Source organism: Aplidium turbinatum, chromosome 16 (assembly GCF_918807975.1).
Source record: "Aplidium turbinatum chromosome 16, kaAplTurb1.1, whole genome shotgun sequence".
In the NCBI taxonomy this organism is placed as follows: domain Eukaryota; kingdom Metazoa; phylum Chordata; class Ascidiacea; order Aplousobranchia; family Polyclinidae; genus Aplidium; species Aplidium turbinatum.
Genome location: NC_137487.1, coordinates 13,634,096 through 13,699,722, shown reverse-complemented (window position 1 = coordinate 13,699,722; position 65,627 = coordinate 13,634,096). Strand labels below are relative to the sequence as shown.

General features: G+C 34.3%; 3 protein-coding genes across 4 annotated transcripts in view; all 3 read right to left on the bottom strand.

Moving 5' to 3' along the window:
- Positions 1-19,701: 19,701 nt before the first annotated feature.
- Positions 19,702-36,033, bottom strand: LOC145785482 (uncharacterized). Its single transcript, XM_082597132.1, has 18 exons — positions 35,868-36,033; positions 34,968-35,084; positions 34,244-34,360; positions 33,683-33,799; positions 32,661-32,771; positions 31,439-31,573; positions 30,442-30,558; positions 29,447-29,566; positions 28,929-29,045; positions 27,781-27,918; positions 26,936-27,015; positions 26,270-26,434; positions 24,241-24,331; positions 23,537-23,677; positions 22,804-22,926; positions 21,655-21,764; positions 21,237-21,284; positions 19,702-20,132 (listed from the first exon to the last, which is right to left on the bottom strand). Exons 1-18 carry the CDS (start codon positions 35,971-35,973, stop codon positions 20,085-20,087), a joined length of 2,001 nt encoding a protein of 666 aa, XP_082453258.1. The 5' UTR covers positions 35,974-36,033; the 3' UTR covers positions 19,702-20,084.
- Positions 36,034-44,981: 8,948 nt separating this feature from the next.
- LOC145785234 (uncharacterized) lies at positions 44,982-62,547 on the bottom strand. The gene is made up of 16 exons (XM_082596918.1): positions 62,508-62,547; positions 62,248-62,367; positions 58,992-59,102; positions 58,039-58,182; positions 54,892-55,008; positions 54,304-54,420; positions 52,898-53,014; positions 51,407-51,547; positions 50,482-50,570; positions 49,836-50,000; positions 49,281-49,374; positions 48,730-48,870; positions 47,858-47,980; positions 47,421-47,569; positions 46,671-46,730; positions 44,982-46,135 (listed from the first exon to the last, which is right to left on the bottom strand). Exons 1-16 carry the CDS (start codon positions 62,545-62,547, stop codon positions 46,082-46,084), a joined length of 1,782 nt encoding a protein of 593 aa, XP_082453044.1. The 3' UTR covers positions 44,982-46,081.
- Positions 62,548-65,187: 2,640 nt separating this feature from the next.
- LOC145785723 (uncharacterized) overlaps positions 65,188-65,627 on the bottom strand; it is a 13,609-nt gene continuing 13,169 nt past the window's right edge. For both annotated transcript variants that reach the window (XM_082597416.1, XM_082597417.1), the window contains exon 5: positions 65,188-65,627. This exon is cut by the window's right edge and continues 809 nt beyond it. The gene's annotated coding sequence lies outside the window, so the exon portion shown is untranslated.

Here is a 65,627-nt window from a genome sequence, read left to right as displayed (position 1 = left end):
AAAAATTCTGTTACAGTAACATGTAGTTATACGTGTAACTCAATGCATGCTCTCTGGCCAACAATATTAGTTTGACCCAATCAACTCAGCGGACATGTGTAAATGACCTTGGCTGTCAAAACGTTTGAAAAACTCATCAGTAAATTTCTTGAGAAGACAGTCCAAGTCATATGGCTTCTTTTGTTCTGATGGGATATTAAAAATCTTACAAGGATTATATTCTTAACTTTTTCATTTCATAAAACGTAGTTACTCATCTGTAAGGGCTTTAATACATAAAACACTGATTGCTGATGAAGCCCTTGCTGCAAGCCAAGTAACACAAAAAAAGTGATTTTGACACAAAATTCTGTCACTTACTCTAATACAGCATTTGTAAACGTTGAATTTATGCAAAGTTTATAAACATTTAAGAGAATCATTAAGTCAGTGACTTTTTTCACATAAAGTCTTGGCATCTGTCTAGGACATCTGCATGCATAAAACACAATTTACTAAATAGTTAAAAAGATTGAAATTGCTGTGAATCTGATAGGATGCTCAAAGGCTTATCTGCATTCACTTTGCGATGAAAAGCCAAAAGCTTATTGGGTATTTTTGTAAGAGCACATCAACAAAATTTATGTCTCTGTGTAGTGTATCGTACTACTTATCTTCGATTAAGCTTTGTCAAATTAAGCATTAACTCATTGTCGCTGCTGTCTGCCAGATACAGAAAGAAAACGATTCACAATCTAACAAACGAGCAGGTCTTCATTTTTGTTTATTTACTTCTTTGTAGTCGTTGTAAAAAATTGAACTGCAGTAGATTTGTGCGGGAGTTTTGTTGATGGATTAGTTTATTTTTACCACAAAGCTTAAAGTCTTAAACTCTGAATGAAGCACTAGGTGTGGGCCTTTTAAAACAAAAGTAATCACTCGGACAACAGAAATAATTAGCGTTCCACCTGTGAAGGTGAATGGCTTTTGATGATCAGAAATTTAGGAAGGAAGTTCTTTTGGCTTTCACATTCTCTTTCCAACAAGTTAGATCTCTTCTATCTCAGGTGGCTTTTTGCTCGTTTCTTTCAGAGTAATAAGCCGGTGTACGGAAAAAAAGTAATCAAGCCTTTCCGGCCTAACGCTTATTAAACATTGTGTGTCACACAGAAGGCAGATCAGAGTTAACTGCACGTAGTCTAAGAGGTAATACAATATTTTAAAACTTTTTCCTTGTAGTAAACCATAGCGTCCTGTATAGTTCGCTATGCATTAAACTTACAATACATCGTTTTTCTGTGCACGAACGAACATTCTTGAAGTGATATACATTATTGCTGTAGCTCAACTGTACAAAAATAAAGTAAAATCAATTTCAAGTCCAATTCAAGGGTGGGTTGTGCCATCGGTCAGTATGATTGAGAAAATAATTAATTTACCATGTAAAACAAACAGGTTAACCTTTTTTCATAGCAATATCTTTATTAATTTACGTTTGCTGGAAACTCTTTGTTTGCAATCTCTTTTCTCGCTAAGGAAGGTCCTTTGTGCAAGTGATTTTGACGTCATGAAATCATGAAGAAAGTGTTGGTAGAACAATTGATGATATGATTATTTATGAGCCGCTTCATATGCGTGAGCCTTCTTGGTTGAAACTTACCAAAATGAATGGTTTATTTCCATATTCGTTGTCACAAAACTTAACGTCAAAATAGAAACAACAATAAAAGAACTTAAACAATTTAACTTCGTGTTGTCAGGTTTGAAAAGACAAATGCAACATATTAAATCAAAAAAATAATTGTAATTAATTTTTGGAAACCAGAAAAGTTTTACTTTAAATTGAGTAAATTTTATGTGTTATAACAATTGGAAGACATCTGGTCGACACAAGCAGATTTGAGTTTTACACATGTGGTTTTTACACAAGTGTTTGCTACATGGGTGTCTGTTATAAGTGCGTGCTTAGTTTATTGTGCAGCATACATATAAAAAAATATACTTTTAAAAGAAAGTATTAGAGTCAGGTAGTTGGAGTTCTGTGAAATGGCATTCAAAATTACAAAAATAGAATTAGTCTGTCACAGAGATTGAATCCATCGTAGTCAAAATAAAAGTTTTGACCTTGGTAGATACTCTACCGTAAGTATGACTGGAATGACAATTGAGTTTATCTACTAAAAGCATAAAGTCGTGGTTGTAAGCACGTTGAGGCATAAGCATTTACTGAGTTTTACGTAGCGTGACCGCAGATTTTCTTCATGACAAATATCGCAAGCAGCCTACTTCAGTGCAATGCAAAAGAATAATAGATTTTCTCTTCTCGTTGATGGTATCGTTTCAGGATTGAAAAAAATGACTCGTAGCTTGTTTTGTACAAATAACGTTTCGAACTTTGAAAAGTGACGGAAATATTTGAAATGTTCTACGACTTTTGATGCCATTTATTGTCGCTTTTGGTATGCTTTGTGAGATGAAATCATGACATTGGTTTAGCTTTTTTAGTGTAAAGTATTTTCACTTTTAGCGAGCAACAATAGTAACAAGAGCACAGCTTTTTTTTGTAAATGTGTTTAAGCAAAAAACAAAAAGCCACAAAAAAGGCAGTTCCACAAGAGACAGCAGATGGTAAGCATAATAGCGAACTGGCACTCGCAGTTTAGACAAAACTCAACTTGGCCCAACATGGATATGAGCGATATCGTTTCGCAGGTGTCACTAAAGAAAGATCCTCACATCGTGCAGATGCCACAGAATGGCTTGAGGAAAACATTTAAGCTTTGACAAAGCAATTGGTATTTTGGTAATGATGTAAGTTTAACTGCCTAAGGACTTCAGAGAATGTCTGACAACTATTGAAATAACAGAAACAGGTTGACGGGTTTTGGAAGTTGTTTCGTAGGTTTGAGTGTGCAGAAATACAAAGCAAACTTTTAGGAAAAAGTTGACGTTCTTGAAAGACTTTGCAAGTTGCAGTTACCGATTTCTAATAAAAGCTTTCGAAGACAGTCATATTCGAAATCGATTAACAGTCATGTTTAAAATCATGATAACATGAAAAAGTTGCGGAAAGTTTAAGCAAATGTTTAATGAGCAATCAAGAAAGTTATAACTTGCTCTTTATTTTGTTTAAGTTGCCAAATATTTATCAAAGTAACCCCTAAGAGTTATTTTAAATACGTTTGAAAAGTTTCATGTTATGTATAATTTACACCTTTTTCTTTCAAAGATTTAATATCAACAGAGTGTGGTTCTTTTAAAAAAAATTAATCTACAGTAGTGAAGACCTACTTGTATTTTTTTTAGAAATAAGATCATATTAAACTATTATTTGGTTATGTTATTTTTCTCAATAACTTTTCTGACTTTTTATGGGGATATTTTTTATATGGAAATGAAATGCACTATATAACTGTGAGTTAAAATATTTAACTATTTTGCTCATGCAAAATCTATCTCAGCATGCCTTAAAATTTAATTTTTCACAGTTTTTCAGGTTGATAGCAACATAAGGATAGGGAAAATTTGAGGTAAAACTTTTTGATGCAAAGTTTCTAACGACGCCATTTTGTTTTGGTAAGTAGTCATTATTTATTGACAATTTTGTTTTACCTCTCGGAAGAAAATTCATTTCAAAAGATTTTTCAGACAAACGACTTTTCAATTGCTTAAAAGCTCATATGATTTCTTAAACAATAAGTCTGACATTGGATGTTTATGCGAGTTCATTGCATTACTACGACATCAAAGAATTTTCTTGTCAAGTTGTCATGGTTAGGCTTACTGTACATACAGTGTTGGATTAAAATATTCTTGTTTTTTCCTCAAAGGTTAGAATTGTGATAATGTGAGTGTTTTAGGTTTTCATAGTTTGAAACTGCTCTGATATGATTAATTAAATATGCATCGACAAAAAGTTTTAGATCATATACGTAAAGGCAATATTAATCATTAAAATCCCATAAATGATTGATGTTCCCGGTTACTTTTTTAGCTGTTTATACCTAAGACTTCTAAAACCAAAGGTTGTGCATAAGATTTCTAATCTTGTCAAATAATTTCAGTGATTATAAACTTTGTGTATTATCAATGACAAGTTATTACACTTCAGTAAAAAGCCTTAGGGGAAGGCTTCAACAAAACGCAATCATATGTAGGTAATCCGACTTTGAAAATGCACTTTGGAAAAAGTTACGTTTGTGTATTTTAAATGGAACGATCGCCCCATTCACCCCTCCCCTTGTATCAGTGACATTCCTGCTATTGCACTATTCTTACGTTCCTTTTAATTTCATTTTTTGAAAGATGTCACACTTTTTGCAGGCTTGGAAACGAGAATCTTTAAAAAAATTACTCAAATTGTATTACAGTTATCAACAGAAAGCGATAGAGCGATGAACGCAGCAATGGAGCGTTCAATCGGGATTTTGTCTCAAGCACAAGCTGGCACTGATGCCGGAAAAAGATTCAAGTGAGTTCTTTCATCTAAAAAATGCCATTGAGCTATAATTTCTTAACAAGTTAGGTTGTTTACGAATAAAACAATCATGAAAAGCACAGTTTGAACTGCATTATGTAAAGCGTTCTTAGAGCGAAAACACTTTTCGATCTCCGATTTGGTTTAAAAGCGTTGTTTGCAATAATACGTCAATGCTTTGTGCATTCTCTAAGTGACTTGCAAAAGTCACTAAGTCCAAGTTCTCCTAGCTTTGTACACATAAACTAAAGAAATCGAAATAATGTTTAATATGAAAACTATACGAAACAAATAAGCCCTTCTCCATTTCACTTCAGTATAGCAACTTAATTTCAAACACACAAATTTATCTAATTATTTAATCACCTTGTCTAATCATTTTGAAAACGAACGAAGAAAAATAAACAAAACTAAGAATAAGAAATAAACCGTTAAATGACTGGAAACCACACCAAATTATTGTTTGCGTAGTGGAACGTATGTGAAAGTAAGCATGCATGTTCAGCAAAAGAGCTGCAAATTTTGGTTTGTTTATAAAATCATTAAGACATAAACATATTGTCCTATTTTCCTAAAATGACAGGATTTGTGATAAGCACTCCAAGGGCCAGAGCGATCATTTTGACAATTTCACTTGACCATCATTTTGACCACTTTTTTACTAGTGATTTCGTATCGCGTTTCCAACTTAGCACTCACTGTCCACTCAAGTCTCAAGGGATAATTGTGGTCGTCAGGTTTTCACGTTTCTAAATTGAATTCAATTTTTTGTTACCGTTTACAAAATAAAAACTTTCAGAAAAACTAAAGTCCGGCAAACATTTCAGCACTTGACACGGCAAAACGTAAACAATTCATGAGGGACTACGAAAAGATGCATTAATTAAACTACATACCGCGAAGCAAGATTGTTCGTTGTTACTCACACGTCTAGTCACCGTGTAGGCTCAACCTAGTTAGCTCTTCAACCTAAAACGTTTGGAAAGTAGTCGACCGGAGTGTTTCACTAATCGTAAAATTAATCTACAAAAGATATACTTCTCTTTGTTTCGAAAATTAGCCAGTGAAAGAATAGACAATCTCCTGAATGTCGAAAGTGCTTTTGTTGTCTCGCAAGCCTCCGACGATTTTAAGTTTCAAAGCAAGTTACAATACAGTATTTTATATTAAAAGAAGATTCAGTCCATGTTTACTTTTATATTGAACCATGGCCATGTTTAAACTTGTAGAGATCGGCTTTGCCACAACAACCTTGCTTTGCCAACAGGACCAGTGAAGATGTAATAATTCAATTACTAAATTAAACAGTTAAATTTAGCGGAATGCCATTTTCCGTCCTTAATTGCTCCGTAATACGCCAATAATTTTTATTTTTAAACAGAATGAAAAGAATTAAATTTTGAAAGGGAGAAACAAGTCTTGCAGCGTTTGTATCTCACAAAAAAATTCTTTGTAATTTGTTTCCGTTTCTTGAGAATAAAGAATTCAATAAATCTTTCTTTTTTCATTGTTTCAACATCTAAAGTCGTGCGATCAACGTCAAAGTACAATGAATTATCGAATTAAGAACTGATGAATCATGGACAAAACCATGAACAACACCACAGCCCAGAAAATTGTGAATTTAATTTTTCACAGTTACGATTACAACTAGCTGAGATAATTAGCTTTTGGCAACACTTTCAAAAACGTTACCGAATGAAAGTTGTTCATAGTAAATGACCAGTCGTCAGAGGTAAGAGAGTAGCTTTACAACACTTTCTAGACATTTGGTAGTTCACAGCATAACTAAGTTAGGTATTTTAGCAATACAGAGAAAGAGATAAACTAATTATGCAAGAGTACGGTACTTAACCCGTCAGTAGCAAACAAGCATTATGTTTGTCAAAAGGAAAGAGTTGATTTGTAGATGGTTGCTTGGTTGATTTTGAATCTTTATCCTAGGACTGACAAAGCCTTGATAGGCTATGCCTGGTAGTTTCGCTTACTTGTAGAGACTCTTGACGCAGGACCGGTTACCGAGATTGGCAGAGTGAAGTTTTCCGATTGTTAAAGTGTTGTTGCCGATGAATTATTCCATTCACTACGTGCGCTGAATGGAGAGCAGTCCTGAAATGCGTTGCTCAAGCGCACACCCCGAGAGTCAAACCAGCGCCGCGTGATCATGAGCAGGACGCGTATCTACTGAGCTAACAGGACGGATAGATGAGTATATTTTTCTCATTTTAGTTCGGACTTAACTTCATACTCTGATATTGACGATCCACCAACATATGACCAAGAAGTCCGGTCAGAATTGAAACGTCAAACGCACGAAGAAAGCGACGAAGAAAAAATCAACGAAGGTTAGATTAGATTTGAAACTTCAACTTCACGTTTATGCCCAAAAAAAAGTTTAAGTTTTATTTGCTGTACTAATTTCAGATCAACTTTTATTGCATTTGAAACATTTTCAAATGCAATTAAATTGTTATCAAGTTTTGGTACTTTAGTTTGTCTTTTCATGTAGCTTTCAATGCTATTACTGGTATGTCATAAATTAGTCTTATTCAAACTGAAATACCTGGCTTAAGTCATACCATGTTTAGTCTGTAGCTTAATGATGTTTGTTTGATTTGATAAAAAAAGAAGAAGTTATTTTACATTTTCTTGATATCCATTTTATAAACGTTTTATACCTGGCTAGTATATGATTTTTTTAGATAAAGCACCGTCTTTGGCTCTTTCTAGGTTATTATGTATTTTTTTAAGCTTGGCCTGTTCAGTTTGGTATGAGGGCTGAGTGCATAGCTTAATAGGAAAGAAATACGGTAACATTGCCATATGCCTGTTGCTAGCAACAATGGACATTTACCTGTTGTTATGAAAATAGAATATAAATGCCCGGAACCAAGAAAGACATATTTATGTGCACCTTGAAGCGCTCCAATACCATTTTGCCAAGTAAAAGCTACATGTTCTTCTCGTTAATCGGACATTTTCGTTGGTCAAAAGCATTCTCCATTAGACCTAACAAAGTTAGAATTTCATCATGCACTTTAAGTAAATGCTTGCAAAGCAACTGTAACATCTGTTTATACTTTTTTTTTTACTTTGAATTCTTGTTGTGCAATGTCACTACGTATTTGCATTATTATTATAGCAAAACAATTTGAACAAGTGAACAGCATCGATTGTGAATCTGCGACTCCCTCCAGCGGAAAAAGTACTCCAAGTGTCAACTTCGAAAATGGCGGCAAACATCATGCTTGCCTTGACACAAACATGATGGACGAATTATCAACCGCTCAAACTAGTTCCAACTTGACAAATCAACATTACATTGCTGCTTGTTTCTCAGTGCTAACAAAATTAGCAAAAAGACAAAACAACTTTCCCTACCATGAACTATCTGGGTTACAAGATCATGGCTCTTTTGTAGAGACCATGGAAGAAGACCACCCGTTGTCATGTATAGAGGAGCAATCAACTCACGGTCATCACAAAGAACCAGGGCAGGGTACTATTAACAATGGCTTGAATGTGCACTCACTGTTAAACAACAAAGAAAAGGAAACAAACAACATTGTTTCTGATGAAACTGAAAGTAAAAGCAGCTGTGACGCAGTAAGCAGGAGCAGCAATGGAACAGAGGAACCAATGGAGATTTTCAAAGAAAATGACAGTAACAGTTTAAAAACAACTTCTCAAAGCAATGCGTCTCTGTCGCAAACCTCACCTACAAAACCACAAATGACTATTCACGGAGCAAATAATGCCAATCCAAAGTCCATAATAAAAGAAAATGAAGTTCGGATGACTTCACCGTCTTTACTGCAAAGAAATTGTGGACCAGTGAGAGAGTTTGGTCGCAACCTGTATGATAATCCTGACAAAGTGCTACATACGGACAGACCAAATCCAGATGTTAAAACAGAAATTTCAGGTTGGTAACTTTAAATGCAGTATAGAAAATAAAGTTTAATCTCTGGCATTGCGAAGTGATTACCGTATGCGTGTTGTCGATCTGATGATTGCCTCACATTTGTCTGGTACGGATAAATCCACTGATAACTCAATAAAATTGTCTTTTTTTGGCAATAGATATGTTTTCTCCAAGAAAAAATAAAAATGATGCTGAATCTCCTTCAAAAATTCCTCCACGCCCTCTGCCGGTTTACTCACCGACAACCAGGAACAACTACAGCAAAGGAGCTCGATGCCCCGTGTCAACATGTGACGGCCTGGGACACGCGACTGGCCTGTATTCTCATCACAGGAGTTTCAGTGGATGTCCCAAGAAAGATCAACTTCCAAAGCACGGTAAACACTGTTATTCCAGTTCCAAGGCATTTCTGTTTAATAAAGATTATTAGACTACGTTACTTGAAAGTTTAGTTTTGTTGTAGGCAATGTTAAAAGCATACATTAACATATCACAAATATAATTGGAAAGTTTTTACAGTACAAGTGCTTGTTCCAATAGGCAAACTAAAAAAGGAAATATATAACTTTTTTTCAGCCATTCAAGCTTTAAATGCTGGTTCCATAAAATGCCAAACACCTGGGTGCGATGGAAAAGGTCACGTGAACGGTAATAGACAGACACACAGAAGGTAAGCTCAGTTACAGTTCTTCATACATTTTTTTATGCAGTAGGTGGAAGCATGGCCACCTGGAGATCCGGCCTGATTTGTCACATTTTGCAGATTTTGATTACGGTTACTGCTAGTGCTTGACTGATATTTTTTGAAATGTTTTTACTTTTTGCGGTTTCCTAATGACATAAAACTTTTTGGGTGCCTTGGGGAAGCAGAAGCAAATGAGTAAAAGTAAGTTGAAAAACGCTAAATCAGACTGTTATTGAAAAATTAACAGTCTGACTAAAATCTTCGAAATCAAATTTTCTTTGTTTTTCAACATATGAGGATGTTAAAACCTATTGTGTCATTTGGGGAAAAGAGAAAAGAAAGCGTAAAAATCTAATTTTTAGAAAAATTTATTTAAACGTTCGCCCAAAGTTAGAAAAACCTGAAAATTTCTGCAAAATGTAACAAATCAGGCCGTATCTTTAGGTGGCCATGGTGGAAGCAAGTCAAGGAGTTGCAATTTCATTTTCTTCAATTAGTTGGAAGAAAATATGTTCTTATCGTTAACTTTTCCCAATTTTGATTAAAAATTTCCTACACCCCGTTTCTTCTGAGTTTAAGTTATCCATAAATTTAATTGCATCCGGTAGTATTTTTATATAGATCATCTTTGTTAACAGTGAGTCAGGATGTCCATTGGCGGCACAGAATAAGCGGATGAATCAACAGGCAAAACAAGATAATGGAAATGCAAAAAAGTGTACAAATCTGCAACCACCAGGCAAGAAAGTTTTGGGCTCACTTAAATAAAATATATGTAATCAAGTTTTGCTTAAAGATAGTCCGCCCCGTTAGCTCAATGGATACGCGCCGGGCTCAAGATCACACGGCGCTGGTTCGACTCTCAGGGTGTGCGCATGAGCAACGCATTTCAGCAATGCTCTCCATTCTACAAGTAAGCGAAACTACCAGGAATAACCTATCAAGGTTTTGTCAGTCCGAGGAAAAGATTCAAAAACCAACCAAACAACCATGTTTCATTGCAGGATTTATGAGCTTGATATCGCAAATATTGACATCACTAAAGCAACCAGAAACATGCTATTCCAGCCACTCTTTGTTTGATAAATTTTGTAACAATAAATTGCCATTAAACGTTTAGTTTTCTTATTACAAAATCTCATAATGCTGTTTTATTTTATATGCAGCTCATTATGAAAACCCAATTAGGATGCCACAAGAGACGTTGTACCAACATGGCTTCCCAAAAGCATCAATGGTGCCTTTTCACATTCAAAATGTAAGCTTTTCTAAAGTATGGCCAAGATGTAACGCTATCAAGAAGATATACAACGAAACATGCTTTTTTCGTATCCGCTTTTTTGTCATCGTTGTCCGCCCGGACAGCTCAGTTGGGCGCCTGACTTCACAAAAGAGGATACTTCAAGATCATGCGGCGCTGGTTCGACTCTCGGTGTGTGCGCTTAAAAAACGCAAAGCAAGAACAGTTCTCCTTTTAGCGGCACCTACTAGTAGATGGAATAACTTCCAGACAGCAACATTTTAGTAATCGGAAACCTCACTCTGTCAATCTCGGTAACCGGGCCTGCGCCATTGGTTCAAAGCCACTGAAAGATTTTCACCATCAATCATTCAAAAACATACATCGTTGAGAATTTTCTTTTTGTTCAATCAGACTAAAAACTCGGAAGAATCTGCTACCGAAAATAGCACCTTTTTACTCGAGAAAAACAAGACGGGTGCTTCAGCTACGGGAAACACATCTCCTTTTTTGGTAAGTAGACAAACCGATTGAACAGAAACCATTTTGGAAGTAATTGCTTAAACCTGTTTCAAAACTAAACTTTATTATTTTCACAGGTTAATCACACAAACCCAATAAACAAAATGGCCGTTGTTCCTTCAATGGGAGTTTTTAATCCGGCTTCTTACTTGGCTTATTACCAAGGGGCAATGGGGGCAGTGGTTCCTCACATGCTTTTTTCTCAAGCAAGAAAACCAAACCCTTTGTTTGATGCAACTCAACAACAGGCGCGCTTGATGACGTCAGCCTGGGAAGCTTGGCAACGACAAGTAGCTTTAGCAGCACAGGTTTGTGTTTGTGAATAAAATCTTTGAATTTTTGTTATTGTTGTTGACATTTCAAGAGATTAAATTGTTTGATTTTAACTGAAGGCATTCGACAGGTTTTCATTAACTTTTTAAAACTTTTTTTCAGTACACACCCAATATAATGCTTCGAAATCCTTTTTCTTCCTTTGCTACAACAATTTCAAATGCAAACCAAATTAAATCTGATGAAAGCATGAAATCAGATCTCAGCACACCTTTATCTCCAGCTAGCGGACAGAAAAATCAATTTGAAGTGAAGCAATCGCCACTAAAGAGATGCGCCAGTGAAGCCGATCATAGCATTGAGTCCATAATCAAAAGACCCCACAAAGAGCAAATTCGAAAAAGCATCAACAGTGAGACCGAATTCCAACGCAGAAAGTTTGACTCGCATGCAGAAGCACAAGCATCCGACCAATTTAGACAAGCTCGAATTGAGCAGCGTGTGGGGCTTTGGAATACCTCAGCAAGTTTTTCTTCTAAAGAAACCGCAGTTTCAAATTTGAACGGATTGCGCTATTCTGACCAAATATCTCGTAACATTCTTAGTCTTTCTCCAACTAAAAAGATATCCCGCTTTACATCGATGGTAAACTCCAACGAAGAGAACGATAAATCCAAAATTCATCAAAAAGATTACAAGATGAAGCAAAATGACTCTCTAGTGGATGAAGATTCAAATAATTCAACTATACTTTCTAAAAATATTGAAAAAAGCAACGGCTTCAAACCTGTCTTGCAAAATGGATTCAACCGCTTTGATTTGCCAAACCAACGGAAAACAGAAAGTCCAATCAACGCATTAGATCTCAGCATTAGATCTTCTAGCTCCCATAAAGCATTTCCGTCCCAAGCTACCCCTGAAAACAAATTTCATGGACCGAAATTTGATCCGCGCACTCATCTAGACTTTCAAACCATGCAGTGCAGCCCACCAAGAAACAACGTATGTTCTGACGCAGAAATTGAAAATGTAAGTTGATATAGCAGACCGAATATAATTATGTCATGAAATACTTTTATTGCTCAGCGACTAGCACTTGATTAAACTAAGGTCCGTTTGACGCATCTAACATGACATGTCTACTCATGCTTAGAAGTGGACCAGAATATTGGCTTAAAGGTATTTCTGTCTGCTAAACATGAACTGTTAAAATATGTCTTAGCTTGCAAGTGACAAAAAGGTTAATTTTTGTAACATTGAAATATGTAAACATTCAACGACATGATTGAAATTCCAGTCATCATAATTCTACTGAAATTTTACATTTATCGTGCTTCCACTGGTCTATAAAAAGAACTTGCACAATTTTTTTAGTTCCAGAAAAAGAAAATTTTGAGACAAATGATTTCAAACGAATCCAAATCCATCTTGAACTCTTCTCCTATGGACAAAACAATAAAAAAGGAAACTGGATCTTCTCAGCAAGGGATACAACGCTACACTTCCACCATGAGCGCTATGCTGCCAATGGGCACGAGTGATCCTCAGCACGATGCGTTACATAACAAAGATGATGAAGAAGTATTTCAAACTTTACGAAACCAAATGTTTAGAGAGAAAGCAAATGAAGCATCAATGCGTAGCAAGTAAGTTTCCATAAAACAAGGTCAGAATTTGTATGCAAACTATGAGTTAGCAAAATCTACTGTATGTGATATGTAAATATTCTTTGGTTAGATATTAATGTCCAAGGCATATATCGTAGTAGAAAAGCCCAGTAGGTTTATAGGTTATTGTAGCCTACGTTAAGTTCTAAACTCTGTAAAATTTACATATCTTTAGGCCTTAAGAAATTTGGTTTATTCAGACATTTTATCTTCTAATCCTATTTCAACTCAGACAGCCACTAAATGCCAGTTCGGTCGTTATTTTAACCTGGCAGGCATTGACGTTAACAAAAATTGTGAATGCCTAACTGAATTTCGGACTGAAGTAGGCTACGTGTGGTGTAGACCTTCTAGCAGTGATAAATTTTGAGTAGTCTACACAAATCTGAGTAGTCTACATATTTGCAGCAGCGAAGAAAAAAAAGATGATCATAATTCCAATGAAGTTATGTCCGATTCAAACAGTTGTGCCGAAACGAATGAAGACCGGCAGCGTATGCAATTTTCCCCTACAACTTTACAAAGATTTGAAAGCTTCTACCGCAGCAGAGAAGAGGAATTGCTCCAGTACGTCAAGTCAATAATTTTTAATACAGTTTCTGAACGTAAAACCTATTCCACTGATCGGTTACATTAAAAGTAGCTTATTATTTCGTAGGATTACCATTTGCCACTTCATCTCAAGGCTGACTGAATTGTTTTAAAATATCATCACGATCTTTTCGAACAACAATGTTCCCAGTCACAATATTGCAAAAATTGCAGATTTTAATCATTTTTATCACTGCACTGTAAAATATTTTCACAGTTAACTAAAATTTTTTGTACAATTTAAAGCTTTACTTTTTGCATTGTCTTGAAACAAGTTTTAAAAAAAAGATACTAGCCCACTTCTATCATCTGTTCATAAAGTTATGAATGTGTTAGAATAACTTTTGATCTTTATTCTTGAAGATAATAATAAAATAAAACAATGCGTCTTATTTTTTCTATTATATTAAATACAAATAGCTTTCTATTGACATAAAATGTAGCCTTTCTGCTTTTACAACAATCTTAGTGCTTTTCTGCAAAACAAAGAATAAATATTTGACCCATTCACAGACTCTTTTATTTGTCAGATTCAGCTCTTCTCGACAGCAATGCAAAGGGAAAAAGAAAAGTTTGTTATCTTGTCCTTTGCCAGGATGCGATGGTTCTGGACATTCTACTGGCAATTATAACTCCCACAGAAGTTTATCAGGATGTCCACGAGCTCCACGTTCTTTGGTGACAGCTTTTGCAAGGGAAATCAAGTAAGAAGAAAGTAAAAGAACTAATAAATAATCGATTTTAAAATTTGGCACTTCTCATAAAGCTAAACTGCTAAGTAATATTGACAAAGTGGTACCGAGTTGCGGCAGTTTTTGTTTTGTGAAATTGTCGTTATGCAGCATCACCACATTGTCATGAGACTGACTTTCAGAAGTACGACTATTTGTGTTCAGCCGTTTAGGCTATCAACTTTTAATCATAATGTGGAAAAAGAAAGCATCAAATTATATACTTTTTACTTTTATTGACACATTAGTGTTGTTTTTTACCTACAGTACGTTTATGAAATAGGTTTCCACAATTTGTTTGCATTATTCTTTCCTTAGATGCCCCACTGAAGGTTGCGATGGGTCAGGTCATATCACTGGAAACTACACATCTCATAGAAGGTAGCACTTTTTTTTAGTTACGTATGCTTGCCATACCTCGCATGCTGTTACAGCACATATTATGATTGTTGAAGAAGGTGCACGTGCCATATAAAAGCAAGTGGGTTAAAATGTCAAGATTACCACCCGGTGACGATGTTTTCTGCTCACAGGGCGTTTGAGAGGATAATTTGGGCCCGGTACTAATGAGTTTCTCAGGAGGGAAATCAAGATACTTCTGAAAAAAACGCACTATATCTAAAAATACTTGGTGGTTTCTTCAAGATCACGGGCTCATTGGAAAGTTTACTAGCCCTAATCTCTTCCCGTGCAGGGTCTAAAAGTAGCCCCTGAACACCCTTGTCAATACTACTACCTGCTCCTCTTGAAAAGTAACGTTTCATAGAACACATCGCTTCCTGAAATAAGGACTGAAATAAGCCGTTACCACTAGTAGTCTATCTACAACGGAGAACTGACAAGAATCAAGGCTATAATTCAAAAACACATAAAATGTTGTAATTCAAAAAAGCCCTTTTCAACTTTAAGATAATATCGACTCTTCAATTTAGGCTTCAATTAATGCATTTCAAACATACTCGATTATCTCATGTTGCTTTGCTTCATTCGGGAATATGTTTGATGCTATCAGTATTGACTAAATCTTAATGTAACAATAAAACTTTATTTTCAGCGAGTCTGGGTGCCCAAGAGTGAAACGAGGGAGATCAACTGGAATTTCTAAGCCAAAATCAATAGATGAAGCTAAAATGGAAACATTGCATCTTCAAGATCATATGGTAGAACCGGACAGAGATAACGGAATTCAGACACATTCCGAAGATTTGGACAATGAAAATAGTCCTAGTATGAAATACACGACTTAATTTTTTTTTTTTTTTTTTTTTAAATTAAGGTTATTAGAATTGACCTATCAAATATCAATATTTACATTACTAAAGTTTTTGAAGTATTTCATGATTTATTCAGGTAAAGCAAAATATGACTTACTAAAGGCAGGTTGGCCTACTTTTTAAATATCATAGTATTTTCTTGAGTTACAAGGATGGTTACATTTTTGTCAGTTTACCAAGGGATTGGATTGAATTTCTATCGATTTTTTTTTTGTTCAATTTTCGATTTGATTCCGGCCATTTTTGATGATATTAACGATGTTATGTTTTCCTCCAGCTCATTTGCTCCAGTTAACATCATCGACAATTAATCACCTCTTTATCTGCCTTGTGTCTACAGAAAATCCTTCCCAACTTTTTTTGGAGAGATACTCTTCGTTGCTGAGGAAAGACGAGACTCAAGGCGAAATTGCATACCAAAGCCCATACTTTCTCTCAAAACAACCCTGCAGTATGGTTGTTGATAGAAGCACTGACGCTAATGATGAAAAATGCAGTCATGCCGAAGAAGTTGCGACAGAGTCAGGGAGCAGGTAAAAGAATGGATATAACATATTAACAAAGTAGAGATGTGACAAAGTCACTTTCAGTAACAAAGTTTTTGGTATTCGTTCAAATGATAAGATGAGTTGGCCTTATCATAAACATCCATTCACTGCATCAATTCAAGAAATGAAAAAACAAGCATATTTGGTAAAAAAATGAATAACACCTGCTTTTCTTCTCGCTTTCCAGTGGTTCATCTCCAGCACGTCCTTCTTGGAAAAATACCAATAGCGACACCAAAAACAAAGAATCGTCTGAGTTTGTCACCGATAAAAGAGAAGATGTGTCAACACAAAACGACCAACAAAAACAAACGGTAAATTTTACTTTCTCGCTGTGTTTGCACAAATATGATGTAAAATAACACTACTCAATTTAACTGGTAAAGGTTTTCGAGAGTCTGTGGTATGAATTAGTGGTGCGATACTGATGAGCACAGCTTCATAGACGAAACAAGTGTTTATCGCTGTCAATTCTTGCTATTGTATGATTGGCTGACGCGAAACTATTCAATTTGTTCGCAATGTTAAAATTTGCGTGGCTTCGACACTGAGCTGAAAATGCATTGGCCAGAATTGAAAAAAAATTGAACTTTTATAACGGGCCGACGATTACGGTTTTAGGAGGATATGAATGGCTTGTTTTCTTGATGATCATGTGTTGCTCTTTCAAAGGATCAATAAATAACCATTGTTGTGTATTCCAAAAAGGACTATGACCAAGAAAATCTTTCGCTAAAAGCTGGTGCTTCGGAAAACAGCCATTCAAGTTCACAAGAACCAGACGAAAGAATAAGAGAAAAATTGCTTTTTTATTTAGGTGGAATTGCTTTACCCCATTCAAGGGTAAGATTTTCCGTTTTTGCAAGCACAGCATTTTGATGGGTTATTAGATAAAAGTCTTTGTTATTTGTTGAAATTTAAATTTGTATCAATTCAACCAACCAAAAAAGCCAAACATTTTACACAACACTTCACATTCAATTTTGAGTTACTTTAAACCATTCCAGTGGAGTGGCTGTAAACTTAAACTTGCATTATCTAAATCAGCTCTTGTCAATTTCAAACTTGCTTTTTCCATGTTTGTTTACACTGACATGAAACGTGAAAACTTACGATTAATCCTTTTGCTTGAAGTATACAGTTACTAGTCCATGAACCCACAAATAGGAAGTGTTGGTGCAAAATGACTTGGCCTATATATTTCGAGTAACTCAGGGGTGTATAATATAGTAAGTAAGCTTGTTTGTAATAGGAGTTTCCCACAAAGGAAAATCTGGATTCATATCTTGCCCAACTACGCCAATGCATTCTCGACCAAAGCAACGGAGAAAACAAAGCCTTACTCGCTGCAGTCCGTGAAGCAGTTCCTGGTAACTTCGATTTTAGTGCCGTGGCATTTTCACAGAGTGATTAATAAATAGGCTCTTTTTTGCGTTGCATTGTTGTTTCTCTTAAATCAATGAAATGAAGGCAAAAGATGTAGAACGTTTAAAATTAACATTTCATTGGATTTTATTCTCAATTGTAAGAGTGTGTTCATTTTAGGTTAACTCTGTACCGCTTGTTAATGAAGTGCTTTTTTTCTTCATTGCCATTGAAACCTCCATTACAAATTGTTGTATTTAACCGAATATTACTGTGTTTTACGTACTGATATTTTACTTTGCATCATGTATCTTCATTACTTCCTTCGTTGTCCACGCTTTTAGGAAATCAATGTAAACCATTTGATTTTAAAAGCTGGATTACAGCCTACCGCCTTGTTTTCTTCAAGCTTTTATTCTTGCTTTATGTTTTGGATCTGACTTGCTTATACTATTTGACTATATGTACAGTTTATGATTGAGGATTACGTATGCGTGATTTTGTCATAAAAACACGTTTTAACTCAACTAAATTCTATGATTAACCGGTTGTGCGATGCATTTAAGCAGCATCTTACTTAGCATTTCATGCAATTAGATAACTTATACATAATAATATTCTTAATTACGTACTCCATTAGACAGCACAAGCTTACGCGTTTTATATTAATTGTATTTGCTTGTATTTAGTGATATCGTGTTTATCTGATGAAAATTGTTTGCAGCTGTATGTCTATCTCGCTAGATCTTGAATCTCGTGAAAAGCATCGTTTTATATTACGATACGATAACATTACGATTACATTACAATTACATTACGATTACATTACGATTTGCTAATATTTGATTCTATTATTTTCGTAACCAGAGTATGTAATGTAAGTCGTTGCTGGATTGGACTTTTGTCTTTCTGGTATGCATCAATACCAAAATTTTGGTGAAACTAATCCTAGTAGGGTCGTCTTGCGCTAAGAGCAATGGTTTGAAATATTGGCAGAATAGGCGCCTTCCAATACTAGTTGCATGTTGCCCTATGTTGAGAAAATATTTAATATTTAAATTTATAAAATTGAAAAAAAAAAAATTGTAAAACTCAAAGAGCGTATTTAGTACGATTTTGATTCCATGTAACGGACTTTCAGCTTGGGTTTATGTATATATGTGTCAGCATAGTCACAAGCAAAGAATGACCAAGAATGACAATTTTGTTTGTTCACGTATGAAATGCAGTATTGTATATAAGTTGACTTACATTGTTTGTTGTATCTTTCACTGTTATTTGTTTGGAAAACACTACGTAATTGTATTCTAGTTTTGTAAAGAAGATTCACTCAGATACACAGTGTAACTGAAAAAGAAAAACTTTGCCACAAAATTGCATTAAAGTGACGTTTGTGTAAACCAAAGAATCGATTTTATTGCCATGCACACAGTACGCTTATATATTTTCACTGCAGGCCTATATATCAGCTTTCCTGCCAAATTATATGGTATGGGTTATTAGCTAGCTGATGATTATAAGTAAATCAGCTTTAAAAACGTATACAAACTAGAAACGTGCAATACACTATTCAGCATTGTAATACAACTGCTGCAATCTAGCTCTACCGTAGCTCATTTTCTTTCCTGGTTCAGTGAACCGTCAAGCTGCCGCCTTTTATAATGCTGCTTTGAAAACAGATTTGACTCTTAGCTGTGTTTGAGATTTGAGATACACACATTTCATTTGTGGTTTAGAAATGTTTGCTAAATGTATCAGTAGTCCAATAAGAGAAATACTTTTTGTAAACATTTCATGTCTTCATTTTATATTTCAATAGAAGACATTGAAATGACGTAAATACAGTGAACGTTTATTGTCGTTTGAAGTACCGTGCGCAGATTGTATTTGACACAGTGGAAATATTTTGCGCAATAAACTAGATTAAGTGGATTGTTCGCACTCATATCGAACTTACTCAGACAAAATGAAATAAAAAATTAAAGAACTTTTGAAGACACAATCATACTGATGGAACTCTCACGGTGAGGGGTGCCATTATCATTTCAGGTGCAGAAATAACAAAGCAGCAGTGCTCACTGTATTAAAATATGCATCGATGTGCTTTAACTCTTTTGAACACTTGTAGGTTATTTATGTTTCGCTGAAAATTGCTCTTTATTTTATTTTTACAGGCATACCTAGTGATTTAGATCATTAATTGCATATTTTCTGTTTGTAAATAAGTAATGGTTTTATTTATTCACCGGATGTTGCTTTTCTACTCAGATCACATGAAGTATGGTCTAACCTGTTCAGTGTTCATATTTAATGGATAAGTAAGAAGCTAGCTTTACGTATAGGCTTACCCAGAATACTAAAATCCTGAGCCCGGTAAGTAAACGCTGTGTCGTTCCATCACTGCTGCTAAAAACTCTCATCATGTCATTTGACGTGAGTACGTTTAATTTTCAACTGTCATATAACAATTTAGTTGCAAAGATATTCACAAACTGCACATAAAAAGAACACAAACGTTGCATTATAATTGGATTCGGTCTACTATCATGGAACTTAGTTTAAAACCTAGGCTATTGATATTACAGCTTGAGTTGATACAGATTCCTTTCAATGTACCAGCGCCTATACAACACACAATCGTCCACAAAACAATAGCGTGAAGTAGATCACAAAAAAAAAAAAAACACATGGTTACTCGATCCAAGCTACAGAATTGTTAAAACAAACTTCCTAAGTAGGCTAATGCAAATATTACGTAAAAACGACATGTTTATTATTGATCAACTGTAGCCTTCTATTGCACTGAACTAAAAGTCCGTGTGAACGTATGCCTCGTTGTCTCGGGTTTTGGGAGTCTGAAAAAAATAATATTGTAATATAATGTTAGACATTTTCTGTTCACTTCGGGGTGTTTTACTTTTGTCCATCACAGCAAAAATAATACCTGCCAAATATTGTAAACGTATGTCAAAAGTTAAAACCGATAAAACGCGGACGTAACAATGAGCTTGAGGCCGAAATAAAAAAATAAATTAATTGTTATAGCACAGCTGCAATGTCTCTGCAAAATGAAATCAGCAATATAAAAAAACATGAGTTCATAACTAAGCTTTGCACAATACCGTTTTGGTAGTGAAAAATAAGCCACTAACGCTTGACAGTGTGCCAGTTCGATTCTCACCGAAATTCTCCGCTGAAGAATGGCAAGACACTGAATGGTAAGGTCTAATAAAATGGTAAAAATGGATTTCTTGCCTTTCCGACCACAAAATCTAAACTCTTCACTACCAAACATAAATCCAAGACTCTATTGCAATGAAAACGTTCCTAAAAACTCTTGATCACATGTATTTGTTCGACGAATAGAGTGCATAGATCTGTTTTATTTCATATATGCCTACTGGCAGATGTTTGACAACAAACTCATGGAATTAAATGACATTAGTCAAAAACAATACAAAAATTAACATACATACGTGTTAGTTAATTTCTTAACTCATTGCATTGTTTTGAAATAAAGTTATAAAACCCCATTAATTTGTTGTCAACTATCTGTCTGTGGCATTTTATAGTTATTGTTTTCCTGAAGCTACCGTACATGTTCTTAACTTAAATGTTTTATAGTTAAACAGAATATATACTATATACCAAAACTAATAGTTTTGTTTGAAGTAATTGAGAGTATTTTGATATTACATTTTACCATTGCAATTTCAACTAATTAACCAAAATACTTTTTGGTATGCTCGGTGGTGAAAGTTTTTTTATTAACTTATGTGGCAGGACTGTACTATAGAACACAGCCTACTGCAGAAAAAAGTAGATTATATTGCATTTTTTTCGTCATGTCAAATGCCATGGTGCCTTTTGGTATCGTTTGCAAATCCTTAACAAAGTTTATTTTAAAATCAAAGTTTCCGGTGGTGTATTCATGCATAAGTAGATGGTTTTACACTTACTGCAGATCCATTTTTCGGCAAACCTTCCAGTGATGTTCCGTCATTTCTCTAAAATAGGTGAAATGCAGCATTAAAGTTGATTACACGTTACTTATTTCAAACTTTTGAAAAACGGTTATCATACGATTTAACTGTTGTATTCTTTCGTGCGTAGTAATTTCCAAAAATCAAGCTTCAACACATGCAGGCCTAACTTGCTGTTGTAATGTTGTTGCAATGAGATAGGTTATCAAAATCGACTTTTGTTTTTTTGCTTTTATAGCATACTGAGCACAGACTTTAGGGATCGTATAACATTGCTGCCAACTTAGACCGCGCCATCGATATCGAAAAAAAAGACAGTCCAAGACAGAAGGGCGTGAGCGTTAAATTAATCAAAAATCAATTTTATTGATTAAAATTTATTCAATCGACTTACCCCTCCCGGAAGTACTTTTGTTTTTTGTTTGAAACGACATGCGAGATACGTGGTACAGATGGTCATCAGCAACAATACCCCTCCTACTACGATGAACACTAACAACCAAGCTGAAACAATACGTAGATAGATATAATGAAAATAAACAACGAGACAGATAAATGTGACTTAATCACAAGAAAATTTAAATACAAAAACAAATTTGAAAAAGTCAACTTGTTTGAGTTGATTGTTTTGTATATTTGAACAAGCAACTTAGCACAAGGCTCACTAAACTGCGACCCTCAGAACAAATCCTGCTATAGCTAGGTTTCTCCACTCGGCCCATTGCACTGTTCAAAGATTTTGATAAAGCATTAAATTAAAATCCGTTCAAAAGTGTAACGCTGTGTGAACTGCTTAAGTATTTAATTTGCCGTTTTCCGTTCTTACTATTTAATAAAACTTTTTAAATTTAAAAACAACTGTCTCCGAGCGATTGTGTGACTTTGGGGGTTTGTGATAAATAATGCGTTTTTTCCACAATCCGTTCGCCTGCGACGACCGATCATATCAACTGCTGCATACAGCTGAATAAATCAAAACCTCACTGTTGAATCATCACCACAAGTTACAGACTGTTGAGAAAAATGATTATCCTGCTCGCAAGGATCCTTTCATACAGTCCTTGGCCCTTTTGCAAAAAAGCTTTTTGATCTCTGATTTAGAATAACCTTTTGATCTGATGCAAAATTATTATCTTTTTCTTCAAAGTGTTCGTTGTGGACTACATCAAATACCGGACTCCACATTTTTGACAAGCATATGACAGCTAATTTCAACTAAGAGATACCGTACTTACTTGAAAAATCTAAAATCTAAATTATACAGCGTCATTATTTAAATTAGCCTAAGATGCTGATCAACTTTTGATTGGGACATCTTTCTATTTATTTTTAGACTTTTGCTATGTTGACATGTAGCCTATTATTTTCTTTTCTATCGTTTATTTTGGACAGTGCATTACATTAAACCACAATTTTGAACAAAAAATGGATTAAAAACTTAATGATCTATTAGGTTAAAATATTAATAGCCTATTTCGAACATTTGTTTACAGCTCTGTCTATAAAGCATGAGCAACAGTAGAATATATTGTGAACAACTTACGGCTATAGCAATGGACCCCTTCAAATCCAAATGTACATATGCATCTTCCTTCTTTTTCGTTAAATTCTGTATCACACTGACCAAATGGTGCATTGCAATCCGAATTTTCACTGCAAACTTGTTCTTTAAAATATAAAAGCAAAAGAATTAGAAACTAATTGACAAATCTTCATTCATTACACATGGCTTTTAGTGGTAGCCTATATGAGAAAAAGAAATTTGACCAAGCTAACTTATAGAATGTTTTTTTTAGACAGATTGGACTTACTGACTGACTGACTGACAGTATTAAAAAAATTGGTATTAACTGTATTGAAGTCAACCATTTTCTCTTCTTTTCTCACTATAAAAAGCATTTATGGTCATCAAGAAAATTCCCCAATAATTTTTTATTTGATAGTTGATCAGTAGGCATGTAAAATCAAACATTTCAACAACTAATTGTGAAAAGTAAAAGAAACAAAACGGAAAGGTTTCATACTTAATTCATTAAAGTCTCAGCTTTTTTCTTTAAGTCGAAGAGTATCTAAACTAAAGAAATATTCACAAGAAAGTTGTGTTATTCCAAAAAAAAACTGAAGTTAATAATTTGTTTAATTAAAGGTATATCACTTGTTTAATGCACTGCAGGGCTACTCCCAATCATGGGTTTCGTATTCCGTGCTGCTCGAAATCCTTTCAAGAAAAGGAGAAACAATGAAACGTTAGTTGTAAAAATACTTCGAATACTTACTTGTGCAAGATCGTTCAGCTCCTGTTTTTTGAACGTATCCTGTCAAGCATTGGCAAACTGCGTATCCATCTACACTATCGCATCTTGTGCTTTCGATATTGCAGTATTGTTCATATGAAGAGCAAACCACGTTATCGGCAGCTGTATATAAACAGTGAATATCACGACAACTATGTAAAACAGTACTCCTGTATATTACAGTACAATTCGTTCGGTTGTAATCTATGGAAACTACATGGGTATAACCACCATTAAAACTCTTTCCATTATAAATCAGTATTTCCGATTAGTTTATTGATAAACATTAAATGTTGTAAACTCAGCGAGATGCGCCAACCATAACAAAAACTATCAGCTAAATTTTGAGCATTGTCGTGCTTCATCCCTGTTTATCAGTATCTACAGGAAGCTTTCAAACAAAATTCTGGAAATATGCATACTGTATGTATGTAATTTAGCCTATTAGTTTAATCACGTTATCAAAATTTACAATTATTCATTATTTTCTCTTGTGATGTAACTATCTAGAATCTGGAGTGCTACGATGCATTGCTTCACAAACAAGTAAGAATTGCATTATGACCATTGACCAACTTCGTGATGTACAGAATCAGTCTGTGAAATTGACAACCATAGAATAGAGTTGGACACTGCACATAGCCTACTTTTTTTTCATGAATAAGATAGAAAAAAAGTATACTAACATCCAGCATTTTGAACCGAACTTTTCGCATCCAATTCAAAGGAAGTTCCACTGAACGTATCAATAGTACAAGACGTTGACTCAACATCGCACTGTAAAGTAATAATTTACAATATAAATTATATTGTAAATTTACTGTAACCAGTAGCGTAGGTAGGAAGAGGCCATTGGTCGAAAACTCCCTTCAAAAATGTTGATCGTTTAGCGATTTTGTGATTCAAAACATTTTAGGAGGGGGAGATGCTTGCATACGGAAAGAAAGTAGGAAAGAAACCATAGGCTTGCATACGAAACCATATGAAACCATAGGCTTGCATTTAAAAAGAAACCTTTGTTTAAGTAGGCTGTTCTGCATTCAACCTAGGGTCTTATTTTTTTTAAAGACAAATATTGCATCATTCTTTTTTCTCCAGTTGCTAGTTTTTGTATTTCAAGAGTGATACAATTACATGTTTTGTAGAAAGATTTTTTCATTGTCAAACTATCCCTGGAAAACGACTTGTAAAATCTTTTAGTTATTTTAGTTAAACGCCATACAGGCTACCGCAAAATGACTTCGGACCTTTTTGCGTACAGCAAAATTTACGCCAGTTTGTAGCTGTGCGTTTTATATCAGATCATACGACTAACATTAAGCATTATGACTAACAATGCAAAGATTGTGAAAAATGTGACGAAGAATTTAATACTGTATTGACAAAATATTGAGAATGGTCGATTGTTTTTATTGAAAGGTTTCATTGTATACAAAATGTTAGTTTTTCTTAAAAATTTAGAAAGATCCGAAGTCATTTTGCAGTAGCCTGTAGCTCTTTGCATTGTTATGTAGTCAGAGATGGAGTCCCAACAGATTGTGGAGTCATTCTGATGATTCTGATCTCAAATCACAACCTATGGTTTGAAAAACATTTTAAGCATCTTTACTGAAAATTAGAGACCCACTAGTGAATTTTGGAGGGAGAGGGAGAAGGCAAGATGGTGCTCACACGGCCCTGTAGGTTAGGCCATCCTTTTCGTTATATGTTTTCAGAATACGATACTTTCTGCTTAAGGTAACTTACAGTAATAAATTGCATTCGATATTTAAACTTTCACAGAGAGGTTTGACTTATGCTTCGATGTAAAGACATTGCCCGTTAATCCAACTATTAGTTTTTACTTATCCGTTTAGGCCTACTATCATGCTTTTCATATTTACATATTTAATAATTCAATCTAAAAGTACCGTGACATACGTAAAGACTGTGAAAGTTTATATTTTACTAACAAATAGCCTGGGCTACCACCTTGGTCAGATTATAAAGTATAGCATTAAGTTATATCGAGTTCTCTACTCCCCCAGTTACCATTGAACGTACCGTCAATACGCGTGGCTCATTGAGTTGAGTAGGCTCATTACGTCGTCTACGTAAAAGATTATATCCGACGTCAAAAGTGTTATCTCATATTTTCTGTTTTAATACAAAATCTGTTCAATTGAGTAAGCTATAGTGGCTGCCAACAAAAAAATTATCATGAATGCAATCTGACTTTAGTTGGCTAATCTTACACAATATGACTTACTGGTAATTAGACCATTGGTAAATGGGTGTTTTTTCAATGCGTCTTCGTTTCAATTTGAAAAAAAAAAATTCAAATGCCTTTCCTTCCCCTTTGAGAAATTCTTGCGTTTGCCACTGACTGTAACTATCATTTCCAGAGAGTTAACGTAAAGTTTCGTTTTTGTTTTTTTTAAGTTGCAGCAGTCAATTTCCGAAAAAGACAAGTTATTATTTTCACTTATAACACAATTGCTATTTTTTGAATGTTCAATTACAATTGTATAATTGGTATTCTTTGAAGTAGTGAGCACTTTCAGAACATTACTCACTTGAGGGAAGGCTAATTCTGAAGAAGTAGGCTACCGGTAGCCTACAATGAAATACAGTTCTCAAAGCAAAGCGTTCACAAACAAGCTTATTTAAAGGTAGCATTGTAAGGTAGCCACACGTTCACAAACATTTTAAGTTTATCAATACACACAGTCTTACACTATATTCAGTCAACAGGTAATCTGCAAACCAAGAACCAATTAAAGCTTCGGTCGTTCCAGAATCTTTGCTGTAAATCAGTTCATAATCCCATGTATTGTTTGGTAATGCTTCCGCAACATTAAGGCTTACGAATCCATTTGTAGTAAAATAAGCTCGTTGTAGCTGAAAACAATGCACACCTTAACCTTCTTATGTCGGTATATTGGCCTACGATGGTTAGTTTTGTTTAATTCATAATTATTGCAGAATATATTCTAGATGTGGCAGACACAAAGTTCGGTGAAAGTATTACAATTTAGATTTAACGTGTGTACTGTGTACGTATGCTAAACTTTAGAATTTAGATAAACATAATCATAAGTTAAACAGAGATGTTGATACAAATTATTATTTATGCTCACATTTGGCGACACAGGTAGGTTACCTAATTATATCTCTCGTTATTGATGAGATCGGCTTGCAAGATTTTTGCGTAAACCATGTAGCCTGGTTTAGGCTACATATCACATTATATTTTTTTGAAGTCGAAATCAATTATTTTTTACTATTTGAGAAGCAATTGAAGTATACCAATACCATCTCACCCTTTTGGGCTTATCATAAAATATTTTAAATAAAAATGCATTACTGTAGATGCGTAATATTTGAAATAAATTTACTTACAAAACGAGTGATTTCACTTTCAGAGATCTTGGTCGCTTTTGTGTTGCTGGCTAGGAACAGTATGCTTCCAAATTTCAAGCCTAGAAAATTCAGAAAGTTATTTTAAAGATGCTTGGAAGTCAGTGTGGACGAACATGTCAGTAAAAAAACTTTCTATAATTCTTATGAAAGGTTTGAGTTTTTTAACTTATTTTTCTATTGTTTATTCAGTGATCTTTTGAATGCGAATAATTCAACAAATGGATTGCTTCAAGAGGTACATGTTTATTCGTTTCAGTAATGTAATCAGGGTCGTTTTGTTTTGGTAATCAGAGAATAATCTGTCTCGGTACCAATAAGAGAATCAGGCCCCTAAAGCAATACATTTTTAAAGAATACAATTATACTCCAAAGGATGCGTGGTGTTTTCGTTGTTCAAGAAACCTCTGAAAAATCTAAGCTCTTGAAATGATCCCAGGTTCGGGTTTGCAAGTTCCTTTCTGGAACCCTCATGGTAAGACTATGTGAAGGCACGTAATACAATCAGTCCAAAGTCTTGAAAAATGTTTCACCGTTCCGTGTTGCCTACTCACCTTATAGGCCCACACCTTGTTCTCAACTGTTTGCTTTATTTATTGACAATGGTATCGTGATGTATGGGGCATCAAAATGTCTTATGAGTTCTTCACCACTTAATGTTTTTTTTATTAATCATCTAGAGGTTAATTTTAAACTGCTTGGATGACTGAAATATCATCGACATGGAAAAGTACAATATTTAATGAAAAGCATCGTGTCAAAAGTTTGACAAAATGTTATACGAGTCAACAACTTTATAGCAGAATTGTGTTTTTCAAAATATTTACCTTGCACGCAATCGGTTGGACTTGATGCTGCTGAATAAAAACCAGGTTTGCAAGGGCATTCGTACGATTGGTCAACATCTACGCAAAAGCTCTGAGGATCTTTGCATGGGTCGTTTTCGCATGTAATGACTTCGATTTCTGCATCAAAACAACTTTAAGTTAAAATCGAATTAGTGTAAGCGATTTAATCAAAAATAAAGTTTCATATCCCGTCATATGATTCAATCGGTCCTTGAAGATTTATTTTTATTCGCCTAGGGTTGTCATGAAACATCACTGGTTAATAATTTACGCAAACTGTGGCAACCACAGTATAGAAAGTAACGTCATTGGCCAAAGTTCAGCTGTCAGATTTTTCAAGCCTGCTTACGACATTGCATCACGCAAGTGACTAATTGTGTCATAAGTTACGAAGGGAGAACAGGTATAGTTAAGTTTTAATCGGATTTTCTATTTTTGAATTTCCATGGAAAACGAATAAAATGTTTACAGAATTACGTATGTACGTACATATGTACGTTTTAACTGACGTCTGGTTTGAAAATATAAATACAGTTTTTGTCGCATTCTGAAGTAATAATGAGATATATTTGAAATTTCTAATTGTAGTAAAAGCAATAAGCTATCTCCCAACCATTTTATGAAACGTTTCACTCAATTAACCTAATTAAACCTATTTAACTCACTGTATTTTCAAAAGTTGAAAATAACCCTTTCCATGCTTAAAAGTTATCCCTACATCAAATATAGTTACTGCTTTCTAAAACCTCTACAGCTTGTGTCACTCTAAAATGGGGATCATCAGAAGGTCCTTCTTCAAATGGAATAAATTCAAATAATTCTATTTGAATAAGCCCCTTCTGATGATCTCCCTTTTAGAGTGAGACAGGCTGTAGAGGTTTTAAAAAGTAGTAACTATATTTGATGTAATTTGCTCTGCTTGGCTTTTTGCTTGGCATTGAGCACATTTTGTAGTATTAACAGTATTTATTATTTATATAGCTTATTATATATCTCACAGCAGAGACACTTGGCGCTTTATAGCCTCTAACCCTCCACGAGAGGAAGGAACTTAATTATGAGTTAATGTTGTAGTTATAAATTTAAAAAAAATGCATATAGTAGGTCCTAACAGCGATATGTATTACCGGTGCAGTCAAAACCATCTCCAGTCCAGCCTTCATTACATGAACAGGCGAAGCTTCCTGGTTCGTTCATGCATACTGCGTTCACATCGCAAACTTCATTTGAGCATTCATTTATATCTGTGAATATACAACGTTCAACAGTTTTGTTAAAATTGATAAAACGGCAAAGAAAAACATAATTTTTGTCAAGTAGGCTGGTTTTGCTGGTTTTCCACAGGCAACACAACTAGATGTCGGATAAAAAAACAAAAACATGGAAAATTTGTCACATTATCATCATTCTTAATTTTTGTTGCAAAAATACTTCATCAACAACTTCATAACAAGTGACATCTTAAGAATGTCATCATTTTTAATGCAAAAAGAAGTCTAAAAAACCTTGCACAACCGAAAATTAGATCTCAATGTATAGCAGATGTTTGCTGGAAATAGGTTTTTAATCACGTCAAAGCTACTTTGCCAGTTTGACAAATTATTCTTTAGAGTTGGAGTTTCGGTGAACTTCTATGTAACCACACCTTCGCACACAAGGCCAGACCCAGTCCAACCTTCGTTACAAGTGCAGGTGAAGCTTCCTTCTCCGTTCATACACTGGGCATTAGGATCGCAGCTCTTTTGATCGTAACATTCATCTAGATCTGCGAAAATAGTTTCAATGTACAATGAAAACAATGAATAAGTTACATCTTCAAAGCAAAGCGGTGATTTACAGGTTGAGAAATAACAATCGAAAACCTAATTATAGCTGCAAGTTACAACAATTATGCAGTATTGTTGAGACACAATGTGAGAATTAGTTACTACTAGAAAATTGAATAACTAGTCAAAATACCCTAAAATGTCTTTATTAGACCATTTGCTTACAAACTATTTGTTTTTCATTACTGCAAGATTTGATTCATGTATCAGCTCTGTTTAGCCTGAAATGTATTACCTCTGTGTGTAAACATCTGTATCGTAATATTGTGATGAACGTCATTGCTTGCAACAAAGGCATACACTGTATTGCTGCAAGTGCACGAGATACCTACGCCTTATACGTCTTCACTGCTGCATTTACTGGCCAGATTAATATATTGGTGGTCACGTTTTACAGAAAAATGCCTTAACATGATATTAGGATGTTACAATAAAGGCTTGAGTAATGTATTTGAGAAAATCTTTTTTCGGTTTGCAGTGTGGAGAAATTTTATGATTTGTCGGCATATGCTTTACAGTAACTATTTATGGTAAGACGCTGTTTAACTTTAACTACAAAACATCACATTAATTAAATTATTATTATTTATACCAAAAACTGGTTGTGCAGAGAGCAGCATAGCTTTGCAATAAAGAATCGTTTTTTGTATTATATCATATCTACACGTAACATACTCATTAATACCTCGAAACAAAAAATTAAAATGTGGCCTTCTTCATGAAAACAAATTAGCAATTATCTTTCCTAATAAAAATACTGCAGCACAATGTGACTTTGTCATGCTATAATGGAAAAAACATTGTGAAAATTTACCGACGCAAGTAATTCCTGTTCCAGCCCATCCTTCATCGCAAGTACACGTATAGCTGCCTTGGCTATTCTGGCACGTGGCATGATCGTCACAGAGATCAAGTGAACACTCATCTACGTCTGCACGAGAACCAATCGAATTAGTGTAAATTGAGCGTTGTTTTTCTATGTGTTGAGAGCCGTGGTGTGACAATTCATCGAATGACAATGGAAATACATTTTATTGAACGACTGAGTATTATTACAGAACGAAAAGCTATTAACTAGCAGTGTATTGAATGACAATTTAACACTTCATAACTTATCGAAAAAACACTATTATTCTACTACTGTACTGTCTTGCAATTGCAACTTTTTTCTATTACTTTTTGAATATTGTCTAGTAGTTAATGGCCAGTACTATAGCCTACTATAAATACTAAAACAAGCGAAGGCTGTTACTATAAATGCATCGAAGAAAATTTGCAGAGTCAACAACTTTTTAGAGCATGTAGGCTATTTAATTCAAAGACAAAAGTAGGCTACGCAGAATCGCATCAAAGTAGCACAACATTTTATCTATTTTTTAAAGACAAATCAATTTGAAAAAAAAAGAACTTCTTGAGAGACTGTAAACAACATCCTGTGGAGCTGGCAGCAATTACGTAATAGCCTACCTTCATAAAAAACAGCATATGCTAAAAGTACGACTGCACATACTCAGTACATAACTGACAAAAACACAAAAATAACTTATTCACCATTAGTTTTCAACTTTTAAATATGCAAGTACACCTTTAGCGATCTGTGGAAAGTTTTGAAGGGTCTATAGAAGCATTACGTTAAGAAATAACGTAGTACAAAATTTAGTATGTAGCCTACTTTAGGTAGTTTTGTAAAATGTTTGTATTTTAGACACGAGTCCGGAGATTTGAAAGTTTTTGAAAGAGTACGTGACTACGCGTATGGAATCACTACTTAAAGATGTAAAAAATTTTAACTGTTGAAGAAAGAATCTTACCAGAGCATTCGAATCCGGTTCCAGTCCAACCTTCATTGCACGTGCAATTGAAAGTACCTTGTTCATTGGAACATTCGGCGTTCATATCGCAAACATCATGGGAGCCTTCGATTTCATTAGAACATTCATCAATATCTGAAAGAAATTAACACCTCTGATTGTTAGTTCTTGTTTGTGCTTGTAGGAAGTACAACAACAACAACAACAATTTTTCGGATACTTTGAAAGACATTGTATAAGGTTCATATCGAGACAATTGATTTTCATCGACAAACTATTGAGACAGAAATAAAATCATAAGTTGATCATTTCACCTGATATAGTCAACAGATTGCCACGTTCTTGCAGTTTATTACCCACCATGCACAATTGTGGCAAATGACTAGATTATAAGAAATCTAAAATCTAACATATTTAAAATCGCAAAGGAGATAGTCACTGCATTTTTCTTAGTGTGGGGGTGAGATGATGGGGTCTGGGAAATAAAATAAATAGTCTAATTTTTGTTTACAGAACGAATCTTTCATAGTTGGATGTAAAAAATTGTTGAATCCAGATTTTCTCCTATTAAGAGATCGTGGCTGTGACTGTTTATGACAGAAACTGGTTCTTATTCTTAGGACAGTCAGATATCAAACGTGGATCAAATAATCAGACGGAACAATCAAAATCTACAAGAGATTTCATGAAACTAGTAAAAACCTAATAAATTTCAGTGCTTAAGTCTGGACCAAAAAGTCACAACAACGACCAAAAGCCACAATAAAAGTAAAGATTGCTTGATGAGCCAAATACCAAAGTTGGTGTATCATTCATATCATATGACTGTCATACCAACTCCACAGCGCTTGCCCCCCACGGCGTTCTTTTGTAAAAAATGCTCCAAAGTTGTAGTTTGCTAATTTTAGCAGTTTGGAAGTCACTGGCCCATGAAACTGTGTAGAACTGCACCAAACCTCACAATCCACTTTGGGATCTATGCGAAATTTTTCCAATTCTTCCACTTTGTTCTGATCTTCGAGATAGGCCGAGATACACGGAATCCTCAAAGAACTGGTGTTGGTGGTGTTAAAACACACCCGCTTAACACATTGGGGTTTGGATTTTTTTGATGCACACGTAATGCAGCGCACGAAACAACCAATCAGATAATCTCATCTGTGAGATATACTGACAGCTAGCAAAACTTTTTTTTCTTGATGCAAACGCCATACATACTTACCAGCGCAGACGATGCCGCTTCCAGTCCAACCTTCACTACATGTGCAAGTAGGTTGATCTGCTTCATTGTTACACTCGGCATTTAGGTCGCATACATCATTGGCACAAATAACTAGAATACATAAATATGTAAGTTTTTGACATTAATATTGTGAATTCGTATTTTAAATTCTCAATAATCAAAAAATATTTGAAATTGTAAATCATTCTACACTTAAAGCATAATTTCCTGAACCTTTTGCCTGACGTAGTTGACACCTTACGTAATTTATTTGTTTTTTGTGCATCACGATTGATTTGGATTCATGTTAGAATACTTCCCATGGTAACTGCAATTATAGGTTGTCGTTATCGTTGAGATGTTTTGTTCATCAAACTCTTGACTTCTGTTATGTATCATTTCATAACAGCTTGAGTTGAATTACTTTTTTTCACTCATAATAGATTGTTGATTAGACCTTGTGTCGTCAGCCGGAATTCAAGTTAAAACTAAATGGCATCAGGGATTGCTTACATTTATAGCACTGAAGATGAAGACAGTATAGTTTTTGAAATGTTTGTTTGCTGAACATGAATTTAGTATCTTCAATGATAGGTGTCTAAATTTCAAACTACTTCTAGATTTTTTTTTTCTAGATTATAGTAATATTCATAATAATTAATAATATAACATTAATAACAATAAAATATTTTATATAGCGCTGTGTCCATAGCAAATTCAGATTGCACTTAGAACTTTACCACACAGACGTGTCAGCCAGACGTATAAAGGCGCAGCCAAATTATATTCAAAAAAGAATATGCTATTGTGTGTTTGTAAGACTCTATAGTCTATAGTCTATGTCGTTTGAATTTTTTTCAACTTCAGACAACTATAAATTTATGAACCTCAATTTTGTTTTTTAACAAATTTCAATTTTAAATTTGTTAATTTATGGCTGCATCATTTTTTTCATTATTTAATAAAACGCAGGAGATACTTCACAATAATCGCAGCATAATTTTGTTGAGATTTCAACTCACCACTGCAAGTGAAGCCGTCACCAGACCAGCCATCATTGCATATGCACGTAAAGCTCCCATCTTCATTCTCACATTTTGCATTGGCGTCGCACAAAGCAAGTGAACACTCATTCACATCTGCAAGTGCAGCACGTAAGTTTGAACAGGAAGTTAATGTTGTAGTTTATGCAACCTACTCCTGTATACAATGTAAATTTCAAATTCCATTTTCATTGAATATAATTTTTAGAAATATAAATTTTGAAGTGAAGAAAACATAATTTTCTTTGCCTTGCAGAACAGTTGCTAAAAGAAAAACTGTACGGGCAATTAATATTTATAAATGATATTATTTTGCTCACTATTTATGCTTTAAAGTTGGATGATTTTTCTTGGAAACATGAACGATGATAATTTTCACAATTTTAAAAGCACTTTTGACCTTTCAGCTTTTAGTGTTTACATATTGTAGTGTCTATACTTGCTACTACTTAAGCCTAGTTATCTTCAATTGATTGTAACTTAAACCTTAGTTTGTCTAACAAGTTTGATATATTTTATTGAAAACAACAAACAGCATACCAACACAATCAGTCCCATTTCCTCTCCAACCATTGTTGCAAGTGCATGTGAAGCTTCCTTCCACATTGCTACAATTAGCATTTTTGTCACAAACATCCTCGGTACATTCATCTATGTCTGCAAAAAAGAATCAAGACAATTATGCTTTGCAGTTCTGGATCACCAAGAGAGTGGGATGGTTTACGGTTGCTGTGCAGACAAATTACTTATTTGCGTCACATTTGGTGTACTGTGAGTCTGTGACGTTATAGGTGCAAAAATAACAACATCCGAAAATGAGCACAAGATTAGTGCTCACTAGCCATAGTGCCGAAGACTTAGTACAATGAGAACCTTATATCCTCATCCCCGATACTTGAAAGCAAGCTTGGGACCACCTTTACCTTTATCGTTCTATGTGATACACGGTAAATGAAATACGAATTTATTTTCACACCAGTCAGTTCAATCATAAACATCTAAAAATCGAGTTGGATCAGCTAGCAGCGTGATCATCTTCAGTTAAGCTTATTCAAATAGAATCGGCAAATGAAAGTAATGATCTTCTTGTGGCTTGATGATTTGTGACGCCATCAGGAGCAGTTAAGAATACTGGCTTTGGTCGTATTAACATTATACTTCTTTCAGAGTTTCTACTTTCAAAACGTGTTTAATGCTAACAATTTAATGGCACTGCATAATTATTGGTATTAATCTCATTTATGGAGTTATTTTAAGTACCAACCAGTGCAGACAGTTCCATTCCCAGTCCAACCTTCATTACAAATGCAAGAAACACTTCCTGTTTCATTTTTGCACACAGCATTAATGTCGCATATCAAATCAGAACATCCATCGTCATCTATAAAATAAAAATATTGCCATTATGTTATTAATTTGATTATGCCTTTTCTAAATATCTAGATCTAGAAATGGAAAAATTTGTTTGATTGATCAACGATCAGTCCCTGAATAGCGTGATCTGTTGAGGAAAACTTGTTGTAACTGTCGTTTGTAAGTGTGTTGAAGATAATAGTGCTCTTTTGTAAAGAACTCATCGCTCAAAATTTCTTGGTGGAAACATTTTAACTAAATTCACAACGTTCACTTAGTCTGCTAAAGACAAAGACCGCCTTAGGAAGATGCACAACTAGCAAAACTGAAGCTACATGTCTTTTTATCAAACGACAATTAACTAAAAACATTTTTTATCAAAACACACCAAAATGGGGATTTTTGAGAAAAAAATAATTGCTATTGGCAAGGAAATAATTTTTATGAGTGGAATTTTTGCCAAGTTGTGTTTTAACTTACATCTTTGTTCATTTTATATACTGTCGTTTAGTGTAATGGAGGTTCCATAAATTTTTGGAGCATTTAGAAAACAGCCATACCATTAGCATGTGCATCAAACAATAGCAATTTTTTTGTACTCCTAGAAAAGTTGAATATATTCCTGTACTGTCATGGCTTAGTGACTAGTAGGCTATTTAGTCGATGGAACACAGGAAAATTGTACATAGGCTACAGATTAGGGATCATTAACCCTTTTTATTTTATAATTATATTTATATATTTCTACACAAACCAAACTGTAAAACTTTTGTTTATATAATTTAATAATTTAAAGAAAGCAACAGCTTACCTTGACTAGGAAGATTTGATCTCGGGAACATTCCCTTGCTTTCCGAAAAAAGAAGAAAAGTTCCAAGCACTAACAAAATTAGATAAACTTTACTTGAATATTTCATATCGGTTTTTATTCGAAAAATTCTTATTTAAAACAAATCAACCTTCATCAAGCAATTCAAAATATCAGCTTGCAAATATACAGTATAAGTTTTACACTGGCTCAGTTTTCTGCTAAACGCTAGATACAAATGTTTGTAGCTATTTTCCTCTTTTATCATTGAGCGTTAACTTTATTGACACTTTTGAAGCCGATGACTGGTTGATCACGCAAAATTGCGAAATCATGTTGGTTTAATGGGGTTAATTATTATTTATGAAAAACCTTATGGTGGTTTTGATTACTTTGCATTTCGTGTTTTATGACTTGTGTCGTTTAGCTGCAGTTTATTAATGATTAGTTTGCACTCTCGTAAACAGATAGTTGACTTTCTGTTTTACTACCACACGGTTGAAGATTTTTAAACGACATACCGTGCCTTGGTGTGGGGTATTTAGGGCTTTGACTAGTAAAAAAAAATCGTAGTAGTTTTAATTTATGTTGCTTTTACCAGTGAATGTAACATAGGCAAATATTTGAATGAACTTATTTTCTGCTAACGTTAGTGCAACGTCCAATAAATTTAAATATACTTGTATTGAAATCCCTGATATCTATTTTGACAAAATAGTCACAAAAATCATTGGAATAGTGAAAAACAAAAAAGTGGGCATAAAACCAAAAAACATTATTCTTTACATGATTCCATGATACTGAACTGGCACATCTGTCAGCTGAAAGTAACTTACTTGTGTGTACGAAAAAGACAAAAATCAGGTTAAGCTATTTTACTTCATACCGATTGAAAAGAAGTATAGCCAAATTCCAACAGGCTGAAAGTCGAACTTAAATGTAGCGTTTAACAGTTTCGCAAGCATCAGATCATTCGTAGAAACAATTTATTTTATCATTGGAATTCTAAACTTTTCAATCTAACAGTGAAAAAATGTTGTGTTTGTTAAAGAAAGCATCAAGTAAAAACTTTCTCGTATTGCAATCTTTTAATTTACAATGATAACTCCATAGACTTCCTTTATTTATACAAGAGTTCTTAACCGGAGGTGTTTGCAGGAATGCTGAATGAATTGGGTTAGTTATATAGGGATAATAATTAAGAAACCAAGATTTTCCTGCCTGCATTACTTAACAAAAACAAACATCGATTGGATCCTTGATATACGAGTAGCACTCAGCACCAACACACCACGATGCCATCATCTACAGGAAACAACAGCAAAGTGTCATTAAGATTATTGCTTAACCACCGCTACCGAGAAAATATTTTGCATTTTTCTCTTCGAAATAATAGTGATTTCGGAACCAACTGCTGACGATTGGTGATGTAGAATTCGACGTCTAACCTGCCTTTTGCTATCTTGGTAACATGATTTGGCAATCGGGAGGCTGTATGGATGCGTTTGGGGTGAGGAGTGCAATTGGCTTGGAAGAGTTTCCTTGAGCTCATTCCAGTTCTTGTGGACAAGAATGTTCCCTCCGGTAGTCGAAGTCACATGCATAAGATGCGTGTGAAGAGTGTCCTATTGTAAGCAAATGAAATCTGGCTCATCACTGTAGAAGAGAAAAATTGGCCATGTTGCAAAAATGCCTTTCTGACCTTTTGACGTTAGAAGTGCTGAGATCCAGGCTTGGTATTCATCAGTGTCATGAGACGAAGAATGCTTCCTTAACACGGATACGTGCACGCATGGATGAAGTCGCGTGGTCAAGGAACAATCAGTTCTTTAATGTCCAAGAGATTAACCCTACAGAATATCCTAAGAAGCGTTGGCAAAACTACGTTGGAGAAGATCTTTGGTTGGTAAGTTTCATCTCGGTTGACTTTCAGGATTGGGTGACATGGAAAAATGCCATCAAAGAATAGAAGATTGTTGGCTACCAACACTCGCAATACCAGAAACAGGAGAGGTTGGATCGTACAGATTGATGGATGCACAAAACATCAAGATAAAAACAATCCAATTATCCAGATCCTCGTATGAGGAAAGCATTATACTGTGATATGGAAATGCCAGTTATATGAATAAGAATTTAAAAAACAGAATGGTTTTGTTCTTCACACATGTAAACATCTTTACTTTTAAGCAATTGTAGAAAAGAGGTGCGAAAACTGGTTGGTGATTTCAAATTGGGGCCAACACGTAAAAGGTTAAGAACCACTGAAACCCTCTGTCTACCCATAAAAATATATACAAGTTTTACCGTTGGGGTCCATTAGACCCCAAATTTCCAAGTACTTGTTTTGGACAAAAAATAAGCTCCGATAATGAAATTAAAGCTCAATAGGAAAGGACGTAACAGACTTCAAAAATCATAACTTATAAACACTGTAGCAAAACCAAAAATACTTGAAATTTAACAAACAAGTCATACAATAGCCCATGCACAAACCAAACTGATAAGGAATTGGTCTATTCTTGAGCAATGGTCAAACTATTGAGAGATTTGGCTTTTGGATTTGGCTAAAAAACGCATATTAGGCCTACATATTAGGTCACAAGAAATATTGTTAGTTTATATATTATCGCATTCATTGCAAATGAATTGCGAATGTTCTTGCAAACTTTGAGTTTGCAAGTAGCTACTACAGAATTGTCTGCATTTTTGGCTTTGTGTCTTTCCCAAAAATAGCATCTAGCCTTCTTTGACTTTGGCGCCTGATCTTCAACAGCTGTTTCTTTTATTTTGTTGCGGATTTAGATGTCTTGTTGATATTGAAGTTGAAGCTGGTAATCCAACAAGCTCTTTTCCTAGTTGGATCTAAAATTTTCTTTTCTTTCATGCATGCATGCTTCAATGTTGTTCTGCTATTTTCGTCTTGGAATTGATGCAATATCACAAAAGATTGACAGCAGTGACATCGATCATATTGTAAAATAAAGCCATCGGCCGTCTTCTCGTCATTCGTTTGAAGGTGCATTTCCTAAAACTTCTGTTAATAGTGTCGACTACTCCTTTAGTGCTGTTGTGATACGAGATTACTTCTAATGCAGCAGGCTTGGGGTCCGTCCATTGGACCCCAAGCCTGCCTTTCTATGCTACTAAATTTTGTTTGAGATCAATAATTATTATGTTGTCCTAAAGATCAAGAAAAGCTGTGAAAAGTCAAGGCATATCAATATCGCATCTGCTATATGTCCTGAGAAATCGCAGAGCGAAATTTGTTTTGGGGTCCATTGGACCCCACGGTAGACAGAAGGTTAAACAGATAAAATATAATTTCAGTTGTGGTATAAAATATGTAGCTTCAATGTACACCTCAACGTCTTCTGCATTTTTAACACGACACACATGAGGTCCAACGTATTCTTTTACTCTGGATATTAATGTAGTTGCTCATTTGTAAAAGAATAACAAAAATTAATTTTGTTTATTTTTTTTGCGTAAAGTTTCTTTAAGCAAGACCAAGGATATTCTCCGGTGGTGCTCCTGATCGTGATTTTCGAAATCTTCTTGTAATTGTCCAAGCCAAGCTGGTGGACTATGGTAAATTTTGAATGGTCAATTTCAACTTTCCTTTCTTAAGAAACATTCCTTTCTTAAAGACAGGAAATTCCTCTCTCCTCACTGGAAAAAATCTATTTTCGGTGGGAAGTACTGATTTAGAAAGACAACTTATTTGCTTCTCTGTTTGCTTAATTTAAGCTGTCAACCGTTAGTTAAAAGTTGACTACAAACATTAATATTGGTAGGCTACTTGGTGGAGTTTTAAATTATTAATACACCTTGGTTGATAAACACTTGTTTATTTTGTTGTGCAATACAGCAACAACATAGACTATTGAAACATCACGCAGAAGAATCTTACTTTGACAAAAATAATTGGATCAAAGGTAAGTTGCACCTTATAAATGACATCAAAAAGCTGCAAAGTTGCATTTCTCTAACGTTAAATCTTTTAAATCGATGACATCAGATTATACTTCTGGATTCATGAGCAGTAGCTGATCTTGAAAGCAGTTGGAGGGCATCAAAGTACCAATGAAGCAAAAGTTTTAAATATAGAAAAGACTATGCAAAAGTTGAGGTTCAATAAGATGATCATAGTGACAAGGGTAGCCTACTGGGTGGCTTGTCCCAAAAAGTTAACATTGTAAAAACAGAGTGAAACTGCTCATTACATTATGTTACAAATTTACATTATGTTAAATATTTTGTTTTCCACCTTTCCCTATAGTGTTTTTCAATCCTATTTCAATGTGGCCAAAAATGCGTTGCTTTTCGGTTGAATCCAATTTTACTGCCAACATTTAATCTCTTAACGGGTTTGAATATTATTGTTCTGTAATATACATACTTGACATGTTTTAGCTTTTTTGTTGTTGTTGCCATTGGCATCATGATTATTTCAACTGTGAATAATCTGGTAGAGTGAGCAATGCTTTTAATTTGAAACAATGAATTTTTCTTTCTTAATAGTCACATAGCCAAATTCTTACCCCACAAATCTGCTGCTAATTTGAAATATGGCTGCAAAGTGTACGACACCGCCTGTTCAGTTAGGAATACAATGGGATTGAGTGAATGAGAAGATTTGAACTACTGAAACATTTGCATGTATTTTTTTCTCGATTTTGACAGTAACATTATGATCCTCCTACCCTTAGATTCTGGACTTGTCATGAGTAGGCTAATATAGCAAAGCAAAATCAGCTGAGTTTAACTATTGCTTGTCCTGGTGTAACAATTTATCTACGTCCTATTTGCTAGCTATTATAAAAGTAGAAGTGTTCTCTCATCAACCCAGGTGCATAATGATTGGCCTATATTAACAGTAGTATTTTTGGTTTACAGAGTAGTTTTATAATAGGTCTAATCTGCTTTAGTGGAACAAGGAAGTGATTTGTTGTTTTTCTGAATAGAAATTTTATTACTGATCTGCATATTTAATTTGCGTATGACTTTACAAAAGTTTATAATTTATTTAAAGAAGTAGCACAAAAGGTATATCTCATTATAGCCATATTTTGTATCTGCATCTTCCTAAAATAAAATATAAGTTTAATTTGTCTTTATGACTAATGACTAGACTAAATGATTTAATCGCATCGATAACACAAGGGAACACAATTTTTGTTGCCTTCAATCTAACAATTGTTTTTGACTAACTTTTGGGCACTGAATCCAAAAATGACATCAGTTTTTCTCTATCACGTCAAGTTTTTGAGCTAGGCACTCACCACTTTGTCTCATAACCCACAAAAAGTACAACATTTAAGACATCTGCGTTTATTGTATAAAACGTTTTAAGAACTACAAGCAACTGAAAGTAACTCCATGATTTTCAAATAAACATTTGTAAAGCTATATTATGTTCCTTGAAACGGATATTGCTTCTGCAGGAGAAATAAAGAGCGAGTTTTAGGGCAAAAATTTATACTTGTAGCTTTTCCTGGCATGTTTAAGCTATGGGCAGTCTCGCTTAATACTCTCCAGCAATAGTCATCTACCATATGCAAGTCTCATCTTTCCTCCATCACCTTCAGATTTTGGTGGAATCTTTCTCCTTGCTCATCGCTGACCGCACCAAGGTTTTCCGGAAAATTTTCAAGATGGCTATGCAAAAAAATTAATTTTGATGTTCATGTTGCAGCCAAGTTCTTTGTAGCTTTCCAATAGCTTCTAAACAATTTCGATATAATTCTCTGCCCGTGTATTCCCAAGAAATCCCTTGGCAAAGTTTTTAAATGATAACTAACTTACGCATTTTCTTCCAATTCTGACATTGAATCACTGAAACGTTCATCTTTGATCAGTTGCCGAATTTGTGGACCATCAAATACGCCAGTCTTAATTTTTTGTATTGACAGGCCAGGAAAAGCCAAAACGAGGTAGGCTAATTGAAACAGTTGCTTTCAGTTGACAATGGTTTAATGAATTGCTTCATTAGGCCGAGCTTTATATGCAGAGGTGGGAAAATAATTTTCTCTCTGTCAACAAGTGGCTCATGTAGAATATTGGGATCACCAGGTTAAAGGTCAGATCTCGGTCACAAAGCTACTGTCACTTTGAAAGTACGGTAAAAACGCACTTTCTCTCGATCGAAAGTATGATACCTTCGCTTTTTTTTCAAGTAAATTTTTCTCATCTAGTCTGGATGCTAAGAGTTCCGAAGCTTTTTTCCTAGTCCCAAATCTCGTACCAAATCATTCAACTCATGTTGATGGAATACTCTACTTTCTGAATCATCTTCAATTTCAAAATCTTCATCATTAGGCCTGCCATCACTAAAACATTCATCATGATCCAAATCTTCGAGCGTAGGTGTTTGAACGAAAACTGGAACTAGGATTTCAACTGAATGAGGAACTGGACGTATAGATGATGGAAGACTTGGATACTCAATTTACGTTTGTTTTTCGTTTTATACCCTGAAGTTTGCACCAAGCAAAAGTCTGTGTAATGATCTTTAGGCTCTCGCCAAACCATGGGTATACCGAATGCCAATTTGTCACGTGTTCCCTTAGTCTACATCCGCAAACTCTCGATACACTGCTTGCATACCTTGTGGGGTGCCCAAGACTTATCCAGATCACCAAGTTTTATTTTAAAATATGCAAAGTAGGCTTGTTTGACAAATTCACTGACGTCTTTTCTTTGGCTAGGAATAGTAAAACTGCCGCAAATATAGCAAAAGAAATCCGGGTTATTCAGACACTGACGACGAAAAACAGCAGACGCAGACAAGATAGTATTTTAACAAACAAACATGTACATTGTACAGTAGTAGCCTATACATACATGGTTGAAAGTGGAAAGCAAGTAACTTCAATTTTACCATTTTAATCTAGTTTCGTTGGATGATTGATCCTCCAGCTAAAAATAGGAGAAATAGCATCGACCTAAGTCGATGCCTGTGTCTTTTCTGCTTAATAATTCAGTTGACCCTCCTTGTATATAACCTACTATATCATTAGCTTGCGCATTCCTATTACGAATGGAAAAGCAATACGGCTAAACTCGTGAAAAGTTGCATATTTTGGATGTATGCTGTAGAGCAAAAACTTGACGTGATAGAAGAAAACTGGCGGCATTTTTGAAATCAGCACACCGGAATTAGCCTAAATCAAGTGCAAAATCAAAGTCAACAAATTTTTTTTTTAAAATTGTTCCCCAGTGTAATCAACGAATTGTAAAGTTCCCGGTAGTTTAAGCAAACTAAGTGCGCCTTTCTCAACAATGGTTTTAAACTCATAACCAGGGGTGCATTCCTAAAATTTTATTTGGAGGGCTCTAACACTTAGCTGTGTTGTTATAGACAAAGTATGTATAAGTAATCCGTGTAAGTTAGCCAACAATGTTTACCTTTTTTAAAAGGAAACACTGTTCAGTTTGTTTTTACTTCTGAACATCATGTGAAAAACAACCCATGCTAAAACATAGCTTGAAGTACAGAAAAAGGTAGAAGCAACAAAACGTGAAAACGTGGTTGAATCCGATATAAAATTATAAGTTTGAAATTTGGCTTGGTTGTTACACGGCAATCTCCTTTGCTTTTCCTGCGTAGCCCTACACTTGAAACTCGATTTGCATAAGCTAATTCCAATCTCTTAACTCAATTGTAAACTTATTTGTATGAGCCAATCGTAAGCACACTTGCAAAAACATTAACTGCAATAGGAAAGTAAGGAAATGCAATTCTTGAAATGAACGCTGTGGTTGCAGATTGCTAGTAAGAACCAATAAGCTGCCAATGTGACAGTTACACTAAAATCTCATTTAGTTATTAACGAACAGTTTAAAAAACTCCAATTACAGCAAAAGCATATTCCAAGTTTGTGCAAACGAGATTACACAAAACAAATGGCCTGTCTGCCAGGTCTTTGGTTTTATGGGCTAAGTTATAAGCACCACGACAGCCGTGATTGTAGCGGTGTGATGATCAAGTTAATTTGTGAAAATCCACGTTCGGCTTCAACAGAACTTATAGCAATCATGTTTAGTACTACGTTCTTGAGCAACTTTATCGTATCTGGTATATGACAAGGATTGTCAACATACAATCGAAAATCGGAAGCCATTTCGGAGGGATAAAGTTAATTCTTTTGAGGTCTGCTATTTTTTACAGTGAGTAGGCTACGCAAAAACATTCCTGGTAAAAATGCTATGGCCTAAATTTTAGGGCACATGGGTGGGAAAAGCTATTCAATGCAAAAGCCACATCACACGCGGACATCTAGAATGTCAAAAGAGCCACAAAATTTGTTATGTCATTCTTTATTGCCCTTTTTGCAAAAAGCTTGATTCACTACCATGTAGATTGCATGATAGAATAAACTAACTATACGGGACCTAGTCAGGGAAAATGGCGATTACTATCAACTTATGTTCGTGCTTTTTTTGAAGTTCTGTTGTGAGAAAGCTGTTAAAGTATTACTTGTTCAGTCGAAAAGTTGTTGTTCAGCCAGAAAAGCTTAAAAATGAAAGCTTGAACGAGCCCCCCTGAGCTCCCCTTACATCAAGCCTTTTCTTATTTCTGGGGGCTGAGCCCCCCCGAGCCCCACCAGAAATGCAACCCTGCTCATAACGTGGAAATATGTCATTCTGAATTTTTGAAAATAACCTAAAGTCCTAAACCAATCGTCTTCATATTGAGTACTTCTAGAGGGATAGTGAAAGGGGGAGGGTGAAGGGGGTTGGAAATTGCTTCTTTTTCCCGAAGTTTTCTGCTGTCTACTCTCCTGATTTTAAAAACCTGTTATTTTTACAATTTACATATAATGTTTCCGAATATAGATATTTTTTATATCTAAACTGAATCACTTTAATTTAATGCTTCACAAGTCAATGATGTAAAGGAAAATCTCTGGAACATAACTTAGTATAATCGACTCCAACCTTCTCATATGACCTAAATGGGAACGATTCTTTCGCGTTTTCACTGTACAGTCTACTGTACATCAACGACACAAAATGTCATAAAAAATAAAATCTTTCTGTTATTTTGCATTCTGGCAAAGTTTCATTTCAAACCAATCAAAAAAATATTCAAATTGAACTATTTTGCTTGACCTTCAGAGGAACAAATTATGTTTTATGCAAGATCTGTAAAAACACTATTTTTGATTACATAATAATATGAAATGGTTGAAATTGTTATAAAATTGCTTTAAATTTTTCAGCAGTTACTCCTTAACCATATCAACACAACACGAAGTAAAAAGTCCAACACAGATTTAAAAATAACATTCTACTGTACAGTATAACCATTGCATAGAATAATAATTTAGCATGTCATGCAGCCTATTTAAAATAGTGTTGCATTTAAATAGTAACAATTCTGGTATGCAATAATTGAAGTCAGTTGCGGTTTAACTGCTCAAAACAAAACTATTGTAAACACATTATTATCTCATTAAATTAACGAAGTTGACATAGCAATCAAATACGCAATAAATTGCAATCAAAATTTTATTCAAACACATTACAAATAAAAATGAAGCTACTTTCACATGACAATGACGGTAGGACATGCCTTTTGCTATTATGTTACAATATAATTTATAGTTATTGCATCATTCAACCATGTAATATATTGCAAAGTTTTGAAACGTGGTTTACTTTTGTTTCACTTTGTTTTACAACGCGTCAGTTCATTAACAAAGAAATATTTTTATAATAATTTTCAGACCCGCCTACATAAAAAATAATATTTTTAAACTGACAATAAAGTTGGTTTGACAAATTCTGCATTATTTCATAAACATAACAAACAATACACAAGTTAGTTAAAATCATACACCTATTGGAGAATAAAACACATTCTACTACAACAATTACCTAGAACAATAATATAATTTATCATGTCATAGAGCTTATTTTGAATATCACTGTATCTAAAGAGTATTTTGCATCGTATGTGACAGTTAAAAACAATCACGATATGATTACATAATTGATTGCATCAACTATAATTGATGTGATACGGTTTTACATAACTAATTTGCAATAAAAATATTAATGAGATGTATGAAGTGAAACAAATTTTCATATGACAATGACAGAATGGTATAACAGTTTTCTTCCGATCATTTGCACATGCGACTTACTATACTTTAAAACAACATTCAACAGCTTAAATGCTTGGTACAGTTTTCAAAATGGTTTCGTATTTATTCATCAAACGTTGAATCGGCATACGACTTATTGTTCCACATATTGGTGTCCTGCAAAATTTGAAAGTTTGATTGTTTAGTTTTTCCTGAGGACCTAACATATATGAATATAAAGCTGAGCCGCAGACTACAAAGATATTAATTACTTCAATGATTACGACTTTGCATCTATGTCAATCCACTGCATCTACCTATTAATCGAAGAAGCACAGTAGTTTGCAAGTCGTTAAAGCGCTGATGTTTGTCGGTGGCTGCTGATTGTTGCTGAAACTTACTACTATATGAAACTAAAAGATAAAGACTTAGCTGCACCATGACATTCGTAAAGTCCAATACTACAGCACTTTATCTTTATGTAATGTGTTCTACTTTAAGCCGCAAAGCAAATCTGTTCCATCATCAGTGATCATTGGTAAATACACAAACCATAATGATTATGGTTTATAATTTAATTTCGATGTACCGATATTCTAATATTTTTGGTGTATTTTCTTACCAAAAAGTTTGTAATGTTTTGATAGTTTTTATTAAAAGACAAAATAAAAATACTGTATACTGTATATAAACTGCATTAGGCTACACTCACTGGAGATCCACCTACTGGAATTGATGCCCGGAGACCCTTCATTTTGTGCCATTTATTTTTCTGCAAAAAGTTGGAAGTTCAACAAACAATGGAAACTTGATTAAGACTTGCTGTTTTGTCTAAACTACATTTTGTAACAAAGCTTTTTGTAGTTTGTATCATTAGGTTTAACGTCAAACTATTGGGCATAATGATATAACAACCTGATCGAAGAAACGGTTATAGGTTTATATTTTATAACATTATTGTGCTTATAGTTTTTACCAACCTGTGCCACTGTAAAGAGATTATATGTGTGCCAATCAACTAAAATCTATATCAATTAAAAAATTATTTCGATCAAAATTCTTTTATTCATCTAAAATGCAAATAGAGCAACACCTTCCAGTTGTTAAATAACAATAAGGGAGGAGGCTACAGTGCTTATGTGATGCATCGATCTTAGAATTCCTGTCAGGGAGATAATGAAGCGACCATGCGCAGGAGCGGATCCAGCAAGTAAGCATAGAAGGGTAGGCAATTTAAAAAAACGCTGTCATGTATAATTGGTCTAAATTAATCAATCTGACCTTACAAGTTCACCGCGAATGAACTTACTTTTCTATGTTTTAATAGAGGCGATCGCCCCAATTGCCCCCTCCCCCGTGAATCCGCCACGGCCTGGCAGAGAGACAACCAAACGATCACATGGTCTACATATCAGTTGGTGTTCTGACGTCATGTCAAAGTTTTGTTATCATAAACGCTTACATTTGTTGCGTAAAGATCATCAGGTTTTGGTCTTGCACTTGGAAGGATTTTTGCTGCTTTTGAACGCGAACGGCGTACGATCACGAAAATAAGAATGATTATTGTCAGCACCAGAACTCCACACACGATGACAACGACTAGCAGCCACGCTGGAATAATACTGCTGTGTTATTGGAGACTGCGTTTAAAACAATTTAAAACAAGAAACGGGTAGGTAGCTTACTCGCTTAAACTACATTGAAATGATGATGGAATGAATAATTGTCAATGAGTTACTTGACGGTTTCATGGAATCAGAATGACAAATAATTAAACGAAACGTCAGAGTTATTGTGCAAATTAAACTGCAGTATATTATGTATGGGCTAAAAAAGCTAGTTATTTATTTAGTTTACAGATCGTTGAGAAATTTGTGATAAGAAATTTTAGGCACTTACGATTATAGCAATGGTCTCCTTGAAATCCAAACATACATTTGCACGTGCCTACTTTTTCATTGCCATCTGGATGACACCAACCAAATGGCGAATTGCAATCCGAATTCGAAGTACATATTTTTTCTATGATTCAATAAATCGTTCTTTAGACATGACGACATGACATTCTATGCATGACACGCTGTATTACCGTATTTCTAGCAGTGGTTGCAGCATTCATTTGTTGAAAGCGAAAAAATGCACAGTATGTAAAAGCAGAAACATGCCACTGCAGTTGCTTTGTTGTGTTACTGTAACATACAAAATCGTTATTTGCTCTGAGGATGCGCATTGCCATGATGCGCGAAACATCAGTGAAACAATAAAACAATTTTTGTGTTTCTGCTTTTACTTTCGCATTTATCAGATGAATGTTGCAACTACTGCTGGAAATAAATCACAGAAATAAATTAATAATTGCAAAATAATCTGCATTCTAAAAAAATGATGTTACGTTTTGAACATCCAAACCTGCTTTTGTCTAATTGAATGTATTGTATACTGCAAGTGATGGGCACTTGGTCACATATCCACAAAAACATTGAAAAATTTAGTTTTTGTAACTTAAAACGAAATTTCATCTGCACTTAAATTGTATTACACCAACATTCCAGCAGCATTTACACAGTAGATTACATAAGTATCACTTTTCCGGGCACACTTTTACCAAGAACCGCAAAAATCCACATAGTACGAGCAAGAGAAATCTCGTCTTTAGCTAACCTAGTTTATTATCCATTTATTAACCAAGTTTAAAAGTCAGCTCTCACCTCCTTAAGTTTGTAATACAACAATTAGGTGATGTAAATTGTAAGGTATCTCACAAAACTTACCTGTACAATATCTTACTTCGACTTGTGTTGTGAAATATCCTTCTAAACATTGGCAAACAGCAAGTCCATCAACACTGACACACACAGTGGTCTGATTATCGCAGTATTGATCCAATGAAGAGCACACTACCTCGTCAGCAGCTGTGTGATCAAATTCTTTGGTTATCATTTGGTATGTATCAGATATTTTATACATTTTTGGAAAGTAATAGATGACTAAATAGTAAACACAAATTTAAATTTTGAAAAAGTGCTTTTTAATAAACACTCTTTTTGAAAAATATCTTGAAAAAGTTTGAAGAAAAGTATTTTTAACTGATGCGTACAATCTTACAAAAAGATCTTCATTCCATGTTTAATTTAGTCACATTGGCTTTTTGCTTATATGCGTTATCCGTTGTTCCTTCAAAACTGGTCTATAATCGTTAAAAACTGTTTCTTTTAAATGGTTCAGAAATCTGTGGTTACAAGTGCGCAACTAGGCTTCATTTATGTAAGTTTTAAATGTCTTCATTCAGCAATCAATCAACAGCCAAATATGCAGTTGTTACATCCAGCATTTTGAATGGACTGTTGAGTATCTATGGTAAATAAAGTTGTTCCATCGTCTAGTTTAATTTCACAACTTTCCTCAGCAATATTGCACTGCAAAACAAATAAAACAATCGTAAGTAAGACTTCTATTTCTACCAAGTATGAAGGTTTTCCATAAGAAGGATGGAGGCTTATTAGCCCATACCACGTTACGTTGTCCTGCTAAACAATTATTTACGATACGAAATTAGGCTATTTGTATCTTAATTAGGCTTATTTGCATCAGAAAGGCTAGGCTGATTAAGCTAGTATAGTCATGTTTACTATATAGGAAGATGTTTACCTAATAACATATTGGGCATTATTAAAAAATAATTAATAAAAAAATGCTACCTCCAAAGTACAGTACATTTGCACAGGCCATTATTTTGTAAAGCGTTACATTGCACCACTTTCCAGTGACGAGATATTACAGAGCTATAATTCACATAGATAAGTGCACGTAGCCTATACTAAAATAATTTTTTTTAGGCCTGTTTAGTTTATCATGCAAGCAGAAATGCAGAAATTACCTTATACTGATTTTGGAGGGACCACGCAAACCAGATAGGGATCATGTATTCAGCTGTTCCAGAGTCGATGGAATAAATTAACTCATAAGTCCAAGTATCGCTTTTTTGTTCGTCGCTAACATCCACTTGCACATAACCAGTTGAATCAGAATATACAGTTTCAAGCTGAAATAAATTCATACAACTTGTTATTTTGTGCAACAAATCAAAATCTACAACAACCAAAGCCTTTCCTACTTCTAGGTTTTAGCATTATCTTACAATAAAATTAATGTTTTACACAAAAAACAAGAAAATGCCAGAGACACATCAGCAAAGGGTTGATATCAAAGAAACTGTTCAAAACCAGCGTTAGGTGATTTAAATAAAAATACAATTTAAAAACTCCGCATTGGAACTAGTTTTAAGTTAAAAAAATTAAAAAATTGTTTTTATTGCACCAGAAGCCCGCAAAGATGCTTGAAAAACAAGTTTCAGGCAAAATCTTGAATTGGCCCAAAACTATTAAGTAAGACTTCGATTGTGCGATGGTTCTGGCTTGGCTGATTTTTCCACAACAAACTACAAATGCGACCTGCAGTAAATTGCACCATTTTGGCTTCAAGCTTGAACTCATATGCTCGCAATATAATTCGGCTTGACTTACAAAAATTTCTATTGATGTTTTAGTGAGATCTTTTGTTCTTGTAATTTCATTCTCAGTAACTACAAATAGCTTCCCTCCGAATATTAATCCTGAAAATGTAAAGAGTAAAAGTAAAAAAAACACAGTTAATGATTTAGGCTAAACTAAGAAACAGTGAAAGTTGCAAAGAAAAAAGACATCAAGAATTAAAATACTTTTCGAAATGCATGTATTTAAGCACTTTTAAATTGAATAATTTAATCAGTAGTTTTAGCTTTTTAGTTTTACCTGTTATTTTCAGGATCTGAAAATGTTTGCACAAATGCACAACCTTACAAATAGAGACAATCATCATAATAGAGGCATTGTTTTCTGTTACCATCATGCTTAGTCAAGGTCAAACATTTCAATTGTATTTAGTTTTAAACCAAACATTTCACTTAGGTTACAACAGTAACCAAGGTTGCAAACTCAATCAGTTTTGTTTGGATTCACAAAGCATTTGCAAGGCTAAGTTTAAGTTAAGCTCTTCTTTTGATGTTGCATCTTATCAACATTAAAGAGCTTGAACTCCTTCAAACTTTTTCTGTTAAAACTTCAAAAATTTTATTTTTAGATCAACCTGGAGTCCGGTAAAATACATCAAGTGTTTTGAATTTGATTTTGTGATTTTGCTGCTCTGAATGTAGTAACAAATCAAATTAAGCTGTTTTACTTATTACTTAGTAACTTGAATTGCAAGAATATTCAACAAAATGTTGCTTCTTGTATAAAAGAAGAGCGCAGCATAAAAAAGTTTGATTCTTTTAATGTGAGTTAACCACATCATAGAACACAATAAATCATACTATATTACTTTATGACAAAAAAGCAGTTGGTTTTAGAATTTGACATCGCTACATGCTGTACGTTTCTTCTATTTTCTAAAACTTGAAACAGACATTACCTTGAAGGCAAGTTGTTGGCTCTGACGTGCTGTCTGCATAGAATCCAGGTTTGCAAAGACATTCATAAGAAAAGTCGTTATCTTTGCACCAGCTTTGAGGATCCGTACATGAATCGCTATCACAAGTAATCGTTTCTATAACTACAATAGAAATTAAGTTGGAAGTTTTAAAACGTTCAAATTCTAGAAAAGTATTCTAAGTAACAAAGAAAAATAAAACATTATTATACTTACTGTAATGACATAACGGTTTCTCAAAAACCTACGGCATTGCTGTATATATACCCATCTATTTTTCTTCCAAAATCAGTCCTTTGCGAAATGCAAACGACATTTTTTCAACCTTGATTAATTTAATGTTTTACCTATTTAACACACACAATATCATCTCAGTCCATTGTACTTTCCGTTATTGTATGCTTCATATTCATAATTATTTTTCATACGTTTGTAAACAAACATTATACCCTACCTATCATCGTACAGGTAATTGGGTTTCTTGCAACGTTAAACCAAACTTATTGCTTATTTAGCACTGAAGCAAAAAAGTTTTTATGCTGATAACAAATAAATGGATATTACTTATTACATAAAATTGTTATTTTCAACCGTTTTTTTTTCACGAAACAACAGTGATATGATGAAAAATATTGTCAGATGTGTGCCGAAGAGTCCCAACTCTCAAATGATCCATTATTTTGCTCACAAAATTGTCCACTTATTTTTAATAAAACTAAACAAGTTTGCAACCTTGCTGCTTCAAATACAATGATTGTATAAAAATTTAATTTAATCTTTCTCCTTTCTTTTTAATTTATTGTAGTATTTTTAACAAATAACTTTTCTTAGTTTCATTTTTACCCTCAAGCAGTTCTTCAGCGGGAAGCTAAAAATGAAAACTACACAAACAAAAATGCCCAAAACACAAAAACACCTCAAAATACAAAGAAAGTGACTTTGACTATCAGGTTGTAGATGTGTCGAAAATTATTTCGAAAATTTAACTAAAAGTCAAATAAAATTTTATTTGATTTTTTTTTATTTTGTTTTGTGCGGAATAGAATAATTTATTCAACTTTTAAATAACTTTTTTGAGAAGAATTTTGTTTCGTTTGATTCGAAATGGATTTATGTCGAGCAAGTCTGTAGTCGTATCAATTTTAGTTTGAAGATATTGGAGCTGTAATTCATTGACAATATGATCTGATGTATCAGCTTATTTTAGTTGTGTCCTGTCAAAGGGGACAATTGATGTTGTAATCAAAGAAAGGTTCCAAAACTGATAACAGAGGGTGAAGTATTTTTTTGCTGGTGCTTCTTTAATTGATATTTTATTAGGTCACTGGTTTATCACAAAGCTCAGAAAAATAGGCTACTATCTTTTTGTGTTGAGTTAATGGCGATATATTCTTATTTTGGAAATTGACAACTTCACCAATTTTGAACTTGGCACTTCTAAATTAATAAAATGAGAAATGTTAGGAAACATACCAAAGCAGTCAAAGCCATCTCCTGTCCATCCTTCATTACAAACACAAACGAAACTGCCTTGTGTGTTATCGCACTTTGCATTATCGCTGCAAGGTGATGATTCGCATTCGTTTATATCTGCAAAGCAAGTTTATGTAATGTTGTGTCCGCCTTAATCATGCAAGACTGGGCGAACATTCCAAGCACAATAAAAACTCTTACAAATTTTATATTTTGTCATTAACTTATTTGAAGCCATAAGAGAGCTGTTTAAAATCTTTTAAAAGCGTCATTTCACTTTACATACATTTGAAATTGCAAAGGAAATAGTCACTGTATTTTTTGAGGGAGGGGTGAGTGAAGGAGGTCTAGGCAACCAAATAAGTCGTCTAATTTTTGTTAAAAGAACGAGTAGTTGGATGTAAAAAGTTGTTGAGTCCAGATTTTCTCTTACCAAGAGATCGTGGCTGTGACTGTTGATGGCAATAACTGTTTCTGATTGTTAGGAAAGTCAGATATCAAACATTCAATCTTTAAAATTTGTTTTCACAGAGTCTTATCGTAAAATAGCACGTTTATGCCAGTTAGCCTTGCTGAAATTAGTTCAAAATGCTCTTCTTGTTCACCGTTCTGTTACATAGTTGCGATCTTAAGTAATTTGTTGATTTTCTGTGTATTACGATTGATTTGAATTCATGTTAGAATATTTCCCATGATAACTGCAATTGTAAGTTATCGCTATCGTTGAGATGCTTTGTTCATCAAACTCTTGACTTCTGTTACTTTTAATTTCATAAATCTTGAGCTCTATTACGTTTTTCACTCATAATAGCTTGTTGATTAGTCCTTGTGACGTCATCCGGAATTCAATTTAAAACTATACAGTATGGCATCCGGGATTGCTTACATTTATACCACTGAAGATGAAGACAGTATAGTTTTCGAAACGTTTGTTTGCTGCACATGAATTTAGTATCTTTCATCATAGGTGTCTAAATTTCTAAGTACTGCTATTTTTGCTTTGCTAGGTTATAATAATATTAGTAATAATAATAATTAATAATAACTTATAACATTAATAATAATAAAATATTATCTATAGCACTGTGCCCATAGCAAATTCTGTTTGCTCTTAGAACTTTACAATACAGACGTACCAAGTATATTCTAAAAAGTATATGCTCCTGTTAGTTAGTACGTTAAACTTTATAGTCTATATGTCGTTTGATTATTTTTTCAATTTAGATCAGAACACTATAAATTAATGAACCTTGATGAGTTTGTCAATTAATGGTTGTAATGCTGTATCATTGTTTTTATTTGTTGCATGCAAAAAACAATACTGTATCATTGTTTTTTATTTAACAAAACGTATGAGATATACTTCACAATAATAACAGCATAATTTTGGTCAGATTTCAACTCACCATCGCAAGTGAAGCCAACACCAGACCAGCCGTCATTGCATATGCATGAAAAGCTCCCATCTTCATTCTCACATTGTGCATTGGCGTCGCATAAATCAAATGAACATTCATTCACATCTGCAAGTGCAGCTCGTAGGTTTGGACTAGAAGTTAATGTTCTGATTTATGCAATATACTCCTGTATATAATTTTATGCAACATACTCCTGTATACAATGTTAATTTCAAATTTCATTCCATTGAATACAGTTTTGATAATACAACGTTTGAAGAGAAAAAAGTAATTTTCTTTGCCTTGTAGAAAAGTTGCTAAAAAAAAAACTGTACGCGCAGTTAATACTTACAAAGGATATTATTTTGCTCAATCTTTGTACTATGAAATTGGATGAATTTTGGTAGAAACATGAACAATGATAATTTTTACGATTTTAAAAGTACTATTAATCTTTCAGCTTTTAGTGTTTAAGTAACTTGCGTCTATACTTCCTACTACTTAAGTCTAGTTATCTCCAATCGACTTTAACTTAAAACTTAGTTTGTCTAACGACTTTGATCAATTTTATTGAAAACAACAAAAGCTACAACATACCAACACAAATATTCCCGTTTCCTATCCAACCATTGTTGCAAGTGCATGTGAAGCTTCCTTCCACATTGCTACAATTAGCATTTTTGCCACAAACATCTTCGGTACATTCATCTATGTCTGCAAAACGAATCAAGACAATTATGCTTTGCAGTTCTGGATCACCAATAGAGTGGGATGGTTTACAGATTGCCATATAATTCAATGTTGTAACATGGTGTTTACATGTGCTTGTTCTTTCGCCGAAAACAACTACGCTTTTGTACTTCTGTCCAAAGTAACTGCAGCTTTTTGTGTTTTACCGTACGCCTTGTTCTTATATTGCTTATCGATTACTAAAGCAGTTGTTGATTTAGTTATTGTTTCAAACTCTTTTATTCACCGATTTTGTTATCATATTTTATTTTGTTTAAAACTCTAACCAGACGAAATGAGAAGAAAAAAATTACACACTTTTTGAATTCTAGTAAGTTTACTATGGAAAAAATTAATTGCTTGTATATCACATTTGATGTATAGGTGCAAAAGTAGCAACATCCAAAAATGAGCAAAAGGTTTTCTAAAGCATGTATATATCAGGGCTTCCCAAACTTTTTTGCTCGCGACCCCTTTTAATCTCCTAAAATTTTCCGCGACCCTCCACAGTTCAAATAATGAACAGTGCCAAATATAACCTACATTTGTGATATTGATGGAAAGGTTTAATTAGAATGAGAACTTAAAACAAGCTAACGGTACTCAATGACTGCCACTTGACAATTTACACGCAGCCTACTGGAGAACACAACAAAGAACCAAACACATTTATTCAGATGGATGTGAATGTGATGAATGCGACCGATTTATGCTACAGAGCAAGTCCAGCCGTGGCTTAATGTTGGTTCCAAGGCGGTTTCAAAGTCGCGTAGTTTTGATGGTGTCTGTTCATCAACGTTGAAAAAGCTGACTCGCACAAATTATCGTCGTAGGCTCCAGCTCGTGTCCGAGCATTGGTTTTATTTTCCAGTCGGATGTGACTTTGGAGGCCTAGTCTATTACAGTAGAAAAAACGTGGGCAGAAATCACATTGTATGGAGAGTTGGGAATGTGGATGTATTAGCTTTTTTCTAACTTAATGTTTTATTTTTTCTGAGCCTTTTGTATCCTGTTTTTTTTTTTGAAAAAGTTTTGTGCCTTCCCTCGTTCTCTTCCTCCAGATTGACCTATCACTGGCAAGTTGTTCCCACGATTTTAGATCAATGTTTGCTGGGTTGAGGAAAACTTTAACTGATATTTGTAACTGCGTCGTTGGTGAGACGATCCATTCAACTAGTACGGTACCCAGCATTTCCCTCAGTTTCCTCTGCTAGAAATTTCCAAGACAAATACATCAAAACAAACGACAGGAGTGCGGTTAGGCCTACTGCTGAATCAGGTGATGGTATATAGCCTATTCCGTTTTAATGTTAAGTCAAAGAGTGTGAAGGTGTTCTGCATAAAATTTATAAATTTCTACAAAATTTAAACTTTAAGTCAGAAGATAGATCAGTAATATCTTCCTGAGAGAAGTGCTCGGTAGGCTAGCTGCTTTGTTTTTGCGTTGCAAATAGGTTTTGAATTCAATATAAATTGGTATAGTCTAATTCTTGAAGAAAATACTTCTGGAACTGTTTCAACAGATTCGACAAACGTTTAATAATCAAAGGCTTAATAACATTTGATTTTACATTTTTGTTAACCAAACACTTTTGAGTAAAGGAGAACATTTCAAATGAATCCTTTTCAACTTTTTGTTTACAGACGTTTAATTTGTAGATGAACGCTTTAATTTTAGATTTCAATGTAAAAACATAGATGTTTTCTCTATGGAGGGACAACTTAAGCTCGTTCAGTTTTTTAAGCAAATCTGATAAATAGTAGGCTATAACTTCAAGAACCAGATGTCATTGCGAAAATGGTGGGCAAAGTCTGGATCTTTTTCTTTAGAAAAATCACGACTTCAATTTTCAACACTAATAATCTTTTTAGCTTTAACTTTTAAAAGCCATGTTACTTCACATTGCAATAAAAGGGTTTTAAATTCCCATTCCGTTTTACCACATCAATTTGCAAAAATAGGCGTACTGAATGTTCGACTCTCAATACAGTTAATGACTTGCACAGAAGTGTTAATATTCAGTACTTTGAGTAAAATTGGTACACTCTTTGCGACCCCTGAAGCTCTTTACGCGACCCCTTGCGGGGTCGCGACCCCCAGTTTGGGAAGCCCTGGTCTATATGATAGTCAACAGTATATGATATGGCAATGGGAAGGCGTTGGCTTTCCAATAATGCAAACCAATCGAATTAGTTTAAATTGAGCATTGTTTTTTTATGTGTTGAGAGGCGTGATATGACAATTCATCGAACGACAATTAATTGAAAGGCATTTTATTGAACGACTGAGTATTATTACAGAATGAAAAACTATTAACTAGCAGAACTAGCATAATTTAACAGAGAAACACTTTTGTTCTACTTAATTTTTTACAACTGTAACTTTTTTCGTTTACCTTTTGAACATCGTCTTGTACTGTAGTTAATGATTAGTACTATTACTATAAATACTAAAACATGCGAAGACTGTTACTATAAATGCATCAAACAAAATTTGCAGCGTCGACCGTTTTTAAGACCAAGTATTTAATTCACAAACAAACGTACACTGACTCACATCAGAGTAGCATAACATTTTGTCTATTTTTCAAAGACAAATTATTTTAGAAACCAAATTTTTTTTGGGAGACTACACAAAAACTGTAGAGCTGGCAGCAATTACGTAATACCATTATAACAAACAGGATACGCTATGAGAAGTACGACGGCACCTACTCAGTACAAAACTGATGAAAAGACAAAAATACCTACTTTGCACAATGCTACAATGCACTATACTTTTAGAGATCTGTGGAAAGTGTTAAGGAGTCTATAGAAGTACTACGATAGGGAATAACTTAATACAAAAATTAGTATAGCCTACTTTACAGTAGTTTTGTAAAATGTTTACACTTTAGACATTTAAGATTTCGGAGATTTAAAAATTCTTTGAAAGGGTACCGTACCCTTGGGTACGTGACTACGCGTATGGAATCACTATTAAAGAAGTTTTGACGGTAGAAGCAAGCATCCTACCAGAGCATTCCAATCCAGTTCCAGTCCAACCTTCATTGCACGTGCAAATAGAAGTACCTTGTTCATTGGAACATTCAGCGTTCATATCGCAAACATCATGCGAGCCTTCGATCTCATTAGAACATTCATCAATATTTGAAAAATCTGAAAATCTTTGATTGTTATTTCTTGTTTGTGTTTGTAAGAAGTGTAACAACAATTCTTCAGACACTTTATTAGGTTCATATCGAGACAATTTTGATTCTTATCCACAAAATATTGGGACACAATTGAAATCATAAGTTGATTATTTCAAGTGATGCAGTCAATGTGTCTTCAGGTTTTTGCATTTGGTGACCCACCATACTAAACTGTGGCAAATAACCAGTTTATATGACCAATACTTAGATGGTGTTGTCAAAATCTACAAGACATTTCATGAAACTACTAGAAACCCAATAGATCTCATTACTTAAATCTGGCCCAAAAAGGTCACAATAATGACCAAAAGCCACAAAAAAATAAAGATTGCTTCATGAGCCACATACTGAAGTTGATGTATCATTTATATCATAGAACTGTCAAATAGCAACTCAACTGGGCTTTTCCCCATGGCGTTCTTTCATAAAAAAAATGCTTCAAAGTTGTAGGTTGCTAATTTTATCAGTTTGGCCCATAGAACTGTGTAGGACTGCATTAAACCTCCCAATCCACTTTGGGATCTGTGCGAAATTTCTCCAATTCTTCCACTTTGTTTTGATCTCCAGAAATAAGCCTATAAATACACGGAACCCCGGAAGAGCGGCTGTTGGTGGTGTAAAACGCACTCGCTTAACACATGGGGGTTTGGATTTTTTTTATCTGCAGGTAGTGCAGCGGAGGAAACAATCAATCAGATAATCTCATCTGTGAGATAAACTGACATCTTGCAGATAAAAGATTTTTTACTTTATGCAAACGCCATACACACTTACCAGTGCAGACGGTGCCGTCTCCAGTCCAACCCTCATTACATGTGCAGGTAGGTTGGCCTGTTGCATTGTTACACTCGGCATTTGGATCACATACAGCATTGGAACAAACAACTAGAATATATAAATATGTAATGTAAGATTAAAAATATTTATGCATCCCTAAAACAGGTTATAAATTGATCATTCAGAATGCAGGCTATATGTAACTTATAAGATCCATTTTGGAAAGTAGCTAAGTTTTAAAGTTGAAATTACCTGTATAATTTATTAAGGTAACCTTTTTTGGTGTATACAATATAGTCATGACTTTAGGATTAATTGGCTATATTTTTTTAATCTTCAGAAGCACGCAACCAGTACTCTAGAGATTTTGATTTAGAAACAACTGGGTTTTGAATAAAATGTGCTTTTGATATTATTACTGTGAATTTGTATCTAAAATTGTCCATATTTATTAAAGAAACATTTGAATATGTAAGTCATTCTGCACTCTGTTCACTTTGTTTACTCATTGTCATAAATTGTAAGAAAGAAGCATTTGATAAGAAACATTGTTAGAAACAATAGATTGAGTTTCGCTTTTAGCAGCATAGTCGTTGTTTACTCCACAATGTAGATGTTAACGACCTGTTTTAGCATGATCCTGCGAGTTCGCTGTGGCAATAGCGACTTGCACTAGCTTCCTAAACACAGTTTCCTAGTCATGTGCTATGACGAATCGTCATTTGTTGTTGAACATACAGTTGAAAAAAAGTGAATGAAAAAGTAAAAAATTTGGAATGGAAACAATGGTAATCACAAAGAAAAAAAAAGTGAAATTCCAATCTGTCAAATCAAAAGGAATGGAACAACTATAAACAAGTAAAAAGTTTTCGATATCTTGGAACAATAATAAACTAGGACGCAAAAGATGATGAGTTCAGTATACGTATTGCTCAAGCAAAAGCCGCTTTTCAGAAAATGAAATCAGTATCATGCCATAAGTCCAAATTTTCTCAACCAGATACAGAGTATTAAAGTGTTACACTTATCCAATTTTAAATATAGGCTATTACCAAATCAACTAATAAAAGAATAAATGGGTTTGAAATGTGGACATTCCGAAAAATACAGAGGATTTACTGGACCGACAGAAAAAGCAACCAAAATGTTTTAAATCAAGTCAAACAAACAAATAATCTACTAAAAAAGGAAAATTTGAACATCTCTCTCACAGGCAAAACTAAAAGGAAGCGTGCCCAAGGCTGGCAAAGATTAACCTACTTAAACCAACAAACCGACAGAACTAACACCAACATACACATAATACACAAAGCAAACAACAAAGAATCTTTGAACAGTTTCAAGCAAGAGGCAGTCAATACTTGAAATCAAATGCGACAATAAAGGAAGACTGTCATGGTTTAGTGACTAGTCTTTAGTCAATGGGACAGAGGCAGGGCCGTTGAGAGGATAATTTGAGCCCGGTACCAATTTGATTCACGACCCCTGAATTAAGACACTTCTGAGAAAAATTCACTATATTCTAAGAATACGCGGTAGCTTCTTCAAGTTTCCAGGTCCACTTGAATAGTTTATTTGCCCTAAAAACGAGAGTAGCATCCGTAATGGCCACAAAATGGAGAAAATCAAAGATACTTTACAACATTGTAAGAGTGCGTGAGTAAGCTATTCAAGAGTAGAGAATCAATGTACTGTCCAGGATGACCAACTTCATGTGTGTTCAGTAGGCGATAACGGCTAGTTCTATAGACCGAAGCTTAGATGGTTAATTGCACTGCTAAACATGACTTTTCTTGCATAAGCTTTTAAACTGATTTGAGGCAAGTTTGAAGTGATGAATGAAAATCTGATTGCAAATTTTTTCTATCACATCCTATTTTGGAAATTCGACAACAATAAATCGTTACTTTGGCCAAAAGTGGCAATAATGTATTTTTGTTATCATGTTTCAAAAATCTTACGGTATGTGATAGAAAAAACCGATCACACATTGCGATTCAAGACCTTAAATCACTTCTCAAAATCCAAACAAAATACAAAAAATTGCTGAGCTGTGTTATACTTAGCTGCACTTTTTATTTTGTTCTGTCAAATTTTATTTTTAGATTTCTTGCAAACCTATCTGTAAAACTTTTGTTTCTAGAGTATAATTTAAAGAAAGCAGCAACTTACCTTGACTAGGAAAATTTGATCTCGGGAACATTTCCTTGCTTTCCGAAGAAAGAAAAGAGGTTCTAAAGACTAACAAAATTAAGTAAACATTACTTGTATATTTCATATCGGTTTTTATTCGAAAAATTCTTATTCAAAACAACTCAACCTTCATCACACAATTCAAAATATCAGCTTGCAAATACACAAGTTTTACACTGGCTTAAAGTTGGATATAAATGTTTTTAACTACGGTATTTTCCTGCTTCATCATCATTTTATTGACGCTTTTGAAGCTGATGAGTGGTTGTTCACGCAAAATTGTGAAACCATGTTGATTTAATGGAGTTAATAATTATTATTTATGAAAAATCTTATGGTAGTTTTGATTATTTTGTAATTGATGGTTTATGACTTGTGTCGTTTATCTGCAGTTTATTAATGATTAGTTTTCACTTTCGCAAATAGGCAGTTGACTTTCTATTTACTACCATACGGTTGAAAATGTTTAAACGACATACTGCACTTGGGCGTGCGGTATTTAGGGCTTTGACAATTAAGAAAAAATATGTAGTAGTTTTCAATTATGTTGCTCTTAGCAGTGAAGGTAAAATAGGAAAATATTTTAAGAAATGTACATTTATGATCTACAGTATGTAGCGGACGTAAAATTGTCTGAACATCCGCCCATATCTAGCTATAAATTCTACAGCAACATCCTGAGTACCAGCTTGGTAGTGGGGATGATCTAAGGAATGGTACCTTATTCTTCTGCAATTTTGAGTTTATTGTAAGGAAAGTAACGAACTTCCAGATTGAAAACGTTGCAGCCAAATAATGCCTTGATCACAAATAGAACAAATTGAACTGATTCAGAACATGAAAACTAAACTATAACCATAACTAAATTGACACCGTGACATCCAAGAAAAAGAATCCGTGGTGAAATGACTGAATGAAAACGACACAAATAAAAATGCCCAAAATACAAGGAACACCTCAAAATACAAAGAAAGTGACTTTAACTATCAGGTTGTGGGTGTGTCGAAAATTATTTAGAAAATTTAACTAGAAGACTGTATAGGACAGCACCAATCCTCACAATCCACTTTGGGATCTATGCGACATTTCTCCATTTCTTCCAGTTTGTTCTGATCTCCAGAGATAGGCTGAGATACATGGAACCCCCGAAGAGCGGAGTTGGTGGTGTAAAACGCACTTGCTTAACACATCGGGGTTTGGATTTTTCTGGTGCACACGTAGTGCAGAGCACGAAACAACCAATCAGATAATTTCATCTGTGAGATATACTGACAGCTAGCAAAACATTTTCTACTTTATGCAAACGCCATACACACTTACCAGTGCAGACGGTGCCTCCTCCAGCCCAACCTTCAAACATGAATTAAACAAATAAAATGCGTAGCCTCAATGTCTCCTGTCTTTTTAACACGACACACCGGTCCAATGTGTTCTTTTACTCTAGATATTACTGTAGTTGGTCATTCGTACAAGAACAAAAAAAAATAATTTCGCTTTTTTTTTCGTGAAAAGTTTGTTTAAACAAGACCAAGGATATCCTCCGGTAGTGCTCCTGAGCATGATCTTCCAAATCTTCTTGTAATTTTTCAAGCCAAGCTTGTGGACTAGGATAAATTTTAAATGGCCAGATTCAACTTAAATGTAACGAAGAACTTAAATGAATGACCATATAAAAACAAAAATTCCTTTCCTAAAGTAAGGAAATCCTCTCTCCTCACTGGAAAAGAATCTCCTCTCGGTGGGATGCACTGGTTTAGAAAGACAACTTATTTGCTTTTCTGTTTGCTTAAATTAAGCTGTCAACCGTTAGTTAAACCGTAGCTACAAAAAATAGTTTTGGTAGGCTACTTGGTAGAGTTTTAATTTATTAATACACCTTGGTTGATAAATATTTGTTTATTTGTTGATAAAACGTATCTCTGGATTGATTGAATAGTTTTTGTGCAATACAGCAACATAATAGACTACTGAAACATCACGAGGAAGAATCTTACTTTGACAAAAAAAATAAAAAATCAAAGGTAAGTTGTACCTTATAAATGACATCAAAAAGCTGCAAAGTTGCACTTCTCTAACATCAAATCTTTAATAATAAACCAATGACATTAGATTATACTTCTGGATTCATGAGCAGTAGCTGATCTTGAAAACAGTTGGAGGGCATCAAAGTTCTAACAAAGCAAAAGGTTCAAATAGAGAAATAACAATGCAAAAGTTGAGGTTCAATAAGATGATTATAGTGGCAAGGAAACTGAGAGACTTGTCCCCAAAAAATTACCTTGATGTTGAATATTCTGTTATTCACCTTGTTCTTAATCCTACTCAATGTGGCCAAAAAATACGTTAATTTTTGGCTGAATCCAATTTTACTGCCAACATTTAATCTTCTTGCGGTTTGATGTACAATACATACTATAGATATCCTTTAGCTTTTTTCATTTGTTGCCATATGTATCAGGATTGGTTCAATTGTAACGCAATCTAGTAGAGTGGGCCATGTTTTTAATTCAAAACACTGAATTTTACTTTCCTGTTAGTCACATAGCCACAAATCCGCTGCTAATTTGAAATATGGGTGCGAAGTGCCCGACACCGCCTGTTAAGTTAGTAATACAATGGGATTGAGCAAACCAGAAGATTTGAAAAACTAAAACATTTACATGTATTTTTTCTCGTTTTTAACGGTGCCATCATTCATCAAGATCCTCCTTCCTTTGGATCCTGGACTTGTTATAAGTAGGCAAATTAGCTAAGCAAAATCAGGTGAGTAACTATTGCTCGCTTGGTGCAGCAATTTATCCCCGGCCTATCTGCAGTTATTGTATTGGTAGAAGTATTCTGTCATCAACCCAGGTGCATAATGATTTGCCTACATCAACACATGGCCACCTGGAGATGTGGCCTGATTTGTCACATTTTGCAGATTTTGATTACAGCTACTGCTAGTGCTTGACTGACATTTTTTGAGATGTTTTTACTTTTTGCGGTTTCCTAACGACAAAAAACTTTTTTGTTGCCTTGGGGAAGTAGTAGCAAATGAGAAAAAGTAAGTTGAAAAACGCAAAATCAGACTGTTATTGAAAATTAACAGTCTGACTAAAATCTACAAAATCAAATTTTCTTTGTTTTTCAACATGTGAGGATGTTAAAACCTATTGTGTCATCTTGGGAAAAGAATAAAGAAATCGTAAAAATCTAATTTTTAGAAAAATTTATTTAAACGTTCGCCCAAAGTTAGAAAAACCTGGAAATTTCTGCAAAATGTGACAAATCAGGCCGTATCTTTAGGTGGCCATGATCAACAGTAGTATTTTTGGTTTACACAGTAGTTTTATAGTATGCCTAATCTGCTTTGGTTGGACAAGGAAGTGACTTGTGTTTTTTTTATTTAATAGAAGTTTTGTTCGTGATCTGCACATCAATTTGCGTATGACTTTACAAAAGTTTATAATTTATTTAAATTTGCAACACAAAAAGTATAACTCATTATAGTAATATTTTGCATCTGCATCTCCCTAAAATGCAATATAAGTTTAATTTGTCTTTATGACTTATGACTAGAATAAATGATTTAATCGCCTCCAGTCCATATACAGTGAATCATAAAGTTCCTGATAGTGCAAACTAACTGCGCCTTTCTAAACAATAGTTTTAAACTTATAACGCAGAGAAATGACATTCTACATTTTTGAAACCAACTGTCTTCATGTTGGGTAGTGAGTCTTTCTAGTAGTGAGTTGGGTAGTGAGTCCTTCGTCGGGTAGTGTGTCGGGTCCTTCTAGAGGGGTAGTGAAAGGGGGGGGGGGGTGGCTAATTTTTTTTAAATTTTCTGCTCGCTACTCTCCTGATTTCAGAAACCTATTATTGTTACAATTTACATATAATGTTTCTGAATATAGATATTTTTTTAATTTAAACTGAATCACTAATTTCATGGACACGTCAATATATAAAGGAAAAATTCTGGAACATAACCTATTATAAATCGACTCCGATCCTCTCATATGACCGAAATGGGAACGATTTATTTGCATTTTCACTGTACAATCTACTGTAAGTCAACGACACAAAAGGTCATAAAAAAAAATTCCTTGACCTTCAGAGGAACAACTTATGTTTCATGCAATATCTGTGAAGAACATTATTTTTTTGATTACATAATAATACGAAATGGTTGAAATTGTCATAAAATTGCTTTAATTTTTTCTGCAGTTACTCGTCATCCGTATCAACACAACAAGCAGTTGAAAGTCAAACATAGATTTAAAAATAACATTATACTGTATAACGATTGCATAGAGTAATAATTTCTATGTCATGCAGCTTATTTAAAATAGTGTCGCATTCAAATAATAATAATTCTAGTATGCAACAATTGAAATCAGTCGAGGTTGAACTGCACAAAACAAAACTATTGTAAACACATTTTTGTCTCATTAA

What these genes read in the sequence shown, in the direction of transcription:
- LOC145785234 (XM_082596918.1), bottom strand. Translation starts at nt 62,547, where the DNA reads ATGTTTGAAGGTTGGGCTGGAGGAGGCACCGTCTGCACTG. An exon ending in AGATGGCTTTGACTGCTTTG is followed by an intron (nt 51,548 to 52,897) that starts GTATGTTTCCTA and finishes TTTCTATTGTAG; the next exon opens with TTATAGAAACGATTACTTGT. An exon ending in TTCCAGTAGGTGGATCTCCA is followed by an intron (nt 46,136 to 46,670) that starts GTGAGTGTAGCC and finishes CAAATTTTGCAG; the next exon opens with GACACCAATATGTGGAACAA.
- LOC145785482 (XM_082597132.1), bottom strand. Translation starts at nt 35,973, where the DNA reads ATGAAATATTCAAGTAAAGTTTATCTAATTTTGTTAGTGCTTGGAACT. An exon ending in AACCGGATTCGAATGCTCTG is followed by an intron (nt 30,559 to 31,438) that starts GTAAGATTCTTT and finishes GTTCTCGTGCAG; the next exon opens with ACGTAGATGAGTGTTCACTT. An exon ending in AGATGGTTTTGACTGCACCG is followed by an intron (nt 27,919 to 28,928) that starts GTAATACATATC and finishes GTTTTGATGCAG; the next exon opens with AAATCGAAGTCATTACATGC.